The sequence below is a fragment of the Oncorhynchus clarkii genome, unplaced genomic scaffold (assembly GCF_045791955.1).
Source record: "Oncorhynchus clarkii lewisi isolate Uvic-CL-2024 unplaced genomic scaffold, UVic_Ocla_1.0 unplaced_contig_2986_pilon_pilon, whole genome shotgun sequence".
Taxonomy (NCBI): Eukaryota; Metazoa; Chordata; class Actinopteri; order Salmoniformes; family Salmonidae; genus Oncorhynchus; species Oncorhynchus clarkii.
In genome coordinates, this window is record NW_027260829.1 from 6,861 (window position 1) to 69,914 (window position 63,054).

General features: G+C 42.2%; 2 protein-coding genes and 1 pseudogene across 2 annotated transcripts; 1 reads left to right on the top strand and 2 right to left on the bottom strand.

The window, feature by feature from the left end:
- Positions 1-11,080: 11,080 nt before the first annotated feature.
- Positions 11,081-19,353, bottom strand: LOC139401839 (B-cell receptor CD22-like; annotated as a pseudogene).
- Positions 19,354-23,310: 3,957 nt separating this feature from the next.
- Positions 23,311-24,127, top strand: LOC139401842 (neuropeptide B-like). Its single transcript, XM_071145826.1, has 2 exons — positions 23,311-23,574; positions 23,999-24,127. Exons 1-2 carry the CDS (start codon positions 23,311-23,313, stop codon positions 24,125-24,127), a joined length of 393 nt encoding a protein of 130 aa, XP_071001927.1.
- A 602-nt stretch (positions 24,128-24,729) lies between these two features.
- LOC139401843 (guanine nucleotide-binding protein G(o) subunit alpha-like) lies at positions 24,730-55,703 on the bottom strand. The gene is made up of 10 exons (XM_071145827.1): positions 55,665-55,703; positions 55,381-55,525; positions 51,703-51,794; positions 50,779-50,871; positions 48,395-48,555; positions 41,273-41,401; positions 36,164-36,293; positions 35,783-35,854; positions 31,575-31,662; positions 24,730-24,920 (listed from the first exon to the last, which is right to left on the bottom strand). The coding sequence occupies exons 1-10, from the start codon at positions 55,701-55,703 to the stop codon at positions 24,730-24,732; spliced, it is 1,140 nt and encodes a 379-aa protein (XP_071001928.1).
- Positions 55,704-63,054: the final 7,351 nt, after the last annotated feature.

The following is a 63,054-nucleotide window of genomic DNA, read 5'->3' on the forward strand; positions in this document are numbered from 1 at the left end:
CCACAGCTGCCCTCATGGGGTCCTGGATGAAGCAGCTCTTCCCCTCACCCTCCTTCTGCAGCTGAGGAACAACGTTATCCAGCATGAACTGCTTCAGCAGCTTCCTGACCTTGGGGAGGCAGAACAAACAGTGAATGTTAACAGATTTGTTTTGGGGACGGTTGCACACTGCAACTCAACACTCATCCATTTGCTTTTCCTTTCCACATACAAAAGAAACGTACAATAAGACAACCAAATGAAAAATACGTGTGAAAAAACAACATCAATCATTATAGAAATGATCATTCCCACACACAATATTACCTCTATACATTTACAGCATTGTGCAGCGTCCGCACGTTTATTGGGCAGAGTTAAAATCATATGAGTGGTTGTCATCTTTTCTACAAGTCAAGCAAATAGACACAGTGAAATGCTTGCTCTCATTTCACTTCTAACAGCAACAAAATAACTGGGATAAATCAGAAGAGGGGAGGCAGGGCAGGAGACAGCAAAACAAGCAAAAGCCAAACAGCTAGGGGGCGGGGGGTAACATCAGTGCATGCATTAGCATTCAGGTAGGTGGGGGTGGGGGTACATCTAGGCCAGGGTGAAGCAGTGGGTCTTTAGGCAGCACTGGAAGATGGAGAGGGATTCGGAGTTTCGGATAGGTGGAAGGAGAGAGCTCCAGAGCCGGTGTGACATTAACAATTTCACTTACATCTTTTTCATCGTAGTCTAAGGAGTACCATTTCTTATGTGTCTCCTCATAGACAAACGGGTTCCCGTAGATCTGGTAAAACTGATTCAGCTGATTGAGGAAACTCTTGAAGTTAATGTCAGTCCAGCTCCTGAGGAGGTCAAATATACTCTCCAGCATAACTTTCCCTGCAATTTCTCGGCCTTCGATGACACTTTTCCTTTGTTCCGGCCATAAAGCGTCTTTTAGCCGCTTGAGCACGTTCTTGGATGGCTCCACACAGATGATGTCATCATACTGATGCCAGTCCCCTGAAACCAAACAAAATCATTGCTTAATATATTTGCGTACATTTTAAACAATTTCCTCACATGTAAGACAGTGTGAGCATAAATAGACGAGCAATACCAAATAGATGTATGATAAAAACCAACAAGGTTTTGAACTTCCATGAAGAAAATGGAACATTTTAAAATCAGTGACTTACAATAAAGAACTGCTATAGAAGTTGTTATAGCAACTGCACCCACCTTCTTCATTAAGCAGATGGGATTTGACAAAAAGACATCTGTTGGTGGTGGGGTAGTTAGAATCCAGTTTGTATATGTACTCATACTCGTACTTTTGCTTTTTAAGCTTGTAGACGAGGTACTTGTATGGTATGGACACAGTTGCATTAGATTTGCTTGTGATCAAGCTCCCTTCGACTAGGAACCCATGCTCTCCAAGATCCCTGTAGGAGGTAATGCATTGGTTTATCCTCTGTTACACATCATATACATTTAACCCCCCCCACGAGTCGGTTGTTTTCTATGTGAGATAGATGGGAACAACGTTGAACATTATAAGCAGGTTCCTAATGAATAAATATTCAACATATTTGGCTAAACTGTCTTGACGGCTGATACATGTATATAAAAACCTACTTAGACACAGTGAGCTCAACGGAATCGGTTTTCCAGTTCCCAATGTTCCCCCCAGCCCTGATGAAGATGCGATCCTCGTCCGGGTTCAGCTTGAAATCCTTCGAGAGGACAGCGTGGAAATAGATTGTGAGTCTCTCCCTTGCAGAGAGCTGTTTTTTCCCTGGAGGAATCCTGCAATTGGACCAAACAAAATGAATCAGAGTATAATCATGAGTATTGTATTAGCCAAGTGGCAGTGTGATCGGTACTGATAAAAGGGATTTAAAATGTGCTGATCCATGGTGGAATGTGTAACACTCCCGGGCACAAGCACCTCCCCCACCGGAGACTGGGGTTCAATCCCCATCTCCACCCTTCCTCATACAGGGCACTCAGAAAGTATTCACTACCTTTTCCACATTGGGTTGTGTTACAGCCCAAATTTAAAATGGATTCAATTGAGATTATGTCACTGATCCACACACACACACACACCACACACAATGTCAAAGTGGAATTTTGTTTGTAGAAAATAATAAAAAATATAAAGCTGAAATGTCTTGAGTCAGTAAGTATTCAAACCTTTTGTTATGGAAAGCCTAATTAAATTCAGGAGTAAAAAATATGCTTAAATTGCATGTACTCATTCCATGTTCAATAATAGTGGTGATCATGATTTCTGTACCACACAATTGAGTACTGAATTTCAAACACAGATTCAACCACAAAGACTTGGGAGGTTTTTCAATGCACAGTGGTGGAAGCATCATGTTATGGGTATGCTTGTCATCGGCAAGTACTAGGAAGTTTTTTGGGATAAAAATAAACAGTCCAAGGCACTGCATCGCAGTGCTAGCTGTGACACCAGAGACTCTGCGTTCGAGCACAGGCTCTGTCGCAGCCGACCGCGACCGGGAGGTCCATGGGTCCTTGGGTTGTGTTTCGGAGGACATGGCTCTCGACCTTTGCCTCTCCCAAGTCCGTATGGGAGTTGCAGCAATGAGACAAGACTGTAACTACTACCAATTGGATACCATGAAATTGGGGTGAAAAAAGGGGAATAACATTATATTTTTTTTAAAGGAACAGAATACAGCTATAAGTGCAGGCAAAATCCTAGAGGAAAATCTTTCAGAGACAAATTCACCTTTCAGCAAGACAATAACCTAAAACACAAGGCCAAATATACACTGGGAGTTGCTTCCCAAGACGCCATTGAATGTTCCTGAGTGACCTTGTTACAGTTCGCTAAAATCATCTTTAAAATGTATGGCAAGCCTTGAAAATGGCTGTCTAGCAAGTAACGATCAACTCGACAGAGCTTGACGAGTGAAATGCTCTTAGAGACTTACCCAAAAAGATTCACAGCTAAAATCGCCACCAACAGCGATTTCTACAAAGTATTAACTTAGGGGTGTGAATAATTATGTAAATGAAATATTTCTGTATTTACTTTTCAATCAATTTGCAAAAATTCTAAAAACATTATTACGTCATTATGGGTTTGTTTGTAGATTGTTGAGACAAATACATGTATTTAAACCATTTTGAATTCAGGCTGGAAGACAACAACATGTAGAATAACTCAAGGAGTATGAATACTTACTTTGCTTCTGTACCTGCAGTTAGAGTGGATTTCCTCTCTCAGAAACGTGTTTGGAAATAAACACAACATTGTGTACACAGACAACAGTGGATAGTAGCGCTGTTTGTTTTACCTTTATTTAACTAGGCAAGTCAGTTAAGAACAAATTCTTATTTTCAATGACGGCCTAGGAACAGTGGGTTAACTGCCTGTTCAGGGGCAGAACGACAGCTGTCGTTCAGCTGGGGGATTTGAACTTGCAACCTTTTGGTTACTAGTCCAACGCTCTAACCACTAGGCTACCCTGCCGCCCCTGTGCGAGTCTGTGGGTGTTTTTGAAAGTGCTTTTGTGCACCTATAGATGTTGATCAATGCAAGAAAAGTGTGCCTTTTAGGTTCTTTGTGTTATAATTGTGTGATTTCTGTTATGAACAACACAAGACTTGTAAATACCTTTTTGGCGGTGGAACATCCTGACCCTTGGTGTCAGAGTCGTCGCTTTTGTTGACTTTCTGTTTCTCTTTCTTGACGCCTGGGCTCTGTGGTGTAGGGGAGGAGGCATCTCCCCCCCCACGGGAAGGCTGCTGCTGGACCTCCATGTTCTCCACCTTCCCCTGTGGGTCCACACTGGAGCCTCTGCTCTCCACCTGGCATGAGGGGAAACAGATAGTTTGAGGATCAGTCTGCTCTCCACCTGGCCAGAGGTCAACCAAGGTGCTCTTTGAAGAGATGGTCTCTCAGTACCTTGGTTGACCTCCCTGGCACCCTACACCTAGGGCAAAAAACAGAACACCTTACTACTCTACTCATCTTTCTCGTGTGCATACTGGAACTTACATTTTCTTACTAGCACGGATTTCACTGATACCTGCTTTTATGAGGAAGGTTTCACTTGAAATGACTCTGATATGTGCTTGTTATACCAATCTTAATTGAATGTGCTGATTGTAAGTCAAATGTTAAAATGTAAATAGTGTGTTTGAGGGGATGAGTTTCAGCAGGGTGAAGCACAGAATATAATTACTCAAGACTAAAATTAAAGGTGATTTGTAGATCAGTGGTTCTGCGCAGTCTGACGACAATGTAGTTGATCTCAAACACACACCACGTCAGGGAAGGAAACAAGCTCCCCCCACACCCTTAGACAAAACAAACTCCATCAGCCATAATAACCTAGTCTAAGCAGTATTTTTGACAAATCTAGTTAATTAGCACACATGGTGGCAAATGTTGCCATAATACAGGTTTATAATACGGGCTATATTAATTTAGGGTTACCTTATGGAAATAAATACTAGCCCGTATCATAGCAACACAAATATATTTGATTGGAAAAGAAAACCTGCTTCTCCTGAGTGGCACAGCGGTCTAAGACACTGCATCGCAGACCCGGGTTCATATTCCGGGCTGCGCCACAACCAGCCGTGGCCTGGAGTCCCATAGGACGGCGCACAATTGGACCAGTGTACAAAACATTAGGAATACCTTATATTGTGCCCTTAGAACAGCCTCAATTTGTCAGGGCATGGACTCTACAAGGTGTTAAAATGTCCAGCAGCATTGCAGTTCTAGACACAGTCAAAACCGATGCTCCTGGCACCTACTACTATACCCAGTTCAAAGGCACTTCAATATTTTGTCTTGCCCATTCACCCTCTGAACGGCACACATACACACTCCATGTCTCAATTGTCTCAAGGCTTGAAGTGGATTTAACAAGTGAAGTCAATAAGGGATCATAGCTTTCACATGGATTCACCTGGTCAGTCTATGTCATGGAAAGAGCATGTTTTGTACCCTCAGTGTATTTTGTAATGTCAAGCAGCTACATTACCTCTGATTTCTTCTGAGTGCCAAACACCATCTTATTACCAGCGGTGGTTTGCTTCGAATCCTGGTTCTGCTGATCATCTGTCCCTTTCTGTTTGTCTTGTCTGGTCTGGTTCTGCTTAGCATTCTGGTTCACGTTCGCATTCTGGTTCAGGTTTGTCTGCTTTGAGTTGGCCACGTCTTTCTTGTTCTTAGTGCTCTTTGCGTCAGCATCCTTTGGAGCTTTCTGGTCAGTGGTCTTTGAGTCAGCATCCTTTGGAGATTTCTGGTCAGCGGTCTTTACGTCAGCATCCTTTGGAGATTTCTGTTCAGCGGTCTTTGAGTCAGCATCCTTTGGAGATTTCTGGTCAGCGGTCTTTGAGTCAGCATCCTTTGGAGCTTTCTGGTCAGTGGTCTTCGCCGATACCACTGAGGCTGACTGAAGAGGGGGGATGGTGATGGTGGTGGATTTGCCAGCCGAGTCGGTGAGAGAGGCAGGAGTCTCATTCGGAGCCGACTTGGAGGTCTGTTTTGTAGGTGACTGAGATCGGTCATTCTCTTCACTGCGCTGTTGATCTTTCCCTTCGGCAGAATGGCTCTCTGCGCTGGCCTCAGGCTGTGACGAGGTAGTGCTTGGAGGATCTTTATTGTCAGACGTGTTCTCAGATGGACTGATTGTACTGGGTGCTGCTGATGATGCACTGGCTGGTTTCTCCACTAAGGCAGAAGTGTCATGAAGTGAGTTGGGTGTCTCGTCCATGGCGCTAGCATCGCTGTCAGAGGACTCTGCAATGTCCTGTTTCCTGCTATTCCCATGGCTGTCCATAAGGGAGATGTCAGACAGGTCAGAGGTCAGCTGGTCAGAGTCCAATGACGCAGGGCCGCCGTCCTTCTTCTTCTTGGTCCTCTTCCTCTTTTTTCTCTGATTGAGCCAAAGGTTGAAAAAAGAGAACAAACCTTAGTATATCCACTCTTCCGTCAATCAACATTACTTACATTTTGTGTCTTATTAGGATTCCTATTAGCTGTTGCAGGAGCAGCAAGCTAGGTGATCAGTTTCTATACCTGGACAGTATTATTGACACAGTTTAGTTACTGATAAAACAACATCTTCAGATAAAAATATTTTCAAACACAGAATCAATTTTAAAAAATCAGAAATTAGAACGAGGAAGTTCTCAAAAACATGTTGGTTTTAATATCCACCTTTTTCTTAGGGTTGCTGTTGGGCTCTTCATTGGGCCGCTTCGGAGAAGTGTTCGTTTCCCGGTTATTCAGGGTTGACGCATCACTCTCCATTTTCGTCTTCTCATTCACACTCTCCAGTGATGGATCTAACGGTTTAGGTGAACTTCCAGAAGTGTTGTCTGCATTTGAAAAACAAAAAAAAATCATCAGTTGCATTAGTGCTTGTGAATTACATTGTCAACTTGATCAGAATTCCCTCAGTTGTCTGGTGTAGGCCAATGTTCACTCAAAACATTTTCGGCACTGAGCAAATTTCAGGTCTAGTGAGCACAAACTTGAACATTGGTGCGCGTTTACTGTGAACACTGAGGCTTTACTGCTTTAAGTTACAGGTAACAATTGAGAAAAATGCATCCCATAACATTTTAACATGGAAATAGCTGTTCTATCATTCAGACTACAGAAGCAGCAAATGTGTGGTGTTCAATGTAGACCTACATTACATGAGACTGAAAAACAACATGCAGGGCTTGACATTAACCTGTTTATCCACGTTTCCTTCAGACAAGGAGGTGCCTGGGAATGTTGTGGTGTTTGATGCAAGAAACCACTTTACAAAATAAAACTCATTATTATTCCCATGCCATTTATTACAGAGAATCAGACAAAATATGCTACACTCTGCCTACTTGACTTATTCAAGACCATTTCAAAATACAACACTGCCCCTTTAAGACATAAAAAAAAAATATCTTTACACGACTTGATTTTCAAAGATGGCTAGAAATGCACACATTTTGTGCTCTTGTAGGAAGCAACCACTCCCCATTGTTGACTAGAAATTAGCTATAACTGGGCTAATAACTCACTAACTAGAAAAGAATATGAACAAATGTGCACATGCAGCTCTCGCTTTGATTTCAAAACAAGCATATCTACTCAAGATAGCGGATGTTGTCCAGTTCTAGGTGAATTGCACAGATCCATATATGTCAATGGCTATTTGCATTTAGGCCTACTACAGCGCTGATTGGTTATGACACACTGGTCTGTGTAGAGTAAGGGCCTAAGTTCTGCATGTCAATGTAATCAAATCCTTTTGCAATGTGCACTGCCTAAAATAAAATCTCTCGCACTAACTCTTGCACAGTTCATTTTGTTTCGGTATGTTACATTGAAAGTGTGAAGTTCAATCTCATGCTTCTCTGTGCGCACTGGTATTTCATCTGCATGGCAGTAAGAGGGGAGCTGCGCACAGCTTAGAAGGAACATTGGTGTAGGCTATTGGGGCTCCCGAGTGGCGCAGAGGTTTAAGGCACTGCATGTCAGTGCTAGAGGCGTCACTACAGACACCCTGGTTCGAATGCAGGCTGTATCACATCCGGCTGTGATTGGGAGTCCCATAGTGCTAGCTAGCTAGCTAAATTGCCATAAATGTTTAATGCTTTTCAACCTGTCCCCAAATTAATATAGTTGGTTCAGAGTTTGTTTTGATATTTTAACCTGCATGTCGTGATCGCGTTTGGTGTAGGGGGACAAAATCAATTTATACAAGATAACAATGACGGCCTACCCCGGCCAAACCCAAATGATGCTGGGTCAATTGTGCAACACCCTATGGGACTCCCAATCACAGCCGGATGTGATACGGCTTGGAGTCGAACCAGGGACTGTAGTGACACTTGCGCCGAGATGCAGTTCCGTAGACCACTGCGCCACTTGGGAGACCTTAACTGACTAGCCTAGTTAAATAAAAGGTTCAATTTAAAATATATCCCCCTCTTTCTTCATTCACCATTACAGTTGTAAAATAAATCATATTTTGATGGAGGTGTGTATTATTTGTATACTGCATCCTGATTGGCCATATGTTAATGAGGGCCTGTGGGAATGTAGGGGTTCATGAGGAAAGCATCTCTCTCTCATGTGGCTTGCAAGTTAGCAATAAATGTGCCTTCATAAAGATACAGTTAGTAGTTATTTTACTCACGTACAGACAAGTTTGATTACATGACAGGAGGGTCGGAGTCAGATTATTATTTTTTTAAATATTTTATATATATTTTTTTTTAATGAGGACTGTATACAGGCAATTCCACGGTAACTGAGTGACAATGACAGATTTTTCAGTTTAAAATGTATGTCAAACAAAAAACCAAAGTAAAACAACCCACACAACTCTATGCACAAGGATTAGTTTTAACAATTTCCACAGACATTTTTACAAAACCCCATTTACTTTCTTCAAGTAAAACAGTAAGAACATTTATTTATATAACATAACATTACAGGGCAGTACTGACCAGGCTCCTTGGTGACTGGTGGTGCAGCTAGTTGATGGCCACACTGGCTGCAGAATCTAGCAGTTTTCTCAAACGCAACATGGCCACAACCTGTGCACTTCATCTTGAAGTTTCAATGGCGTCTGTATTTCAGAGGGAACACTGTATGACAGAGCTCGGGACAAAATATATCTTTCACTTAAACGTTCTTGAAGTTCAATGAAATATGAGAAACAACTAGCCAGCTAAAGGTATAGCCACTTCCTTAAACTAAAGCCAGTCAAATATATTCTACGATCTGTTTTGTGGCAGACTATAATAACTGCCCCAAAACCATACATACAGTAAGTTATCTTCAGTCCAGGCTATATCTTCTGTTAACGTTATGGCTCTACCCCCAAACACATTTTTTTCATGTAGCTAAGTGAACTAGAAATTGCTTTTCCTTCCTAAATATTTTTTCAAAGTAATTATAATATATAACATTGCAACCGAGCTAGCTCCTGTTTACCTTGGGAAAAGCGGAAAGTTGTCAGTACAGTGTTGGTGTTCCTGAATGCGCAACTCTGCCCACGCCCACCCAGCGATTGATACATTATCCAGTCCGAAACGAATCCTCTGCTACCCAGCCGATAGCCACTTCCTCTTTCGTTTCTAGAGAACTACACAACAGCCTAGTGCCTGGATAATTAACTAGCCAACTGTATTACAATTTGACGAATGCAAAAGCTCCTCGGAAATGACGATGAAATGCACTGACATTATCAATAGCAAGCTTTGTAGCTAGCCTGGCGCGGCTCTGTTCAGCTATTGCTACAATCCACTCGACAAAGAGTGGAATTCTAGCTGAAACGACTGGTACCCAGATAGCGGCTAACTAGCTAAACAAAAGCCCGGCCACAGATCAATTTTAACATATAGCTAGCTATCTCCCATATAACGTTAAACGATTGCAAATTAATGCCAAAACCCCGTCACCGACATGACAACGTACAGCAGTTTGTTCTGTATTGCTATCTGACATTTAGATCATTATTATGACATGACACCAACCCTTCACTGCCTCGATTCAAGCAGTTACCATCCAACTAGTTTGGAAAATAGCCTACACTGTTGTTAGCTACGTAGTACACCGTGACCTAGCTAGCTAGCTATATTGAGTTGCCCGGCAAAGCCGTCCACACCATCTGACCTCAGTGCTAGTCTCTTGGCTCCGGGAATGTGGACAGGTCTCTCGGAGCGAAAAGGCTACCTCAGTGCTAACGGTTGGTAATTGAAAATAGCTTTGCTACTGTATACATTTACCTGTGTTAATCACACGAGGATCTGTTGTTTTACCATTCCACGAAATGGGTGAAGTAGAATTACACTTTCGTTTTGTGAGAAATGGGCGTCAACAAGCTAATCCGTGTCCACTGTCCAACTATTTTATTCAGTGAGTTCCCAATTTATCACATGCATGGCAAGCGAGGGCAGCTACATGGTGGGGGTTTTCCGAATGACATGGCATGTTCTTGCCCTTAAACTGTCCAACTGTAAAGGTCATATAATGTTTTGCCATTCTTCTTTCCCCCAAGTGAATCAATAAAGGTTCATTGATTAATCAAGAACTGATAGCAGTTGCTGTATGTTTGGGTCCCGTGCCCATTAATTAAAGCAAACTTTTCTGGTTATTTGTCATCAACTTGCATGCCAAGTTAAATGTGCAATGCTTTAACCACCTTTGACATTTGCTTTTTTGTGCAATTATTTAATCATAGAATTTGAATGAGATTCAAAGTAATATGATATCTGACTTAATTGCATGAACATTATAATAACAATGTATTTTTTAGGCACAAGTCCTCCTCTACTGTAATGGTGAGGGTGAACACTGAGCAGCATCCACTTATGACAGTGGATCTCACAGATCAGGTTTCTAGCCCAGGGATTTCCCCATACACCCTGCGTGGATGGGGGTACTCTGTGTACAGCTCCCCCAGACGTTTTCTCTACAATCACTGTGACTCAGCTGTCTCTACACCACCCTAGTAGGCTACTACTACTGCTGTACCTCCAGCCAAGTGGCCAGAGCAGGCTCTAAAGTGAGAACTTTATACAATGCTGGCATCATATTACAGTAAGTCTAGAATACAGCTTGGCTGCTTGTCGACTGAGGGTTGGCAATGATGGGAAGTGAAGAGGAGTTTTTGCAACGAATAGACATTGATTTATTAATGTACCTATTACTAGTAAGGAAATCTGAAGGGTGACTGATCATTGCATCTTAATTGTGGGCAATTCCATGATAACAGAGTGACGCTGAGACTCCGATTTTTCCCCTTAAAATGTTTGTCAAGCAGAAACCAATGATTGAAAAGTTAAACAACCCGTACAACTCTATGCACAAGGACTACTTTTAACAATTTCCACTGAATATTTTACAAAAATACATTTACTTTAAGAACAGTGGAGATGCAAAGTTTGCTAACATAATTGCTGTTTGTGCTGTCATTCTTTTACTGTCATTCGAGTACAAGAATGATGAGGGTGGGGGACAAGGGGGAACTAATCTAGCTTTGTGTTCCTCTTATAAACCACATGATGAGTTATCGAAAGAAGAGGTTGACCAGGTTCTTTGCCCTGACATTCAGCTGGACAGCCGGGCCGTGGAGAAGATGGCGTCCAATCTGCTCGTCTTGAATGGAGGTTTGGTGGTCCAGCTAGACGCCATCCTGCAGTGTCACGAGGACACAGGTAAGCATGTGTTATTGACTGGGGTTCGAACTATATCCTAGGCATTCATCTTCAGGGCCGGTATTTATAAAGCATGTCAGAGTGCTAGTGCTGGTCTAGGATCAGTTTTATCTTGGATCATAATGAGTAAGACTATATGGACAGGGAGGGATCTGATTTCTAGATCAGCACTCCTCTGAGGCGCTTTATGAATACAGGTCCTGGTCTTAGGCAAGGTCATCACGAGTTCACCAAACGTAGTTCACCAAACCACCTCCATTACTCATGTATGCAAGGGGAAAACGGGCACAATCAACAGAGCACAACATTCAGAACGTGACAGACGGTAGTGTCTTGTACCCAATTGAAAATATCCTCTCTCCTTGGTTCAGCATGATGTCATGATTCATAATGTTGAGTCAAGTCCATTCCAAACATTTGCATTTTATATATTTTTTCAGAATGTGAGACTGGCAAATTTCTGTGAATTGGAATAGTAGACTACACAAGACTCAATTACAAAATGTGTTTGTGCATCAGCAGTTCTACTCTTATGTCAGTCACAGATAGTCGATTAGCCCATGTCAGCTAACATTCTTTACATTGCTAAGTTAGGGATTGGAAAGTTAGGGATTGGAAAGTTAGGGATTGGAACGTTAGGGATTGGAGCGTTAGGGATTGGAACGTTAGGTATTGGAAAGTGAGAGATTGGAACGTTAGGGATTGGAACGTTAGGGATTGGAAAGTGAGGGATTGGAAAGTGGGGGATTGGAAAGTGGGGGATTGGAAAGTGGGGGATTGGAAAGTGGGGGATTGGAAAGGCTTTTGCAGCAGCGTTCGCCAAGAGGAAGTAGGTGGACTGTAAGAGGCAGGAGGTACATTCGAGGCCCTCAGAAGGAATGGATAGAACAGCAGAGAGTGGGGAATGGTCTCTATGGACGCCAAAAGGAAGAGAGCAAGGTGGTTCAAAAAAAGAGTTGAAAAAGACAAGAGTAGGTCCAGAAAAGAGAGACATAGAGAAAGAAAAGAGGTATCAAAAAGTAAAGAGGGAGGTAGAACAAGAAAAAGGGGATGAGCCAGACACTCAGGAGAACACTACTGCAAGGCTGAGGAAAGGGAACTCAGGACTCTGCCACAATGGGAACATTCAGCCCTACCTCTCTCAGTAGCACCCTGGTAAGATTGGGCTGTAAGTAGACTGTGACCAGGGTCACCTCCTTCTTCTCTGTGTCCAGAGCCAGGGTCTTCCGCAGTTTCGAGAAGGTGCCTTCCTATCCCCTGCACCCGGCCGTCTCGCTCAGGGAGCCGGAGAGCAGGATGACCTTCAGATGATGAGGTCATGGGTCAAGGGGCTATGCCATGGTGATGCTTCAGCTCAGAAAATGGAGAGTAGTCCTGGAAGTGGAATTATTAGAAAGAACATTCCATTCAAGTCGTATGTTCTGTGATGGATCTAGATCTATTTCTATGAGGAAATCTGTCATTTACGAGGGTTTCAGAGGAGAGTTTCTATGTCATCCCCTGTAGGTCACAGAAGGAGTGCACATGGAGAGGTGATGGATTAATGTTTGGATTTGCATAAACAAATACAACCTAAATAAATTAGATTGATACGCTTCATGTATTTATTTACATTTTTACTTAAGACTGTAAAGTATAATGGCTAAGGATAGCTCTAAAGTACATACAATGAAATGAAAGTGCTTTTTTCTGCAGGGGCTAAATCAATGCCACAGTGTTTCTTGGTAATCTTAAACAAATCTACTTTAAAACAGAAGTATATACATCACACACATGGTTATGGGCTTAACAAAAGAAGACACCTGTACCATGTCACATAGAGTTTAAATTTATTCAATTTTGCATCCCAAGTTTACACTTTATATACATCATAGAAGACCGAAATATAACCAAATCGTCTTTAAATAGAACACCGGATATAATGTTTAAAATTAGGAAATTAGGAAAAATATTTACATTCTACCAATGAGGGTGCTTTTGGTCGTTTGACTGCAGGAAAGGGTTTTCAAAATACATGTCAAATGCATTGCCAGATGCATATGACTAGGTGAAATACATTGAAAAAGTAAACCAAAAGAAACAATGTCTCTAAATATTGGAGTCTTTATTCTTATGGAATATTTAAATGATTGGACTGCAGATATCCAAGGTGGCCATCTGCATTGTCTCAGGTATACTGCAGATATCATAATCTCTTCCTCTGTTCACAGCTGTGAGTTCATTCATCATGCAAAGGCTCTGTTCTGACCTCTAGTGGAGTCTAATAGATCCTCAGGGTCCATTGTGTGAGGTTCACCATCTCAACTTGCCTGACGACACAAGGTAACTGAAATCTTCAGCCGTTCTGTTTGCTACGTACTTCAGTCAGACAGACGCAGCTGAAGTCAGAATTAGGTCATCAGCAATTGGATAATCTCTAACCAATCAGAGTATCAAAGCCAATGAAGAATTTTAAAAGCGCCTTTGAGGGCTTCCACCATTTTAATGTAATCAACTGGATGGGACTTCCAACTTTTATTGGCTGATCCCTCCTGGTGGCCATGTTGGAGTCATGTCCAACCGGGTCATCAGGAGGGATCAGCCAACCTGAAGAAGAAAATTAACTACTTCAAAATGAAGATAGCCTAAATGGTGCTGCACATGCTGTCACAGACGCTATGTCACAGATAAAAAGATGAGTCCTCTATCAATGCGCTTTACCCACGTGTGTACTGGCTCTGGCCCAACCCATCAGTTTCTGGGACCAATCCGAGTGGTTAGAATGTGTCTGCATTCTAGAAATTGTCAGGAAGGTACTCCGATCCAGACTCGGAAGACACTAACATCTGTGGGCGTGGCATAGCGGTTGGCCGGAGCAAGGAGTTTGGTTAGCCAGGCAACATCTCAACTACTGCCTGAAACCAAAATAAAGTCTTAAACAAAGCTCAAAGAGAGTATGAATGGGTCAATGTACACTGTAAAACACAGATTAGATTTTTACTTCTGAAAATATCTGCCTTACGTTTATGGTAATAGAACTGCATGATCATAATGTTTTGTTTTATTTTAAAACACCAAGGCAATAAAGACTATGCTTACACAGGCAGCCCAATTCTGATCTTTTCACATCAGATCTTTTTCAGAGCTGATCTGATCTGCTTGGTAAAAAAAATAAAATGAGTGAAGAAATCAGAATTTCAGGCTGCCTGTCTAAACGCAGCCAAAGTGGCACAAAGTCTTAGTTGAGATGTGTTACCTGAACACAGTGCTGTAGATGACTGGGTCATCCTGGGCCTGTTTCCCCCTAGGAGTGGGTCTACAAACAGGAACACAGTCATTATCATGGTTGTGGAATTCTATTGTTGTTACCATTTTCTTTTACATTCTAATTGTTATTATTCAAATCATTGTTGATAAAGACTGGTTTATACTAGGTCTAAAAACATGGCTGTAGACCGTTAGAATATGAAGAAGTGTCGTTGGTAAAACTACATTCCCTTTATACGCAGGCCTGTCATTGCGACGGTCATTGTCCTTGTTGCAGAGAGGATATAACTGGTTGGTACCTGGATACTACACTGTAGAGGTCCTCCTTGGCTTGTTGCTCCCTGAACATGTGGAAACAGAAACATATTGTTATTGGTTATCACAAAAAAATCAAAATAAAATGTTCATATTAAGTGTATTTCTTTAAAGTAGCTGTCTTACCATATAGAGCTGTAGATGGCCGTAGTTTCCTTGTTCTGCTGTTCTCTAACAGAGGACGTGAACACAAACACAGTGCAGTTGGTTAAGGTAACATCACCCATTGATTTGTGTATTGTTTAATCAATTATCACTTTACTTACATGTTTGCCCTTTGCTTGGTGTTGGTGTGCACTGTTGTATAGCTGACATCTTCCTGTTGCGATGGTTCCTCCTCTCTCCACTCTTCTGTCAGACTACAGTCTGATGTGAGGCTGGTTACATGCGCTTCTGTGGTCTAGACACAGTGAGATAGAGACAGAGAAAATACTGGCAGTGAACAGCAGAACTTTCTGCACAATAGTTAAAAAATATCTGGGCAAAACAAAGTTCAGCTACGATATTTCCACTTCCTTATTGTAAATGATCACACTTTCACATCAATTTCCTCTGTGAATCTGCCAGTACACTTGCTCCTACCCACACACAGACATATACAATTACAGTCTATACTGGTTGCAGGATTTTCTGCTTGTGTCTCACCACGAACATTGTGGGTGTTTTTGTGGTGAAGACTGCATAAATAGTGACTGCCTGCATTTTGTTCTGTACATGTGATAGCTGTGGCACACTGTGCTGCAACCGCATTGGGTTCAAACATTGACCCTGCATGACTATCATCACAATTAGTTTGAGGATAAGGATGTAAGAATTATTGTTTGGTTGCAACACAAAAGCACAAATATGACATACGTGCATAGCCCAAAACAAATAGCTGGAACAAATAGCTGGGAACAAATAGCTGGGAACACATGGCTGGGAACACATAGTTGGTAACAAACGGTTTAAAACATATTGTCACCTGTGTGTTCTCTTCTGTGTGTGGTTTTGGTGCTGTAGTCTTTTTCCTGGGGACACACAAATAGGCAGCATGATTTTGACTCATTTAGAATGCATAGTAAATCAGCTAAAAATATTAGTTTGAGGAAATAGTGGGTAAAACGTACCTGTGAGCAACAAGATGCCAAGCAACCATAGGCACAATGATAATCATTGGCACAACAGCAAGAACTGCAATAAGTACCGTGAGTGTCACAGCTACCATCCCCTTTGCATGATCTGCATATGAACACAAAAGCATTATCATTTAAAATACATTTAAATAATTTAGCAGACGCTCTTGTCCAAAGTGACTCCAAAGTGCATTCATCTTAAGATATCTAGGTGAGACAACCACATATCACAGTCATAGTAAACACATTTTTCCTCAATAAAGAAGTTATAAGAAAAGTCAGTGCTATTAGGAAAAGACAAGTGCATTTGTTTTTGCATTTAAGTTGTTCAGATTTCTGATTGTTGGAATTGTTACTCTTTGTAACCCGTTGTGGTTACAACATGTTATTGTACTTACCTTTGACTTTCAGTGATAGAATAGTGGAATTCTGTCTTCCATGCTTATTGCTGACGACACAGAAGTATTTCCCACTATTACCAGTGAGAGTAACATTAAACTGTAGCTCAGCCTGATATACCATTTCCAGACAACTGTCTCCATCTATTTTAAACCAAGTGTAGTTCAATGTTGGGTTAGCATTGCTGCTGCAGGTCAAAGTAACATCACTACCCTCCAAAACTTCAGACGACGGCCAGACTGAGACTGAGGTATTCCTAGGGCCATCTGAAAGAGATCAGACAGGTATTCCTCCATCAGTGACTTTTTAGAAAACAGTGTTACTTGTTGATAAAACCTTCCTTTACTCACATTCAACATTGACCCTGATAACCCCAGAAAGTGGTCTGTTGTAATGCTTTGGCGAACATGAGTAGTTTCCAGAGTCTTGAAAGGATATGTCACGGAGGTAAAGAGTTGGGGTTTTCTGTTCTTGAACCACATAAGTGCAGATGAACAGTTGTACATACAGGTCAGATTCACACAATCCCCTTCTTTTATTGGTTCGCCTACTTTGGGTGTTGTCATCGAAATGAACAACTCTAAAAGTGGAGAAAAAACAACTGGAAATGTCCTAATCTATTGACAATGCAATGGTGACCTAAGAACATTTCACTTTTGAAGCAAAGGATGGAAAACAGACTTACCAGAAACATTCACGTTTGTAGCGTTCTTTCCCGTCCAATTGCCGTTGTTAGTTTCAAATCTGAATGCATGTTCTCCACTGTCTCTCTGCTCTACTTGGTGGATTTGCAAAGAACAATTATGAACTTTGTTACCAACGTACTCAAATTTGGTGCTGGAATGAGTTCTATTATTACTCTCAGTGATGAAAGGGCCATCAAAAAACTGTTTCCTCCCTTGACTCCACATGACTTTTTCCACTGTTAGGTTCTTGTTATCAAGCTTCTCAGGATAGTGAAATGTGCATGAAATGACAACAGAAGAGCCTCTTACTGCACAGATCTCTTTCGGTTGATATGCCACAAGCCAGTCGGTGCACAAAACCCCTGAAACAAAGATCTATGTTTTATTGATTTACACTATGTATTTATGGCATCTTGCCAAATTATTCATACTCCTTGAATTGCTTCACATTTTTTTTGTGCTACAAAGTGGGATGAAAATTGATTTAATTGTCACTTTTTGGTCAACAATATACTCAAAGAAATGGAAGAAAAATTCAATCATTTTTTAAAGATGAATAAAAATGTCATAACTAAAATATAATTGTTGCATTAGTATTCCGCCCCTTTGTTCAAGTTCAGATTGAGTCAAATTTGGCTAAACAAATCACGTAATAAGTTACATGGACTCACTCTGAGTGAAAAAATAGGGGTTGACATGATTTTTGAATGACTAACCCTTCCTCTGTCCCAATGCATACAACATCTGTAAGGTCCCTCAGGCAAGTATTGAATTTCAAGCACAGATTCAGCTACAAAGACCAGGGAGCCTTTGGAAAGCCTCATACAGAATGGCAGTGATTGGTAACAATAAATCAGACATTGAATATATCTTTAAGCATGGTCAAGTTAATCATTATGCTGTGGATGATGTTATAAACCACCCAGACACAACAAAGATAGAGTCGTCCTTCTGAACTGAGCTGCAGGACAGGAAGGAAACTTTTCAGGGATGTTACCATGAGGCCATTTTGTATTTATTTATTATTTTACCTTTATTTAACTAGGCAAGTCAGTTAAGAACAAGTTCTTATTTTCAATGACGGCCTAGCACAGTGGGTTAACTGTGGGTTAACTGCCTGTTCAGGGCAGAACGACAGAACAACAGCTCGGGGATTTGAACTTCTGGTTACTAGTCCAACGCTCTAACCAATAGGCTACCCTGCCGCCCCATTGGTGACAGTTACAGAACTTGCAGAATTAGGAAAATAATAATTGGCTAATATTTCACAATCCAGGTGGCTAAAGCTCTGAGAGACTGACCCAAGAAGACACATAGTTGTAATTACTGTCAAACGTGTTTATAACATGTATTGACTCAAGGAGATTAACACTTATGCAACAGCTATATTTGTTATTTAATTTATATGAATAAAATAAATTCCACTTTGACATTACATGTTATTTTGTTTAGATTGTTGACAAAAAAAGGTTCAATAAAATAAATGTTAATCCCGCTTTGTAATACCAATCCAAGGGGTATGAATACTTTTTCAAGGCACTGTATTTAGACAGTGAAGCTCTATACCAGCATTTGGGTTTGAGATCAAATGTTTTATGTGAGGTGACAATACAGAATGTCGCCTTTCATCTGAAGGTATTTTCCTATATATATTTGACCATTTAGAAATGAATGCACTTCATGTATCTAGTCCCCCCGTTTTAAGGTGTCAAGTATTTGGACAAATTAACTTATAGTGCAATATTGTATAATTTTGTAGTCACTTTTTCTTATCTAGACTTTTATTGAAAATAAGAATAGACTATGTTTCTGAACACTTCTACATAAATGTGGATACTACCATGATTACGGATAATAAATATCATACCCCCAAGACATGCTAACCCTTACAATAACCGGGAAGGTTAGCATTTTTGGAGTGGTATGATATTTATGCGTCTGTAACGGTCTCACTCATCATTATTCACGATTCTTTCAGGACTATCCGTAATCCTGGTAGCATCCACATTAATGTAGACGTGTTTAGAAACATATTCTATTCTTATTTACAATAAAAGTGACTCCAACATGACACAATACATTGTATACCACTAATTATACATGATACATATAATACATGACTTCCTAGTGTTTATTTTTTTATTTCCTTTGTCGTTCTTACCTGGCAAAATGAGTAGAGCCAGAGCTATTTCCATGCAGATGGGTTGTGTCAGCCCAACACTCATCTCTGTAGCCAAACAGCAATCTCTCTAAGGTCCTTCACTTGAGTCGGAGTTCTTAATATAGCAGTCAGAAATGCAGAGTGAACCTCAGTCATCTAGTTTAAAACACAGACGTTTTGTGTCAATTTATTTTGGGGCTTGGAGTTACTCATCAGAAGCTGCCCTGCAAAAGGGCAAACTGTCTTTGCAAGTGTCATCAAAACGTCTGTGTGTATCAGCAAGCTAATGAGCTGAGTGAGAGTCCTGTTGACATCAGAGACACTCTCTGCAACCAAATCAGGTCATTTTACCACAGGCACAACGGAAAGTATTCATACCCCTTGACTTCTTACACATTTTGTTTTGTTACAGCTTGAATTCAAAATGGATTCAATTAGATTGTTTAGTCACCCATCTACACACAATAACCTATAATGACAAAGTGAAAACATTTTATTTAGAAATTGTTGCTCATTTATTGTAAATTAAATACAGAAATGTCTAATTAACATAAGTATTCACACCCCATAGTCAATACATGTTAGAATCACCTACAGCTGTGAGTCTTTCTGGTGAGTCTCTAAGAGTTTGCACACCTGAATTGCACAACATTTGCACATTATTCTTTTAAAAATTATTCAAGCTCTGTCAAATTGGTTGTTGATCATTGCTAGACAGCAGTTTTCAAGTCTTGTCACAGATTTTCAAGCCGAGTTAAGTCAAAACTGTAGCTAGGCCACTCAGGAACATTCAATGTTGTCTTGGTAAGCAATAATGGTGTATCTTTGGCCTTGTGTTTAGGTTGTTGTCCTGCTGAAAGGTGAATTTGTCTCCCAGTGTCTGTTGGAAAGCAGACTGAACCAGGTTTTCCTCTAGGATTTTGCCTATTCTGGTTATTTTTATCCTAACAAAATCCCTAGTCCTTGCCGATGACAAACATATCCATAACATGATGCAGCTACCACCATGCTCGAATATGAAGAGTGTTACTCAGTGATGTGTTGTATTGGATTTGTCCCAAACATAACATTTTGTATGCAGGACATAAAGTTAATTTCTTCGGCACATTTGTTGCAGTTGTACTTTGCTGCCTTGTTGCAAACGGGATGCATGATTTGGAATATTTGTATTATGTACAGACTTCCTTCTTTTCACTCTGTCATTTATGTGAGTATTGTGGAGGAAGTAAAATGTTGTTGATCCATCCTCAGTTTTCACCGATCACAGCCATTGAACTCTGTAACTTTTATTTAGGAAGGATGCCTGTATCTTTGTAGTGACTGGGTGTATTGATACACCATCCAAAGTGTAATTAATAACTTCACCGTGCTCAAAGGGATATTCAATGTCTACTTATTTTTTGTGCCCTTATGTGCCCTTCTCTGGGAGGCATTGGAAAACCTTGCTTTGTGGTTGAATCTGTTTTGAAATTCACTGCTCAACTAAAGGACCTTACAGATAATTGTATGTGTGGGGTACAGTCATAAAATAAATAACGTTAAACATTATTATTGCAGAGTGAGTCCATGCAACAGAAGGCTTGCCATACAAAATGAGTTGAATACTTATTGAAACAAGACATTTGAGCTTTTAATTTGTAATTAATTTGTAATTAACTTTGACATGATGGGGTATTGTGTGTAGGCTAGTGACACAAAACCTCAGTCAATTTAACACAACAAGATGTGGAAAAAGTCAAGCGGTGTGAATAATTTCTGAAGGCACCGTAAGTCATTTCCACTTACTATACTATATGTTAGCCATGAACAGAGACCTGTGGAGGTTGAGGGCGTTGACCCAGATTGTACCCTCACCTCAGTGCAAAAAAGTAGGCCTGCCAATCACAACTTCTGCTGCGGTCCAGACCAAATAAGGAGAATATTGTTACACTGAAGTGATTGTGTGTGGTGTTGTACATTGTCCACATGGTGGCAGACTACTGTGTTTGACTCACATTTCCAGAAGTAAATTATTCCCAAATATATGCGTTATTCCACACAGAAGATGTATAGAATAAACCAACTATATGAACATGCACCATACATTTGTGAAACCTAAAATTAATATTAGTCAAAACAGAGAATAGTTTATACTACAATTGAAAAAACTCAAACTGAGAAATCTATTTTTTTTTTAAGGTTTACTGTAGGCTAGGTAGGCTATATGCTAAACTTCACAGTGGGTTTCCAATAAAATAAAAACATAACATTAATAAAAACACTGCTCAAAAAAATAAAGGGAACACTTAAACAACACAATGTAACTCTAAGTCAATCACCCTTCTGTGAAATCAAACACTGATTGACAATACATTTCACATGCTGTTGTGCAAATGGAATAGACAACAGGTGGAAATTATAGGCATTTAGCAAGACACCCCCAATAAAGGAGTGGTTCTGCAGGTGGGGACCACAGACCACTTCTCAGTTCCTATGCTTCCTGGCTGATGTTTTGGTCACTTTTGAATGCTGGCGGTGCTTTCACTCTAGTGGTAGCATGAGACATAGTCTACAACCCACACAAGTGGCTCAGGTAGTGCAGCTCATCCAGGATGGCACATCAATGTGAGATGTGGCAAGAAGGTTTGCTGTGTCTGTCAGCGTAGTGTCCAGAGCAGGCCAGTACATCAGGAGACGTGGAGGCGGCCGTAGGAGGGTAACAACCCAGCAGCAGGACCGCTACCTCCGCCTTTGTGCGAGGAGGAGCACTGCCAGAGCCCTGCAAAATGAACTCCAGCAGGACACAAATGTGCATGTGTCTGCTCAAACGGTCAGAAACAGACTCCATGGGGGTGGTATGAGGGCCCGACGTCCACAGGTGGGGATTGTGCTTACAGCCCAACACCATGCAGGACATTTGGCATTTGCCAGAGAACACCAAGATTGGCAAATTCGCCACTGGCGCCCTGTGCTCTTCACAGATGAAAGCAGGTTCACACTGAGCACATGTGACAGTCTGGAGACGCTGTGGAGAACGTTCTGCTGCCTGCAACATCCTCCAGCATGACCGGTTTGGCGGTGGGTCAGTCATGGTGTGGGGTGGCATTTCTTTGGGGGGCCGCACAGCCTTCCATGTGCTCGCCAGAGGTAGCCTGACTGCATTAGGTACCGAGATGAGATCCTCAGACCCCTTGTGAGACCATATGCTGGTGCGGTTGGCCCTGGATTCCTCCTAATGCGAGACAATGCTAGACCTCATGTGGCTGGAGTGTGTCAGCAGTTCCTGCAAGAGGAAGGCGTTGTTGAAATGGACTTGCCCGCCCGTTCCCCAGACCTGAATCCAATTGAGCACATCTGGGACATCATGTCTCGCTCCATCCACCAATGCCACGTTGCACCACAGACGGTCCACGAGTTGGCGGATGCTTTAGTCCAGGTCTGGGAGGAGATCCCTCAGGAGACTATACGCCAACTCATCAGGAGCGTGCCCAGGCGTTGTAGGGAGGTCATACAGGCACGTGGAGGCCACACACACTACTGAGCCTCATTTTGACTTGTTTTAAGGACATTACATCAAAGTTGGATCAGCCTGTAGTGTGGTTTTCCACTTTAATTTTGAGTGACTCCAAATCCAGACCTCCATGGGTTGATACATTTGATTTCCATTGATAATTTTTGTGTGATTTTGTTGTCAGCACATTCAACTATGTAAAGAAAAACGTATTTAATAAGAATATTTCATTCATTCAGATCTAGGATGTGTTATTTTAGTGTTCCCTTTATTTTTTGAGCAGTGTATATAGGAAACTTGAGCAGCATTGTGAATTGTAAACCTTGTAAATCGTCAGAAAATTAAAGTGGTTAAAGTGTTTTGATGTGTGCAGAACCTGACGTTACTACTCTTCAGCAGTTTTATAAACAAATATATTCGCTTAATCTAAATTAAACGTCAGATCATGTCTGACACCATACCCCCCTTCAGACTCCACAAGCCTACGTCCCTGGCTCTCCAACGCGTAAAACGGATCAATCCACACAATATTCTATCAAGCGGAATATGAATCACCCACTCTATCGTAGCCTAGTTGACGAAATTTAAATACGATCACGAGGTCACTATATAAGAGAGGACAATGAGAAAAAAACATATACCAAGTTGTCATTGGGGTGAAGTTATAGGGAGAAAGGAGCGCAAGAACGAGAACTTCACACAGTGTTCGACATGGAGAGGTCCGTTAAACTTGCTTTAGTAATTGTAGCTATTTCCATGCTGGTTTCTTGCAACCCAACCGAAGCATGGTACAAGCAAGTTTCCGGCCCAAGCTACTACTCGGTGGGCAGAGCATCGGGTTTGCTGTCCGGGATCCGGAGATCACCATATGTTAGGAGGTCCGAGACCGATTCGGTGGCGGACAGCGGAGAGTCTACGGTGAACAGCATCCTCTCGGAACCGAGCAGTCGACTGAATTCGGTCCTTAAATCTATGGTAAGAGGCTATATTTTACATTACTTATGTCCAATTGAGCAATGCGCACCAATGCGTAAAAGTGCTTAAAGGTGCGTAAAAGTTAAACATTGCTCAGGGCACAAGAATAAAAGTAGTGCAATTATGTTTTTTTTTGTAGACTACTTTTATATTTCAAACTGTTTTGACACCCTGAAACTGGGTCATCATGAAGGAGCTGTCCATTCAGCACCAGCGCACCACCAAGTAGCCTACAGCCTCATTATACAGTCAAGTTTGGACTAGATTAGAAAAGGACATATTATAATCAGTTTAAAGTCAAATTGTTATTTTCAAAATCCACATTTTGGGGAAATGAATCTCAAACAGCCACAGGTCTTGAACATCAACGAACTTTCTCGTTAATGTTGCATTATGTTGATTAAAATGTCTTGTTTTTTCCCAGGCTATTTGTATCAAAGATATCACACCGAATCTGCAGAGCTGCGAACTTGTTCAGGATGGCTCAAGGTTATTTCAATGTAAAGCAGACGTGTTCGTATCGCTCGACTCATTGGACTGTGTGGAAGCATGATCAGCACCGCGAACGTGGATGGACTGATAATGTTCGATGGAAGCGAATGTTTCTTATTTTCACAAATATGGCACAAATGTTGTGAGAATGTCTGTTTTAGCATACTGCCATGCGCAGTCTGACTACTACTTCCCCTAACGGGTAATACCCGTCTGTTAAATCATATTATGTCATGCATAGCAATGTACATATGTATTAATTTCTTTGTTTAATGAATAAATACATCTTATATTGCACTCAAATGATTTTGCCCTATAGGTCTAAATGAATCCTGCTTCACACATTTGTACAATTCTCACCCAGACACCTATTTGTATGTAAATGTTTTAAGACATTTTTAATGCAAACCACTCAAGCTTGGCATACATCTGCCACTATCTTAAAATAATTACCAAAGACAAGTAAGGCCTGTACATTATTTTATTGAATTAAAACACAATGTCAACACCAACATGATTATTGAAAAAAATTCAAAATGAGGAATGTCCATCTATATTAGTAAATATTACCTATATTAAATTATATAAAAATAAATATCCATCAATAAAATCTAGAAAGTGTCTTTAAGGCACTGATGCAGTCAAATGCACCCAGGTCAGGTCTTATAGCAACGAGACCGCCTCCAAGTTCTCCTTGACGATGGTGTCCATGACGACGTGGAAGACCACCCGTACGTTGTGTGTGTCCGTGGCGGTGGTGAAGTGGTGGAAGACAAGCTTGTTGGGGGTTCTGTTGCAGGCCACAAACATGCCAGTGATGTGACGCGAGGCAGCATCCACGTCCCTGTCGGCTCCTGTATAAGGGGACGTAGCAGAGAAGTCCCCTCAGTTGAGTGACATATACCCAATTGAGTTAAGTATACGAGTTGAATTTCAAGTTCAATCTCCCACAACTGCCTGATGGGCTGGCCCATGTTTAAGTGAATTTAGTTTTTTTGTGCTGTGATCATTTGGCTAATGAAGGGGGCCTCAAAAAAATTAAAAGCTGGTGTTACAAATTCTCTGGCAAATATATTTTCTCAGTCCACCCCTGTCCATCTCCATAGGCTTGTAGCTTATTCCATATCATCATCAACTCCATCACACGATTACAAAGACTGACTCTGGTACAAGAGTGCTGTAAGGAAACATGTTTAGTAGCAATCATGCGTCCTAAAAATGAAAAACGGTGAATGTCTGCTGAGCCTTGCTCCTAGATGTATTTTTAGAAAGGACTCACAGTATTAGTTAGGTGTGTACATGTTTCAAAATCATGGACAAATTTAAAGGTTTGAAAAAATCCAGTGTCTGGAGATAAATGTCTCATTTAGGCATGATGAACTGAAACTCAGTGAACAAGTGAAATTATGTTCCGTGACAAGTTCACACAAAACAACTTGGTTCTTATAGAGTGGAAAAAACAGAGAGAGAACAACCCCTGCAGCTCAACTGAATCACCTCCATTTTAATTACCACACCTCCAGTTCTGAGGGATGAGAGTGAAATATATAAGACTGTTACAGAGCCCTTAGGACCAGAGAGGCTGTGTATAAGTGAGGTGTTATCGGTCTGCCATGATAACCCCCCAGGCAAGACATTCTGGCTCCTGAGTGGCTGTGTCTGAAATGGTGTCGTATAGACCTCTGTTCAGAAGTAGTGCACCATGTAGAGAATAGGGTGCACTTTAAACCCCAGCCATTGTCTTGTACCTTGATACTCCCATTGGGAATGCTATGAGTAGGAGTCCCCTCATGCTGCAGGGGAAAGTGCAGTAGTTCCAGTCTAAAGAATGTGGCAGCATAAACCGGAATGTGGATTCTGGATGTATGTTGGAGGGGGATTCCCATAGAAAACACAGTAACACAGGAATGCCTGCAAAGAAGGGATTCTCCATATGGAGAAACCAGTCCCAGCTTTAAAATGACATGCAGCCTATAGCCTTTCTAAACACTATATAAATGTAGAACGTATGTCATGCTCTATAAAGGGTTCATACAAGTGGCATAACTGTGTGACAACCACCAATGTCAAATATACCATAACCCACTGTTAAATATTACAAACCTGTGCTTTATAAAAGGGTGGCATAAGCACAGCTTAATAAATCATTCAATTGAAGCTTCACAAAGCATTTATAACATTGTCATGCATCTTGGTAGAGCATTGCAATGTCAGGATAGTGGGTTTGATTCCCAGGACCAGCCATATGTTCAAATGTATGCACGCATGACTAAGTCCCTTTGGATAAAAACGTCTCAATGGCAAAATTATTATATTTCACTAAAACACTTCTAGGACGGCCCAACCGTTTTCCCTCTTCGGTGCATAGCCGATATTGACCTCGACATTTCGCAAAATGACACAGGCTCTAAAGTCCTGTCATGCACAGAAAATGTTAGTAAAGCTTTTTAAAACCATTTCAAATTTGCCTAATTATGATTTTTTTTTTGTCTTTCCAAATTCCGCAATTTTTTCCTGGTTTTCCCCTTGTTTTCTTCTCACACTTTAATACAAAACACTGAACTGCTTAAAACAATGCTTAAACCGAATCAGGGGGTACATTTTGTGCTCTAAAATATATAATCATTAAACCAGACATGCCTTCGGAAAGTATTCAGACCCCTTGACTTTCCACATTTTGGTAGGTTACATATTTATTCAAAAATGTATTAAAGTGTTTTTCCCCCTGATCAATACACACAAACCAAAACAGGATTTTAGAAATGTTTGCTAACACTCCCACTGTCTGCCGAATTATTTTCTCTTGTTTTATTTAATAGGGTTTTGGCACCTCTCAACACTCCTCATTATCACCTTCTATGCAAGCATCCACTCACACACACACACACATCCCATTGTTACTTAGATATATTACTTTATTTAATAAATATATGTCCGTTATTTCTGTCATGACGTTGGCCTGTTGGGGGAGATTTATGACCTCAATAAATACCTTTCCCTTTTTCCCCTCTCTACCGATGTGACTATTGAAAATCCCTTTGTTAACAGAGTCTGGGAACATCAAATGGTGGGAAACGGAACCCTATTTGGGTAATCTAACCAGTTGAAAATATGCGTTGGTACTTAATGAATATGATGTCAGATCAGTTGGCGTCAGACATTATTACTGATGATAGGACGACAAACTATCAGATTCACATGGAATTGTTGTGCAATTTAAATGTTTAAATATGAAATGTAATTTTAGCTCCTAAGTGAGAGAAATGGTTTTCATGAGTGAACTATGCTCAACTCAGTGGCCCATGTGAACAGACATCGGTTGTAAACTATGAAACACGGCCCTCTCCCCCAACCCTATATAAGCCCCTTTACGAAAATGTAACTTCCTGTTCCAAGGACGTGGACTTGTGGTCCCCGCGTTAAAAAGAAGGTCACCTACAGAACTAAGCCAACATCAGCGTGAGCTCTGGTTGAACGACAAGAACATAACGAAATTAGCATCGAATTTCAACGTGAAGATGACGGTCAACACACCGAAAGGATGAAATTCGACTATACCAGCCAGAATATAGCATGAGCTTAAAAGTATGGCAACTTGGTATGAACTTTGAACTCTTATTCACTAGAGAAGTGATACCCTCTCCGTCCGCTAAACGTGGGCTAGGAGAGGATGGACAGAGTATCCATTCACCACTAGACATTCTTCAGAGGATCAGAGAACCATGCTGGACCACCCAAACCTTCTATCTACGACCAATCTACCGAAGCACAGCTCAGAGTAAATATTGATTGCATTTTCCTTTTTCAAATGGGTGGTTATATAGAATGCATAAGACACTGTATTTACGATAGCATAGCTGCCTACGGCCCGATAGAGACATAGCTTCTCCCTTTGTTCTTTAGTCTTCCCGCTCTTTCACTCAAACCCAACCCCCTTTCTTTGTGTAACCAGCCGTTGTATCCGTTCCTTCCGCTAGGGACGTTTTCCTTGATGACAATTTGCAATCAATGTATGATCAATTCTGTGTAGATGTAATTCTGTGTGATTTAGGTATTTAGTAAATAAATAATTAAACCAAATTTTGTATTGCTGATTCAACTTGTTAGCCAGGGTTTGTGAAGATAACCAATCATTTTCAACTTTCAGATTAGACTAAATAAAGTGACGATTAAATTGACTGCTATTGAGGTAAAAGATTACCAGGTCTTTAAGAGTTTATTCGGAAGATAACAGCGCTAAACATTATTTCTTGGTGCCCCGACATTCTAGTTAATTACATTTACCTGATTAGCTTAATCAGGTAATATTAATTACAGAGAAATTATTTTATAGAATAGCATGTCAATATCACTTAATCCGGCATAGCCAAAGACACAACATTTCTTTATCTCCCCATCGTCTCCCTCTGTTACAGGGTACGAGCCAGTTCGTAACAGGTGTGACGCGACAAGCTTGGCACACCTGTATTTGGGATGTTGCTCCCACTCTTCTCTGCAGATCCTCTTCAGCTCTGTCGGGTTGGATGGGGAGCTTTGCTACACAGCTATTTTCAGATCTCTCCAGAGATGTTCGATGGGATTCAAGTCTGGGCTTTGGCTGTGCAAAACAAGGACATTGAGACTTGTCTCGAAGCCATTACTGCATTGTCTTGGCTGTGTGCTTAGGCTCGTTGGAAGGTGAACCTTGGCCCAAGTCTGAGGTCCTGAGCGCTCTGGAGAAGGATTTCATTAAGGATCTCTGTACTTTGCTCCGTTCATCCATGCCTCGATCCTGACTAGTTTCCCAGTCCCTGCCGCTGATAAACAATCCCACAGTATGACACTGCCACCACCATGCTTCACCGTAGGGATAGTGCCAGGTTTCCTCCAGACGTGACGCTTGGCATTCAGGCCAAAGAGTTCAATATTTGTTTCATCAGACCAGAGAATCTTGTTTCTCATGCCTTTTGGCTAACTCCCAAGTGATTTTTACTGAGGAGTGGCTGCCGTCTGGCCACTACCATAAAGGCCTAATTGGTGGAGTTCTGCAGATGTGGTTGTCCTTCTGGAATCTTCTCCCATCTCCACAGAGTAACTCTGGAGCAACTCTGGAGCTCTGTCAGTGTGACCATCGGGTTCTTGGTCACCTCCCTGGCCAAGGCCCTTCTCCCGATTGCTCAGTTTGGCCGGGCAGTCAGTTTTAGAAAGAGTCTTGGTGGTTCAAAAACTGTTCCATTTAAAAAAAATGGAGACCACTGTGCTCTTGGGGACCTTTAAATGGTGCAGAAATGTTTTGGTTCCCTTCCCCAGATCTGTGCCGCGACGCAATCCTGTCTTAGAGCTCTACGAACAAGTCCTTCAAACTCATGGCTAGGATTTGCTCTGACATGAACTGTCAACTGTGGGACCTTATATAGACAGGTGTGTGCCTTTAACTCATGTCCAATTAATTGAATTTACTGGTCTACAATCAAGTTGTAGAAACATCAAGGATGATCAATGGAAACAGGATGGACCTGAGCTCAATTTCAAGTCTCATAGTAAAGGATCTGAACATTTGTGTAAATAGTTATATTCATTTTTAAAAGAATGTGCAAACATTTCTAAAAACCTGTTTTGCTTTGTCATTATGGGGTATTGTGTGTGGATTGATGAGGAATATATTTATTTTAATCCAGTTTAGAATAAGGCTGTAACATAAATGTGGAATAAGTCTACTTTCAAATGCACTGAATAGCCACCAGGACCAATATTGACCATACAGTTGAAGTCGGAAGTTTACATACACTTAGGTTGAAGTCATTAAAACTCATTTTTCAACCACTCCACCAATTTCTTGTTAATTAACAAACTATAGTTTTGGCAAGTCGGTTAGGACATCTACTTCGTGCATGACAAGTAATTTTTCCAACAATTGTATACAGACAGATTATTTCGCTGTGTCACAATTAAAGTGGGTCACACTAGGTTGACTGTGCCTTTAAACAGCTTATAAAATTCCCCGAAATGATGTCATGGCTTTAGAAGCTTCGGACAGGCTAATTGACATCATTTGAGTCAATTGGAGGTGTACCTGTGGATGTATTTCAAGGCCTACCTTCAAACTCAGTGCCTCTTTGCTTGACATCATGGGAAAATCAAAAGAAATCAGCCAAGACCTCAAAAATACCTGAAGGTACCACGTTCATTTGTACAAACAATAGTATGCAAGTATAATCACCATGGGACCACGCAGCCGTCATAACGCTCAGGAAGGCGACGCGTTCTGTCTCCTAGAGATGAACATTCTTTGGTGCGAAAAGTGCAAATTAATCCCAGAACAGCAAAGGACCTTGTGAAGATGCTGAAGGAAACGGGTACAAAAGCATCTATATCCACAGTAAAATGAGTCCTATATCACCATAACCTAGAAGGCCACTCAGCAAGGAAGAAGCCACTGCTCCAAAACCGCCATAAAAAAGCCAGACTACGGTTTGCAACTGCACACGAGAACAGAGATCATACTTTTTGGAGAAATGTCCTCTGGTCTGATGAAACAAAAATAGAACTGTTTGGCCATAATGACCCTCGTTATGTTTGGAGGAAAAAGGGGGAGGCTTGCAATCCGAAGAACACCATCCCAACCGTGAAGCATGGGGGTGGCAGCATCATGTTGTGGGAGTGCTTTGCTGCAGGAGGGACTCTTGCACTTCACAAAATAGATGGCATCATGACGAAGAAAAAATGTGGATATATTGAAGCAAGACATCAGTCAGGAAGTTAAAGCTTGGTCGCAAATGGGTCTTCCAAATGGACAATGACCCCAAGCATACTTCCAAAGTTGTGGCAAAATGGCTTAAGGACAACAAAGTCAAGGTATTGGAGAGGCCATCACAAAGCCCTGACCTCAATCCCATAGAAAATGTGTGGGCAGAACTGAAAAAGTGTGTGCGAGCAAGGAGGCCTACAAACCTGACTCAGTTACAACAGCTCTGTCAGGAGGAATGGGCCAAAATTCACCCAACTTATTATGGGAAGCTTGTGGAAGGCTACCCGAAACGTTTGACCCAAGTTAAACAATTTAAAGGCAATGCTACCAAATACTAATTGAGTGTATGTAATCTTCTGACCCACTAGGAATGTGATATAAGAAAAAAAGTTGAAATAAATAATTATATTGTTATTCTGACATTTCACATTCTTAAAATAAAGTGGTGATCCTAACTGACCTAAGACAGGGAATTTTTACCAGGATTAAATGTCAGGAATTGTGAAAACTGAGTTTAAATGTATTTGGCTAAGGTGTATGCAAACTTCAACTGTACCCGAAGAATACACACGTGAAGAGAGGTCATTTTATTCTCTTCACAGCTTTATCTAAAAGCAATGGTGTTCGCTAAATCAGCAGAGGAATAAAACAGATTGATTATTTTAGGAATAATGCAAAAGGCATCATTTCTTTGACAAGTACAATTCCACATGTTTTTGGATTGACTGACTTGGACAACAGCAAAAACTAACTAGAATTGATACCAATATTATTATTTTACCTTTGTAACTAGGGAAGTAGAGTCGCAAATGCCTTCCTGAGTTTAAGATCTTCTCCTGGAAGAGGTCACTTTTGTTCATTAACAGAATCTGAAAAAGATTTGATGACAATACAAAAACATATCATTCTGATAGACTAGAGCTTAGTTGCACAAGCATAAATAGCTAAATCAATGTCAACATTTGAACAATTTCTGAGGACAAAGATAGTAAAATCAATAAAGCTGCATTTCTAAAAGTAAACCTTTTAACACTATCCCATACATTCCTTCTACTGTGTCACTCCTGACCTATACCAACTCACACTATCCCATACATTCCTTCTACTGTGTCACTCCTGACCTATACCAACTCACACTATCCCATACATTCCTTCTACTGTGTCACTCCTGACCTATACCAACTCACACTATCCCATACATTCCTTCTACTGTGTCACTCCTGACCTATACCAACTCACACTATCCCATACATTCCTTCTACTGTGTCACTCCTGACCTATACCAACTCACACTATCCCATACATTCCTTCTACTGTGTCACTCCTGACCTATACCAACTCACATGACACACAATATCTTCCTAGAAGAGAACCAAAAACACTGATATAGTATTTCAATTCAGGGTCCACAGCTGGTGTCAAACCTGTGAAAAGCACAGTAACAAATAAAGAGTGCATTCAGAAAGTATTCAGACCTCTTCCCCTTTTCCACTGTTACGTTAAAGCCTTATTCTAAAAGGATTTGAAAAAGGTTTTATCCTCCATCTACACACTACCCCATAATGACAAACTGAACAGGTTTAGAAATGTTTACATATTTATAAAAAGAAAAACAAGATATATTAACGTATTCAGAGCTTTTGCTATGAGACTCGAAATTGAGCTCAGGTGCATCCTGTTTCCATTGATCATCCTTGGGGTGTTTCTACAACTTGATTGGAGTCCACCTGTGGTAAATTCAATGGATTGGACATGATTTGGAAAGGCACACATCTGTCTTTATAAAAAGTCCCACAGTTGACAGTTCAAGTCAGCGCAAAAGCCAAGCCATGAGGTCGAAGACAGAATTGTGTTGAGGTACAGATCTAGGGAAGGGTACCAAAACATTTCTGCAGCATTGAAGGTCCCCAAGAACAGTGGCCTCCATCATTCTTAAATGGAAGAAGTTAGGAACCACCAAGACTGTTCCTAGAGCTGGCCGCCCGGCCAAACTGAGCAATCAGGCGAGGAGGGCCTTGGTCAGGGAGGTGACCGAGAACCCGTTGGTCATTCTGACAGAGCTCCAGAGTTCCTTTGTGGAGATGGGAGAACCTTCCAGAAGAGCAATCATCTCTGCACCACTCCGCAATGAGGCCTTTATGGTAGAGTGGCCAGCCAGGAGGCCACTCCTCAGTGACAGATCCTCTGGTCTGATGAACCAAGATTGAACTATTTGGCCTGAATACCAAGCATCATGTCTGGAGAAAACCTAGCACCATCCCTACGTGAAGCATGGTTGTGGCAGAATCATGCTGTGAGGATGTTTTTCAGTGGCAGGGACTGGGAGACTAGTCAGGATCGAGGGAAAGATGAACAGATCAAAGTACAGAGATCCTTGATCAAATCCTGAGCGCTCTGGAGCAGGTTCTCAGACTGGGGCCAAGGTTCACCTTTCAACAGGACAACGAGCCTAAGCACACAGCCAAGACAACGCATGAGTGGCTTCGGGACAAGTCTGAATGTTCTTGAGTGGCCCAGCCAGAGCCTGGACTTGAACCCGATTGAACATCTCTGGAAAGACCTGAAAATAGCTGTGCAGCGACGCTCCCCATCCAACCTGACAAAGCTTGAGAGGATCTGCAGAGAATAAATGGGAGAAACTCCCCAAATGCAGGTGTGCAAAGCTTGCAGAGTCATACACAAGAAGATTGGAGGCTGTGATCACTGCCAAAGGTGCTTAAACAAAGTCCTGAGTAAAGGGTCTGAATACTTATGTAAATGTGATTTCAGTTTATTTTTAATACATTTGAAAAAATTTATAAAAACAGTTTTTGCTTTCTCATTATGGGGTAGTGTGTGTTGATTGATGTGGGGGGAAAAACAACAATTGAATCAATTTTAGAGTAAGGCTGTAATGTATCAAAATGTGGAAAAAGGGGACTGAATACTTTCCAAATGCACATCATTAGCTTGTAAGAGAGAAAGAGATACCAGTAACATAACCTAAAAAGGTGAAAGACAAGAGAAATTAGTTGGGAGGTTGTCTGTTGTAGGGCATGGCCAGACACCAAAAATAAGACTTTACTGAGTTACAGTTCATAAGGAAATCAGTCAATTGAAAAGCCTTCATTAGGCCCAAATCTATGGATTTCACATGTGCATCTGTTGGTCACAGATACCATAAAAAAATGTGGGCGTGGATCAGAAAACCAGTCAGTATCTGGTGTGAGCACCATTTGCCTCAAGCAGAGTTACAAATCTCCTATACATAGAGTGGATCAGGCTGTTGATTGCAGCTTGTGGAATGTTATCCCACTCCTCTTCAATGGCTGTGTAAAGTTGCTGGATATTGGCGGGAACTGGAACACGCTGTTGTACACATCAATCCACAGCATCCCAAACATGCTTAATGGGTGACATGTTTGAGTATGCAGGCCATGGAAGAACTGGGACATTTTCAGCTTCCAGGAATTTTGTACAGATCCTTGTAACATGGGGCCGCGCATCATCATTGAAACATGAGGTGATGGGGGCAGATGAATGGCACGACAATGGGCCTCAGGATCTCGTTATGGTATCTGTGCATTCAAATTGCCATCGATAAAATGCAATTTTCTTTGTTGTCTATAGCTTTTGCCTGCTCATACCATAAACCCACCACCACCATAGGGCACTGTTCACAACATTGACATCAGCAAAACGCTCGCCCACACAATGCCATACACGTGGTTTGCAGTTGTGAGGCTGGTTGGACGCACTGCCAAATTCTCTATAACGTTGGCTTGTGGTAGAAAAATGAACATTCAATACTCTGGCAACAGCTCTGGTGGACATTCCTGCCGTCAGCATGCCAATTGCACACTTGATCAAAACTTGAGACATCTGTGGCATCACGTTGTGTGACAAAACTGCACTTTTTAGAGTGGCCTTTTATTGTCCACAGCACAAGATGCACCTGTATAAAGATCATGCTGTTTAATCAGCTTCTTGGATATGCCACACCCGTAGATGGATTATCTCAGTAAAGGAGAAATACTCACTGTAAATACATTTGTACACAACTTGAGAGAAAAGCTTTTTGTGGAACGTTTCTGGGATTTTTTATTTCAGTTCATGAAACTTGGGACCAACACTTTACATGTTGCGTTTATATTTTTGTTGAGTGTAATTAACGACAGAAAACTGATTATGACTCACACATCCACAGTCCAAACGTCTTTTAAAACCTTTTACAGTCTAAACGAGACAAATTAAAACAAGCTCGTTACACGCTTTTTATAAACAGTCCTCCCGGCCTCAGAGCTGAACTGAGATCACCTCAATTATGACCCTTGTGTGGTAATTGCCTGTGTCTGAGGCAATTAGAGGCAGTTGTGCCGCCTGCGGCTGGCTGGGCAGAGGTGGTTAGCAGGAGGCACTCTGGGGACTCCATGGGCTTTAATTACATCCACTGGGTTGCCCTCAGCAGGTCACAGCGTTGTGCTTTTATTTAACCTTTATTTATACAGCTCAGTCAATTAAACACCATGATGCGATGGCGACATGTTTGAACTGCTGTGGAAAGTTCAGAAGGAGCCGTGTCATGTGGAACAGAAAGGCCTCTCGGACGTGTAGAATAAGGAATCATGTCAGCTCCATATGTGATATGCCTGAACGTGGCCCTGGGCTCTGCCACACCGCATAGACAGCCCCAACATCAAGCACGTGACATTGGGAGTACAGGAAGATGTTTCCTCTAAAACCACATCATTTCTCCCCATAATTGAAATAAGGTAAGAATTGGGTGGTAGGCTAATCTGATGCTAGATCTGTCAACAAGGGCAACTTCTACCTGCAGCTGAATGTGGGTAACTGGAAGTGGCCAGAGGAGAAACCCTCACCTTGATTGAGTGTGTAATGGTTTTACTTAAGAGTGACAATGTTTGGGAAAGGCAATCTGTTCAGAGGACTGTGTTATGGCAGACATTTGTTAAGTAGGTGTTGTCAGACAATCTCCATGTGAAAACTTACCAATGAGGTACTTCTGAAAACTATGTTGGTGCAGATGGAGGTAAAGAGTTCAAGGCTCTCTTGTAGCCGGTTCTAAGAGGGAGAAAGAGAGAACAGAGAGAGATTTGAACAGAGCGAGCGAGACAGATAAAAGGGGGGGTTGAAGAAAATCAATGATACTGGACATAAAAGATCTAAACAAAGTTTCACTCAATCTGTCAGCTTCAAATATTAGATGGTACCATACACAGCTTTAGGCCATTCTACTGGTTTGATACATTGTTCTGACGTAGAGAAGGTACTGTAGGGTACACAACATCCCCCTCTACTTTTTAATCAAAGCTGAGACTGAACAGCTCCAACTCCCTTACCTTCTGCTAAATGGTATCTACTATCTATTACCATAGAGCGGTCCTCCGTCAGGGTCATGTCGTAGTCACTGAGCGCCACAACAAACAGCACGGCCCGGACACAGTCAAAGTAGCTGAGCCACTTCCTCCTCTTGGTCCGCTGGCCGCCCACATCATACATCCTGTAGGTAGGCAGACAGACAACTTTACTCACAACTTAGAGACATGAGGTGACAACACAAATTAACAGGCTACAGCTTCTGGTGTCAATCATTTCATTTCCAAAGACTTGTAAAATATGTACATCACCCTCCACGGGGGATATTGTAAGTTTGAGGTTGAAAAGGTTGAAAGCACTGAAGCAAAACACCATAAATAGTGTATGAACAATGGACAGACTTCATGTAACTGATGTAAAGCTGAAGAAAGATTTGACAGATTGGTACAGTCACTTGGGGAGAGAGTTATTGGCAGCAGTGGCCAGATGCAACATGTGGTAAGAAAAACAATATTTATTTAATGTCGTTGTTAACAGAACTTCAATGTCACTAATTATATCCTGTGTCATCTTGAAATGTGATCAACATCAATGAAGCAAAATAACTTACAGATCCATTCAAATGCATGAAAATAGTTCAGAATGTTGAACATAATTGACTGGAAAAATAAACAATAACTTCACACCCGCCCATCACAAATGTTTCCAACTTCCACATTTCATTGATTTGTCCTTCTGTCCACACAAGGTGTCAGGCACAAGGGAAATGAGTTCCAAAATCAATGGGATTCTGGAAGACGCTGTCGTACACATCAATCCAAAGCATCCCAAACATGCTCAATGGATGACATGTCTGGTGAGTACGCAGGCCATGGAAGAACTGGGACATTTCTCATCTTCCAGGAATTGTGTACAGATACTTGTGACATGGGGCTGTGCATTATCATGGCGAAATATGAGGTGGAGTTATGGCAAGACAATATCAGGATCTCGTCACAGTATCTCTGTACATTCAAATTGCCATCGATAAAATGCAATTGTGTTCGTTATCCGTAGCTTACGTCTGTCCATACCATGAACCCACCACCACAGGGCACTATTCACAACGATGACATCAGCAAACCGCTCGCCCACATGACGCCATACATTTGGTCTGCGGTTGTGAGGCTGGCTGGACGTACTGCCAAATTCTCTGAACATTGAATTCTCTGGCAACAGCTTTGGGTGGACATTCCTGCAGTGAGCATGCCAATTGCACCCTTCCTCAAATGTTGAGACATCAGTGCCATTGAATTGTGACAAAACTGTACATTTTAAAGTGGCCTTTTATTGTCCCCAGCACAAGGTGGACCTGTGTAATGATCATTCTGTTTAATCAGCTTCTTGATATACCACACCTGTCAGGTGGATGGATTCTTTTGGCAAAGGAGAAACACTCACTAACAGGGATGTAAACAAATATGTGCACACAATGAGAAATAAGCTTTTTGTGCATATGGAACATTTCTGTGATCTATTTTTGTTCAGACTATATTACACCCAGCACCACCAGCAAACACTGAAGCACAGGAATAGGCCTACTGTACTCCAGTCTCTAGGGATTAACAACAAGATAGTAGCAGTCTGGTCCCTTATTGTACGTGCTGTAACCAACAACTGAGTATTGTCTAAAGCACATGGAGTAGGAGTAGAGCATTCTGGGTAAAACATTTAAACTCTCGAACTGGAAAAGTAGTATTCCATGTTGAATCCCTATGAAACTCAGGGTCTTGGTGACAAAGGTCATTGTGATAGTGACCAACCTGCATCTGATGGTCGCCAGGAGTGTGATTACACTACCCTTGTCAGATACTTTGTGTCTTTGGGGTCACATTTTGTTTTAAAACCGGGCAGTGCAAAGATAGCCTGGTCCCATACGGCATACAACTCTTCCATTGGTGTCATGTCATACAATGAACAAACACACAACACAGAGAGGAGTTAGCTAATTACTGGACTACCAGGCTACAGCAGCAATCCCTGAGATAAGTCATTGAGGTAGAGTATTTTTGGAACCATTACAAGACTGCTACATGACTGGGTCTCTGTCGTGATGAGAAAAAATAAAAGTTGACATTTAATGTTGCTGAAGTTCTGTTTCACAACCGACTGTATCCACGTCTAATACCTGGTAGTGTCATTGATCATGGTTCTACGTGGAATACACAAGAGTGGAGCTGAAGCATGATGCCATGACGTGTTCAGCAGGCTGGAGCACAATACAAGGAGAATCAGCACAAGGAGAATCAGCACAAGGAGAATCAGCACAAGGAGAATCAGCACAAGGAGAATCAGCACAAGGAGAATCAGCACAAGGAGAATCAGCACAAGGAGAATCAGCAAGGAGAGAAGGGGTGTGGAGGGGATTTCGTGGCCATTAGGAGGAAACCTCTTGCTATTCCTTCTCTCTCAGAAGCACAGAGAGAGCGAGCGCATGAGTGAGGGACATCAATATCTCATAGGTCTGATTCATTCCTCAGTATGCCGCCTCCCTTGCAGCTGTGAGGGGGTGTCTGCTAGCACTCCTCAGGCACCCCTTGCTAAGTCGTGAGAAGGGCCAGATGGGGCCACCATGGGACATTGGAACCCAGAGAGTAGGGAAATCAGCAGGGCTGGTTTATAACCCAACCCCTTCCCACCCTGGAGATCAGCACGCTCCTTTTGTGTACCAAGACACTTTGGGAAACGTGCAGTCCAACAAATGATTTTGATAATCAGAAGGCATACTCAACTGTTTACTACACTGAAACACTACATTTGTTTTTCAGTCAAACAGAAGCCCTGCTCTTGGTTTGCTATAAAGCTGAAGGATAGAGCTGGTGAAATGTAACCACTCAAGTTCATAGATGGAACTTGAGCTGCACAAATCCATCCCCACTTTTTTCAAATTGTTTTTAAATGGGCACACTCATTTTGCAAGCGGGGAATAATATTTCACCCCCGGCTCTACAGTACTCATTACAATGGCAAACTCCACCTTCACTGCCCACGTGGTTTGGCATCCCCTGGCTATTGTGAAACATTTGGCCACATTCATCATTCAATAAGACCAATTGAATAAGACAGAAAAACATTTGACTGTGAAGTTAAAGGCATTGATATTGCATGGAGATTTAAAAGAAAAGTAATGCAGATGTAAGGGGATTTGATTAAAACACATACATTTCATTATTGAAGAAATTAAACCGAGGGGGGTTTGGAAATTAGGGGTTTGATTTAAACACATACATTTCATTATTGAAGAAATTAAACCGAGGGGGGTTTGGAAATTAGGGGTTTGATTTAAACACATACATTTCATTATTGAAGAAATTAAACCGAGGGGGGTTTGGAAATTAGGGGTTTGATTTAAACACATACATTTCATTATTGAAGAAATTAAACCGAGGGGGGTTTGGAAATTAGGGGTTTGATTTAAACACATACATTTCATTATTGAAGAAATTAAACCGAGGGGGGTTTGGAAATTAGGGGTTTGATTTAAACACATACATTTCATTATTGAAGAAATTAAACCGAGGGGGGTTTGGAAATTAGGGGTTTGATTTAAACACATACATTTCATTATTGAAGAAATTAAACCGAGGGGGGTTTGGAAATTAGGGGTTTGATTTAAACACATACATTTCATTATTGAAGAAATTAAACCGAGGGGGGTTTGGAAATTAGGGGTTTGGAAATTAGGGGGTTGGAAATTAGGGGGTTGGAAATTAGGGGGTTGGAAATTAGGGGGTTGGAAATTAGGGGGTTGGAAAAGTAAAAAGAAATACATGGTTCCATAGAAACCCAAAACTAAAACTCTATTAGCATCATATAAACTAGAATATTACCAATAGAGTACAACAATTCCTTAATTTTCTTAGCTGCCTTCATCCATTTATGCAATGTTGTGACCTTTGTCCATGGCATCACATTGTGGGAACAAAGTTCTATGGCTGCGGTATCCTTCACTAAGTTTCACCCACCCCTCCATGTCACAGCAAGCCGAGCCGAGCCGAGCCAAGCCGAGCCGAGCCCAGCCCAGCCCAGCCGAGCCGAGCCCAGCCGAGCCGAGCCCAGCCCAGCCGAGCCGAGCCGAGCCCAGCCGAGCCGAGCCGAGCCGAGCCAAAAAAGAACAAAGATTAATTCATGGCTCTGAGGAAGGTGTCTGACAAGCCAAATATCTTCATTTCTGTTTGCCCCTGTAGTACATATTAAAATCACGGTAGACATCCGAGTGATCCTTTTATTTTTCTAGGAATAGTCCCGTCGTGCCCAACGGTCATTTTTGTAGTCACACTGGGGTGGAGCACGTCTGGGTACGCTTGCAGTTATGAATTCAAGCCTCTGGAAAACAGTACTGCATGTTGGGAAAGTGGTTCCCATCGGTTAGAACTAGAATATATGACAATCTCTTATGACGTGATAGTGATTCACCGACAATCTTCCTGCACAGTTCTCCTCTCTGCGCATCAGGAGACCAAGAAGCCAGAAAAACTGTGACAACTTGTCTGAAGCCATTTTTACAATCACACACAGCTGAAACACCAGACTTACACAGAGGCTTCTTATACACATATGTGAGGCGAAGAGGGGACATCGTCTTGATACTACAACAGTTTACTAGAATGAGCCAATACAGAATGTTCTATTGGTTTGAGATGAAGCACTATGGACATTCATAATGCTCATTTGAAAATGGTCATACTCAAGGAACCATAAGATGACGATCACCAGAGGAAGTTGGCAAGCAGAATTATTTTTGAAATATCACCCCGTCGCCTGTAATCATGTAGTGTTGTCAGTATGACACCGACCCGCTCTAAACAGCCATACCACAAACCCCTTCACAACACCACCCACAGATATAACACTATGACACTGAACTGAGAATGTATGATCACACAGAATATTTTCTCAAGGTATCAATGGGTGTCATTGTCTTATGACATATGGCGCCATTATAACAGAGTTGTTAGTTATACTCTGAAGTAAGACAAAGGTGTACATTTGTTATAAAGAACATATGCAAAATAACATTTAGAAAGCACGATGAATGTATTGAACAAGATTCATGGGTAGATGAATTATGGACTGGTTTAGACAAGGCAATTCTCACATGAGCCAGTGAAAACCATTCCTTACCTGAAAACCATGTGATTGACTGGAAACTGGGTCTCGATGATTCCGGAGGTTCGCACTCTCACCCGCAGGACGTCCGCCTCAGTGGGAATGTATCTGGGAGAGATGATCCGACTTATGTTCTCAAAGAAACTGGGAAAGGCAGATGGAGGAAACGACAGTCAAAAGAAACAAAAACAGCTTTAAGACTGTAAATGGTTTAACTGAAGAACATAAATCAGACAATGTTGATTTAAAAAAAAAAATACCAACATGGTGAATTATGTTCAAAATTATATTTTATTGATGCATTAATCAGTGCATAACGGAGTAAAAATAAAATGACTACATTGAGATTACACTCCACATGTTTGCAGTCACTTAGAAATGTCCTTGTTTATGATAGAAAAGCTCAACTGGCAGCTTCATTAAATAGTACCCGCAAAACACCGGTCTCAACATCAACAGTGAAGAGGTGACTCCAGGATGCTGGCCTTCTAGGCAAAGTTCCTTCTCAAACAAGACACTAATGTACTTGTCCTCTTGCTCATTTGTGCACCGGTGCCTCCCACTCCTCTTTTGCTGTTCTGTGAAGGGAGTAGTACACAGCGTTGTACAATATCTTCAGTTTCTCGCATGGAATAGCCTTCATTTCTCAGAACAAGAATAGACTGACGAGTTCCCAAGTAAGTAAGTCTTTGTTTCTGGCCATTTTGAGCCTGTAATCATACCCACAAATGCTGATGCTCCAGATACTCTAGTGTAAAGGCGGCCAGTTTAATTGCTTCTTTAAAATCAGAACAGTTTTCACCTGTGCTAACATAATTGCAAAAGGGTTTTCTAATGATCAATTAGCCTTTTAAAATTAGAAACTCTGATTAATTAACACAACGTGCCATTGGAACACAGTGATGGTTGCTGATAATGGGCCTCTGTATGCCTATGTAGATATTCCATTAAAAAATCTGCCGCTTCCAGCTACAATAGTCATTTACAACATTAAAAATGTCTAAACTGTATTTCTGATCAATTTGATGTTTTAAATGGACAAAAAAAAAAAAGTACCTTTCTTTCAAAAACAAGGACATTCCTAAGTGCCCCCAAGCCTTTGAACGGTAGTGTATGTAAAAGTGATGAGTTGTATGAGTATATGGTCTCCGAGGCAGTTTAATGAGTAACTTGTACTGAGCGACAGAGAGACAGAGAGACAGAGATGGGAGAGATATAACTAAATTAAGCAGTCATTTGAGAGTGTGGGAGATCAGAGGACAGTCCAAGTGGCTAGCTAGGTGGGATCCACCACCAGAGGACAGTCCACCAAGTGGCTAGCTAGGTGGGATCACCAAGTGGCTAGCTAGGTGGGATCCACCACCAGAGGACAGTCCACCAAGTGGCTAGCTAGGAGGATCCACCACCAGAGGACAGTCCAAGTGGCTAGCTAGGTGGGATCCACCACCACTGGACAGTCCACCAAGTGGCTAGCTAGGTGGGATCACCAAGTGGCTAGCTAGGTGGGATCCACCACCACTGGACAGTCCACCAAGTGGCTAGCTAGGTGGGATCACCAAGTGGCTAGCTAGGTGGGATCCACCACCAGAGGACAGTCCAAATGGCTAGCTAGGTGGGATCCACCACCAGAGGACAGTCCACCAAGTGGCTAGCTAGGTGGGATCACCAAGTGGCTAGCTAGGTGGGATCCACCACCAGAGGACAGTCCACCAAGTGGCTAGCTAGGTGGGATCCACCACCAGAGGACCAGCATTCTAATCTAGGTGATCAGACAAACGTCCACACAAAAAATAATTCCGTGAGAGATGCTTTGTGTTGAACGTGTTCATAGAAAACTTACGTCATCCGTAGGATCCACAGGGACTTGAGTCAGAAGATGTCCATAGTGATAAGGGACAGTCAAAAACATCCAAAAACTGTGGATGGTGTTAAAACACACCAAGCCTTAGGGAAATGACCCGTCTTTACAATTTGCAATTATAAAGCATGTTCCGTGTCAACACACCTTCACTCATTGTATGCAAAATCAGGTTCATGAGACATCATATCAACGCTAGCTTCTTACTGGAATACTTTGAAGGTATAACGTCATAGCTGTGTTACCATAGTCTTACTGTTTCAGCAGAGCTCTATAAGCAAAGTCCTTTCCATAAGAGAGAAAAGTCATCATTAGAACACGTCAAAACAACAAGTCACTTCTCATGCCACAATAAAACAGGTACAGACAACCATTAGAAGAGAAAGGCCAAATGAGTAGTGTTGATCTAAGGGGGAGGAATAACATGACATATTGGAGCTGACCTTTTGATCACACAGCAATTAGCACTTTTCACAAAGCAACACACACAAGCTGGCGCAGTAGAGAATGTCACGAAGCGCTGTAAAGTGATACCTCCAGGGTGAGACGGAGAGGTTCCCGCCAACCACCTTCCTACCCACCCACGCTGCACTACACCGCCACGAGCCAGGCATTCAAGACATTCCGGTCCAGTCTCATTGTGTCATCCACCAAGGATGCACACCCACCCCCTCCCTCCCTCCATTCCTCCTTCTTTTTGCTTTTTGGCACTATTGGTTAGAGTCTGTAAGTAAGCATTTCACTGTAAGGTCTACACCTGTTGTATTCGGCGCACATGACAAATAAACTTTGATTTGATTTGATTAACATGTCACAATTTTTTTTTTTTTTTTAAATGTCCCCTGCAACTGTTCCCCCTACAGTAAGTGTTATTATTGTGATGTGAAAGTGCAGGCATTTATGTTTCTAGAACTGTGCCGCAACTGAGAATCAATTCACGTTTAGATGGAATATTTGGCTGTTTTGGCTTCTAGAGCCAATTCACCCTTTAAACAGAACATGTAAGGTCCTTGGACTGAAGAGTAATGTTAGGCTCCTTTAATCCATTATTGGGCTAGGAGAACAGATGTTGGAGGGCCAGTAGGAGGCACTCTTACCTCTGGTCTAAAAAAGATCAATGCCCCAAGGCAGTGACTGAGACATTGCACTGAGTAGGGATCCGTCTTTTGAATGGAATATTAATCCTGACTCTGTCTTCACTAAATATTCCCATGGCATTTATTGTTAAGAGTAGGGGGAGGTTAACCCCGGTGTCCAGGCTAAATGTACAATCTGGCCCTCATTCTAGCATGGTCACCTAATCATCCCAAGCTTCCAATTGGCTCATTCATTTCCCCCCTTCTCTCCCATGTAACTATTCCCCAGATCATTGCTGTAAATGAGAATGTTCAGTCAACTTACCTGGTAAAATAAGGGCACATTATATTAAATAGTTTTTTTTATCAAATAAAACTCACAACATCAGTATGAAACATAACTAAAGAGAGCAGAATGCTACTGCCGTTAACCCAAACCCACATCATCATAATCCACACTTCACTTGAACAACACCCCATTCAGCAAAGGTAATGTCCCTGAAAACAAGGCATAAAGAGGCACTAAATTGAGATTTGATGACACTTGAAACAAAATGACGTAAAAACCCGCCGCGCTTCACATGAAGCGTCTAATAGTGTCCTCCCCAAGGACGTGGTGCTATGTCCCATCACATCACTTAGAAACACTGCTGATCAACCCCCACAAGAGAGGATGTGGTGCTCTGTCCCATCACATCACTTAGAAACACCGCTGATCAACCCCCACAAGAGAGGACGTGGTGCTATGTCCCATCATATCACATGCTTAGAAACACCGCTGATCAACCCCCACAAGAGAGGATGTGTGTATGTCCCATCATATCACTTAGAAACACCGCTGATCAACCCCCACAAGAGAGGATGTGTGTATGTCCCATCACATCACTTAGAAACACCGCTGATCAACCCCCACAAGAGAGGATGTGTGTCTATGTCCCATCATATCACATGCTTAGAAACACCGCTGATCAACCCCCACAAGAGAGGATGTGTGTCTATGTCCCATCACATCACTTAGAAACACCGCTGATCAACCCCCACAAGAGAGGATGTGTGTCTATGTCCCATCACATCACATGCTTAGAAACACCACTGATCAGCCCCCACAAGAGAGGATGTGTGTCTATGTCCCATCATATCACATGCTTAGAAACACCGCTGATCAACCCCCACAAGAGAGGATGTGTGTCTATGTCCCATCACATCACTTAGAAACACCGCTGATCAACCCCCACAAGAGAGGATGTGTGTCTATGTCCCATCACATCACATGCTTAGAAACACTGCTGATCAACCCCCACAAGAGAGGATGTGTGTCTATGTCCCATCACATCACATGCTTAGAAACACCGCTGATCAACCCCCACAAGAGAGGATGTGTGTCTATGTCCCATCACATCACTTAGAAACACTGCTGATCAACCCCCACAAGAGAGGATGTGTGTCTATGTCCCATCACATCACTTAGAAACACCGCTGATCAACCCCCACAAGAGAGGATGTGTGTCTATGTCCCATCATATCACATGCTTAGAAACACCGCTGATCAACCCCCACAAGAGAGGATGTGTGTCTATGTCCCATCACATCACATGCTTAGAAACACCGCTGATCAACCCCCACAAGAGAGGACGTGGTGCTATGTCCCATCATATCACATGCTTAGAAACACCACTGATCAACCCCCACAAGAGAGGACGTGGTGCTATGTCCCATCATATCACATGCTTAGAAACACCGCTGATCAACCCCCACAAGAGAGGATGTGTGTCTATGACACCAGAACAACAATAAAAAAAAATATTCTGAGCATGACCTCAGTTCAGGGCAGGGGCCTGTTTTAGGAACATGTAAAACGCACACATACCTCCAACTACAGAGAATGACGCCATGGTGTTTAAGTAGCCATCTACATAAGCAGTCTAATATACAGGAGTATATTCAAAAAGAGGACAAATCAAGAATAAACGGGTGCAGATTAAATTGGAGCTGGGTAACGCCGCAATATGTGGATCCACTGCCAACCCCTCTGGCTGGCAAACCCACACATAGCAGCCGCCCCCCCCCCCGACGCCACCTTACCCACACAGAGCCCCCCCCCCCCGACGCCACCTTACCCACACAGAGCCCCCCCCCCCGACGCCACCTTACCCACACAGAGCCCCCCCCCCGACGCCACCTTACCCACACAGAGCCCCCCCCCCCCCGACGCCACCTTACCCACACAGAGCCCCCCCCCCTGACGCCACCTTACCCACACAGAGCCCCCCCCCCCCCGACGCCACCTTACCCACACATAGCCCCCCCCCAACGCCACCTTACCCACACATAGCCCCCCGACGCCACCTTACCCACACATAGCCCCCCGACGCCACCTTACCCACACATAGCCCCCCGACGCCACCTTACCCACACATAGCCCCCCGACGCCACCTTACCCATACATAGCCCCCCGACGCCACCTTACCCACACATAGCCCCCCGACGCCACCTTACCCACACAGAGCCCCCCCCGACGCCACCTTACCCACACAGAGCCCCCCCCACGACGCCACCTTACCCACACAGAGCCCCCCCCCGACGCCACCTTACCCACACAGAGCCCCCCCCCAACGCCACCTTACCCACACATAGCCCCCCGACGCCACCTTACCCACACATAGCCCCCCGACGCCACCTTACCCACACATAGCCCCCCGACGCCACCTTACCCACACATAGCCCCCCGACGCCACCTTACCCACACATAGCCCCCCGACGCCACCTTACCCATACATAGCCCCCCAACGCCACCTTACCGACAACTGCCCCGATGCCACCTTACCCATACATAGCCCCCTGATGCCACCTTACCCATACATAGCCCCCTGATGCCACCTTACCCATACATAGCCCCCTGATGCCACCTTACCCATACATAGCCCCCTGATGCCACCTTACCCATACATAGCCCCCTGATGCCACCTTACCCATACATAGCCCCCTGATGCCACCTTACCCATACATAGCCCCCTGATGCCACCTTACCCATACATAGCCCCCTGATGCCACCTTACCCATACATAGCCCCCTGATGCCACCTTACCCATACATAGCCCCCTGATGCCACCTTACCCATACATAGCCCCCTGATGCCACCTTACCCATACATAGCCCCCTGATGCCACCTTACCCATACATAGCCCCCCGACGCCACCTTACCCATACATAGCCCCCCGACGCCACCTTACCCATACATAGCCCCCTGATGCCACCTTACCGACAACTGCCCCCTGATGCCACCTTACCCATACATAGCCCCCTGATGCCACCTTACCGACAACTGCCCCCTGATGCCACCTTACCCATACATAGCCCTCTAATGCCACCTTACCGACAACTGCCCCCCAGGTGGTGGGTAAAGTAAAGCTGAATAGCTGTGAAGCAGAACACTTGGCCGCTGCTTAGTTCATAACGCAGACAGTCAGGAGTCTTTTAACCAATTATCCCAATCACAACACGCCACTGTAAATAGTAGTATGTACATAATCCCCTGTTGTCATCCCCTCACTTGCTCACTAGACACACAAGCATTTCAAACTTAATTCTCATGTCTTTTTCCCCCATGTCCTTTTTTAACCAACCACCTTTACAAAGACATGACAGGCATGACATTATAATGAAGGACCAATTAAAAATGTCAATTCAGCAAAATGTCAGGAGAATCATTTCCTGTGACGGATGTATTTTTTTTGCTACAATCCCATTATGTGTATATCGACGAGGAAGTAAGCAAAGGCTTCCCTTGTAAGACCTGGGAGGATCCACACGGTCCAGTCAGTCTGAATGAGGTGGGACGGCGCAGATAGAACATGCGTCACGACACCAGTAGCACGATTCTTGATTTTCCATGGCAAAGAAGAAAAGCAGCCACGAGACTTAAACTCTTTGAGCCTTTAAGAACCTGCTTTATGTCATATGCTTTCTGCTATACCTTCAATTATAGGATGCGAGTGACGACAGTGAAAAAGACAACACTGCCCCTACCTCGCTCTCCAGAGGTTGATTAAAATATAAATTGATACCAAAACGCAGCATTTCTATCAACTTCAACTGTTACATCATGAAATTCAGTGCGCTCCGTATGTTGTTTCCTTGCCATGATCATACTTCAGAGGACTGTGATACTGAGTACAGTGACAACACTACATGTAAGGTACTCACTAGAGCGCTGAGTCGTTGAGTTGGAACTCATAGCCCCTGGCAGCTGCAGCTTTCACACCCTGGTCGGCCCAGAGAGCACAGAAAGACAGGGCCACAAACGGCAGCAGCTCCCCGTCCTCCCCGAAACACTGGCCACAGGACAGCACAGAGCGGGCATGGGCCTGCATGGGGACAACAGGAAGAGGGCTTCATGATCACCGATACTCCAGGGCAGTGGTTCCCAAACTTTTTATAGTCCCGTACCCCTTCAAAACATTCATCTCCAGCTGCGTACACCCTCTAGCACCAGGGACAGCGCACCCTCAAATGTTTTTTTGCCATCATTGTAAGCCTGCCCCCCATACACACAAAATGATACATTAAAACATAAGAATGAGTGGGAGTTGTCACAACCCGGCTCATGGAAAGTGACAAACAGCTCTTATAGGACCAGGGCACAAATAATAATCAATAATTTGGCTCTTTATTTAATCATCTTACATATAAAACCTTATTTGTTCATCAAAAATTGTGAATAACTCACAGGTTAATTAGAAGGGTGTGCTTGAAAGGATGCACATAACTCTGCAATGTTGGGTTGTATTGGAGAGAATCATTTTCCACACACAGTTTGTGCCTATATATAGTTTTCATGCTAGTGAGGGCCGAGAATCCACTCTCACATAGGTACATGGTTGCAAAGGGCATCAGTGTCTTAACAGCGAGATTTGCCAAGGCAGGATACTCTGAGCGTAGCCCTATCCAAAAATCTGGCAGTGGCATGTGTTGTCCATCAATTTTCACAGAACTGCTTGTTGTAATTTCAATGAGGCTCTCTTGTTCAGTTTATCAGTAAGTGGACTGGAGGCAGGGCATGAAAGTTGTTTGTATCATCCGTATCGTGAAAGTACCTGCGTAATTATTCACCCAACTCACTCAGATCATTCAGGCGAGAAAAAACATCACCCAGATAGGCCAGTCGTATGAGAAACTCATCATGCAAGCGGTCAGACAAGTGAAAATTATGGTCAGTAAAGAAAACTTTAAGCTCGTCTCACAATTTAAAAAACAAGTGTCAATACTTTGCCTCTTGATAACCAGCGCACTTCTGTATATTGTAAAAGCATTACATGGTCGTCGCCCATAGTGCAGAAAATACGGGAGTTCAGGGGCCTTGCTTTAACAAAATTAACCATTTTCACCTTTCAAGCTGTCAGGCATTCCCTTGGCAGCAAGAGCCTCTCGGTTGATGCTGCGGTGTACCCAAGTGGCGTCGGGAGCAACTGCTTGCACGAGTGTTACCACTCCACTATTTCTCCCTGTCATGGCTTTTGTGCCATCAGTACAGATGCCAACATGAGCAGCAGCTATGTTTGGCTACATACGACCGTTTATGGAATTCCCGCGAGAGTGTAACGGTTAATGTGATTGGATGTTAATTATTTGACTAGGCTACCTGTTTTTGACATTGTGTTGTTATTTCGCTGAACACTAGATGGTTTAATTTTATTTTTGGCAGTGAAACGAGGCTAATCAGGCGAGAGAAGAAAAAAAACTCACCCAAATGTATAGACCCCGTTGGAAAATATAAATGGACTGTTTGAAAAGATGAAAAAAAAGTTTTAAAAAATAAATAAATGTAAATCATATTTTTATTTGGCATACCCCCGACGGCATTGCTCCAGTTTGGGAATATGATAAACATTTGCTGTCTCGGGTCTTGTTCATTAGGGAATGAAAGACATATGCTTTTTTTTGTGTGTGTTTTGCTATGTAAAATGAGTGTTTCTTATTGGACTAGTCCAGGTAGTCCCTCTCGGTTTCAGTCTTTTCTTCCATTTGGTCCTAATGAAAAACCCAACTAAATCATAATGACAGATGTAGAAGATAAATGCCAGTCCCTGTGTCCACTTGTCGTTATTAGTGAGGTCAAGAAAGATGTGTGAGGCAAAGAGGCTTTTAAACTTCAAGATATGGCTTGTGATCGTGTTAGGGACGTAGCTAGGAGAATACCAGAGCAAGGCTGACATCTAACGTGACATCTGAGCTCTACAGTTTCAAAAGGAGGAAGCTATGACCATGGGAAGAGATGTAGGTCTAAAACTGGGCTGACTAGTTACACTGTATGATCCTGTTAGGTCAACATGTGTTAAATGGGGGTACAGAATGTGTTGCATCATTACCAGAGGGTGTGAATAGAGACCATATTTCATCATGTGTGCTGTATCTGTTTGATAGAAGACCACAAATGGTCTTCTGGCTAGTACCCTCTGCTAGTTGTGGTTTATGTATCGGTTGCCTGGAGTAACTACGTATTTTAAATTGTCAAATCAAAAGGTCCTAACAAGGTGGTCAGTCAGTATGACATGATGCTCCAAGACTAGCTACTAGCTCTTCTCCCTCACCTTGTTCTTCTTGTTGGCCAGATTAATCCTCAGCAGTCCCATGCCGCGCAGCACAAACTTCATGGAGGTCAGGAGGTTATCCAGCACTGCAGCCTGTGAAGGGAGGGAGTTTGAGTTTTATTTCGGTATACATGGCAGCTAAAATATGAAGTGTGAATACATCAAGACAGACAAGTAAATCAATAAATGTTCGCTAATCGAGAAAGTTCAGTAGTCTGATGGAATCACTCATGGAGGGCTCAGTTTAAATACTTAGGATGGTGAGCCAGAGAGGGAGGGAGAGAGAGGGGTGACTATTGAACACTGGGACTGGGCTATTCTTCACAACACTGCAGATAGGGAATCATTATTTTTGTTCTATTCTACCAGACAGATATTCATGCCTGTTCTATGTGAATGTAAAATGTTCAATAATGTAACACCCACCTTTACAGACCCCTAGCCAAGGACTGTACACAGTAAAAAAAACATGGTTTGAACAGTATACAGCTACCATTAACCACACCTAAGCTCTTCTACCTCCATGGTCTGATTGGGAGGAGGTAGAATCACCTTTCCCAAACCCCAGCTCCCATACCATACATCCAGACGCAACAACTCCCTCCCTAATCTCCCAAGTGGAGTCACTATCAGCTACATCAGTGCCCTGTCCAGCCAAAACACTATTCGATTAAGCATCAGTAAGAGCATTTTTTTACAGAATGGAAGCACACAGTATTAATGGAGGGCAGTATGCATTGATCATGGTATCGTGACTGTTGAATACAGCCTTTTTAAGCCAACAACATAACAGGCTATGGACCTGTCTGGGTTCTTTAGAATAGTGAGAATGTAGTGTAACAAAGCCAAGAATCCCCTTTAAAGAAAAAAACATGTCACAACACATTCGAGAATCTCTGCCAAGGAGGGTAAAGTGTACAGCACCTTGAAGCTAATAAGCTCTGGCTTGGAGAAGCCATGACTGTGGATGACCTTCATCTGCTTGACCATGGTACTCTTACCACTCTCTGTAGCACCTGGAACAAAGTCGTCATCACATCAGTGCAGTCTAATGGGAACTTAAATCACAAAACACATGGAATATATTCTGCAGTGACATGGTTGGCCATATTTGGGATTTGCAACCAACCTGGTCTCAGAGCATTTCGTATTTTTCTGTACATACATCCGAGACACCGCATTTAGTAGGATATGTTGCGTTTCGTATGGTATGTATTCATTTGTGGATGCCTATCACCCATTTCGTATGATATGTTAAGAATGACAATTTCTATTGCATGTTATGAATTCATAAAAAGCATGCAATATGTTAGGAATCTGCAAAACATTTGATATGTTATGAATTCCAGGTAGGTGGCTAAGGTTAGCTAGCTCGCTAACATTAGAGTTAAGTTTAGGAATTAGGTTAAAGGGTTAAGGGAAGTGTTAGGGGAAGGGTTAGCTAACATGCTAGTAGTTGCAAAGTATCAAGTAGTTCAAAAGTTGACAATTAGCTAAAATGCTAAAGTTGTACATGCTGAGATTCTAAATGATCTATCAACCGTTTGCATTATAAGGTTAGGGTTAAGTTTAGGAGTTCGGTTAAAGGCTTAAGGTTAGGCAAATGGGTAGCTAAAATGGTTAAGGTCAGGGTCAGTGGTGGAAAAATGCCCAACATTCATACTTGAGTAAAAGTAAAGATACCTTAATAGAAAATGACTCAATAGAAAATGACTCAAGAGTATTTGGTTTTAAATAGGCTTAATTATCAAAAAATACATGTAATTGCTGTAACTATTTGGGTGACCTGGCCAAATTCACACTGTAGAAATATGAGTTATAGTTCTATTACTCTACTTGAACGCAAGTCTAAGAAGCTGTAGATCTGTTCTATGTGCGCAATTTCTTTTGCGTCTTCAAAAGATTATGGAAAATATATTTCACAAGGGTTTAGATGGTTGAATGATTCTCTACACTAGAGCAGCTTATTTTTGTTACAAACTGAAATTAGGCAAACTACACAAATACAAAAAAACACAAAGTGTTGGTGCCATGTTTCATAAGCTGAAGTAAAAGACCCCAGAAATGTTCCATATACACAAAAAGCTTATTTCTATCGAATTTAGTACATCCCTGTTAATGAGCATGTCTCCTTTGCCAAGATAATCCATCCACCTGACAGATGTGGCATATCAAGAAGCGGATTAAACAGCATCATTACACAGGTTCCCCTTGTGCTGGGGACAATACAATGCCACTAAAATTTTTTTGCAGTTTTGACACACAATGCCACAGATGTCGCAAGTTGAGGGGAAAGGGGGGATATTTAGTCAGTTGTCCAACAATGTATTCAACTGAAATATGTCTTCCACATTTAACCCAACCACTCTGAATCAGAGAGGTGTGGGGGGCTTCCATAATCGTCAACGTCTTTGGCACCCAGGGAACAGTGGGTTAACTGCCTTGCTCAGGGGCAGAACGACATATTTTTACCATGACAGCTCGTGGACTCGATCCAGCAACCTTCCGGTTACGGGCCCAACGCTCTAACCACAAGCCATCCAATTGGAAATTGGCATGCTGACTGCAGGAATGTCCACCAGAGCTGTTGCCAGAGAATGTAATGGTAATTTCTCTACCATAAGCCGCCTCCTACATTGTTTTAAGAGAATTTGGCAGTATGTCCACCTGGCCTCAACTGCAGACCACGTGTAACCACGCCAGGCCCTCCACATCCAGCATCTTCACCTGCGGGATCGTCTGAGACCAGACACCCGGACAACTGATTAATTTGTAGGTTTGCACAATCTATGAATTTCTGCACAAACTGCCAGAAACTGTCTCAGGGAAGCTCATCAGCATGCTCATCGCCCTCACCGGGGTCTTGACCTGACTGCAGTTCAGCACCGTAACCTACTTCAGTGGGAAAATGCTCACCTTCGATGGCCACTGGCACGATGGAATTATGTGCTTTTCACAGATGAGTCCCAGTTTCAACTGTACCGGGCAGATGGTAGACAGTGTGTATGGCGTTGTGTGGGTGAGCGGTTTGCAGTTGTCAACGTTGGGAACAGTGCCCCGGTGGTGGGGTTATGGTATGGGCAATAATAAGCTATGGACAACAAACACGAGTGCAATATATCGATGGCAATTTGAATATGAAGAGATCCCGAGGCCCATTGTCATACCATTCATCCGCCGCCATCACCTCATGTTTCAACATGATACTGCACTCCAGTACTCCATGTAGTAAGGATCTTTACACAATTTATGGAAGCTGAAAATGCCCCAGTTCTTCCATGGCCTGAATACTCACCAGACTTTACTCACCAGAAATGTCAGCTTGTTCGTGATGCTTTGGATCAACATGTTCATGTTCCCACCAATATTCAGCAACTTCGCACAGCCATTGAAGGGGAGTGGGACAACATTCCACAATCAACAGCCTGATCAACTCTAAGCACTGCATGATTATGTCGCACCGCACTGTGTCGCACTGCATGAGGCAAATGATGATCACACCAGATACACCTTTTTTAAGGTATCCGTGACCAATGGCAGCATATCTGTATTCCCAGTCATGTGAAATCCATAGATTAGGGCCTAATGAATTTATTTAAATTGACTGATTTCCTTATATGAACTGTAACTCAGTAAAATCTTTGAAATGGTTGCATATCGCATTCATATTTTCGTTCAGTGTATTAGAGTTTTAGCAACCAATGGCAGGGCGATTTCTGCAGTGTAACTAAGTATCAAAAGTATAAATACTTTTTAATTCCTCATATTAAGCAAACACAGCACCAACACGTATACATTTACAAATAAAGCATGTGTGTTTAGTGAGTCCACCAGATCTGAGGCAGGAGATGACCAGGGATGTTCTCTTCATAATTGTGTTTAGTGAGTCCACCAGATCTGAGGCAGGAGATGACCAGGGATGTTCTCTTGATAATTGTGTTTAGTGAGTCCACCAGATCTGAGGCAGGAGATGACCAGGGATGTTCTCTTGATAATTGTGTTTAGTGAGTCCACCAGATCTGAGGCAGGAGATGACCAGGGATGTTCTCTTGATAATTGTGTTTAGTGAGTCCACCAGATCTGAGGCAGGAGATGACCAGGGATGTTCTCTTGATAAGTGTGTGAATTGGACACTTCTCTTGTCCTGCTAAGCATTCGAAACGTAACGAGTACTTGTGGGTGTCAGGGACATGTACGGGGTAAAAAGTACATTATTTCCTTTAGGAATGTAGTGGAGTAAAAGTAGTCAAAAATATAAATAGGAAGTACAGATACCACAAACTACAGCAGTAGGGCCTACTTGAAAGTATATTTTCTTAAGTACTTTACATAATTGGGAATGGGTTAGCTAACACGCTAAGTAATTGCAAAGTAGATAAAAGTAGCCTAAATTATAATTATCCACTGTGTTTCTATAAATGTGTGTTATATCCACCCAGCCAAACTCCTTTCAATTTGGCATTAAGTAACCATCGGTCTCAAGTAACCATACCAAAGATAACATATCATACTTAGGGGTCTCGGATTTCCATACATAATAATACGAAATTATGTGAGACACGGTTGTTGCAACACATACACCTCGCACGCACACAAACTTACCAAGTAGCAATATTTTGATCACGTTCACCTCAAGCTTGGCTTGTTCAAACAAATCTCGTTCTATATTAGAGCTTTGAATTTTCGCCCTTTTCTCATCCTCAGTAACGTCGGGTACGGGGTGAATGCAAATTGATCTCACGCACATCTAGGTTTGAAAAGTAAACTTTAGTCGAAGATACAGTAGGTTCTATTAGAATGTCGCATAACGACTGTCCGGAGATGTTTGCTTGAAAAACAAATGAGGGGTACACGTTAACACAAACAAAAACAACATTTTGATATACCTGCAGAGGGGCTGGCAGAATATTGAAAAAGCGGAACATCTTTGCGGTAACGTTTGCTACAAACTGGGGCTGAAAATTCAACAAGCGATAAAGATAAATTAGGTAAACCTCAAGAACATTGAATATGTCCAATTATTTTCTATAGATTATACTACTCACTGGTCAAATCTTGCCGCTAACTGACCTAACAGATAACACCTGTGGATTATTAGTGGAGAAGACCCGTGCTCATATCATGAAGATACCAATCACGAGCGCGAGACTGAAGCAGAATTTAGTTAAAGCCTACAAATACCTATTACAGTGTTCTATAACTAAATTGATCTAAATTGATAATACATTACGTGCTCTTGTAAACAAACACTATATAGCCTCAACATGGTTAAAACTAGAATGTTTACATCATAGATGGTCAGTCCTTGCATCCATAGCTGTCTATGAATTTGAGTGGTAACATTTCTCCAGTCAACTTTTTACGAAAACAGGGGCGGGGATGTGTTTTGTTATGGTTTTAACTGCTGATTGCCACTGTAACGCCTCGACCACACGGATATAATTTGTGTTTTGGGACACCATAAGTACATTCATTTACAATGGAACTGTGTGTTTACCTTGCAGCATTGCGTTGCAGTGTGTTCTGTGTGGTGCATACATTGGATTTGTCGAACATGTGCATCAAATTGTATGCGTAGACGGTTTGAAATGGTAGCAGGTGAATATTAAACTTTTGTTGCACACATCCAGATGATGCTGCATCCCATTTTGCGCATTAACGATGTAGGTGTGATCGAGGTGTTTAAAAACGATTTACAGTAGGTGTGATTGAGGCGTAAAGGCAAACACTCTACGCATTGTGCCAATAGAAACGGTGTGAATTGTAACCTGACTCATATAGCGAGGATCGCTACTCCAACCCCTCACATGTCCAGGCTCGTGAGCTCCGATGACCTCACAGCCGCCATCCCACTTCTGACACCAGTGTAGCAAACATTGGTCTCAGACTGGCGTGAAACCCTATGCATTGCGTCAATAGGGTTAACTGAATTGGTGGGAATTGTAAAGTGGCTCATATAGCAGGATCGCTACAGTATAACAAGGCCTAATGTGTCTAAAAACTATATTGTCTGTGTTTCCAAACAAGTATGGCTATAATAATACATTATAGCCTTATAACTCATTATAGTTCATTATCAATAAAACATCATACAGAGTTTATCACCACTTCTGAGTTATTCCCTGTCCCTTCCCTATTATAGATGCTTACACTGAGTGTACAAAACATTAGGAACACCTGCTCTTTCCATGACACACACTAACCAGGTGAATCCAGGTAAAAGCTATGATCCCTTATTGATGTCACTTGTTAAATCCACTTCAGTCAGTGTAGATGAAGGTGAGGAGACGTGTTAAAGAATGATTTGTACGCCTTGAGACAATGGAGACATGGATGGTGTATATGTGTCATTCAGAGGGTGAATGGGCAAGACAAAATATTTAAGTGACTTGGAACGGGGTATGGTAGTAGGTGCCAGGCACACCGGTTTGAGTGGGTCAAGAACTGCAATGCTGCTGGGTTTTTCACACTCAAGTTTTCCGTGTGCATCAAGAATGGTCCACCACCCAAAGGACATCCAGCCAACTTGACACAACTGTGGGAAGCGTTGGAGTCAACATGGGCCAGTATCCCTGTGGAACGCTTTCAACACCTAGAGTCCATGCCCCAACGAATTGAGGCTTTTCTGAGGGCAAAAGGGGTTGCAACAAGATATTAGGGTAGGTAATATTAGAGGGTAATGTTTTGTACACTCAGTGTATAGTCAGTGTCATAACACATTATAAAGGATATTATAATATAAAGCATTGTACAAATGTTGACCTACTTCATAGAAAGTGTTAATTCTCCACTGTATATTCAATATATCACTTTTCTGTATGAGGATATACTGCACACTAATTAGGCTCTGGCTAATAAAAAATGGTCACAGTAATGAACTGACATTTCCTGACTTTGTAGTGTGAAGTGATTGACAGATGCAATTTGACCCTAATTTAGGCGGATCAAAGGTTCACTTATCTGTCCAACACATGACCTCATACTCTTTAATGATGATGATTACCTTTATAATTCCTTTGCCTATAAAGATAGCTTTACTCAAACTATCTTCAAGTATTTTGCTCATTAGTCCACTTTAGATATGGTGCAAGACCCTAAGTTGTCAAGATAGAGCACCTTTAGTAAAATGCTAAAAGTGTGATGATGTAAATCACACCATCATCACACTTTTATTTTTATCTAAAGTTCTCTATCTTGAAAACGTATGTCTCTATTCAATCTGTATTGCAGAAGCGTTACAGATTGCCTGATCGAAATTCACAGGTAATTTCCGATTGAGCCAACATATGCAGCTTTTACCGTGAATGCAGTCTCTGCTAACGCGTGAACTTTGCCTTTAAATTTCAACCACGCTGTAACACTGAATTTTAGTGATACTAACTGAATAGAGACCTTAACTGCTAACATGCATGGTCTAATTAACAAAATACAAAATATATATTTTTTTTTGTGGTAAATTGATCCTTTAAGAACAACTAGGCAGCGAAAATTATTGCCCTAACACACCTTCTATTAGTAAAATCGTTTTTAAAATAAGGAGACAAGGTCAAGATGACCAACACAGTTTTTTAGATGGAGTTGTTATTATTGACAATGATAATATACTGTACCAAATTCCACAGCGTTTGTCATTTAGGAGATCAGAGTTGTCAATAACATACATAGGAGATCACTGTAGCCTATACAGTACATTGAATACATTCCAACTTTATAGACAAACAATATTTTATATGCTTTTGAAACATATGAAACCAACCAGAGTTTATGTCGAGGTGGTCTGACTGAAAAATATACATTTATGAAAAATATAGTATTTAATCAGATTAACGTTTTGAAATGGTGATTTCTTCTCCAGAGGTTTGATTAAGACTTTTGATCATATGACAGTAAAAGGTCATTAGTTTATCTAAGTTAACAGCACCGTACATATTTCATAATCTCCTATCGTTTAAAATAACTTGCCATTAAAAGCATCTGGTTAAAACTCAGTTCAGTGCTCTACCAGAATGTACAAGGATAAGTTGTGTCTTTTACAGAGGAAGAGTGACCTGCTGTGGTTAAAACTCAGTTCAGTGCTCTACCAGAATGTACAAGGATAAGTTGTGTCTTTTACAGAGGAAGAGTGACCTGCTGTGGTTAAAACTCAGTTCAGTGCTCTACCAGAATGTACAAGGATAAGTTGTGTCTTTTACAGAGGAAGAGTGACCTGCTGTGGTTAAAACTCAGTTCAGTGCTCTACCAGAATGTACAAGGATAAGTTGTGTCTTTTACAGAGGAAGAGTGACCTGCTGTGGTTAAAACTAGAACTGCGCTCAAAGGTTGGACAATGGGTCCTGGAATAATAGTTTGCATTTGTTGTAGTGGAGAACCGTTCTATCTATATTATAGATTCATTCTATAACATAGAACAGTTCCAGTCAGTATGTTCTGGTAGTATTATCTACATGAGGTCCCATAGGTTGGCCCATCTACACAAAAGGTGCTATATAGAACCGAAAAGGGTTCTTCAGCTGTCCCCATAGGATAACCCTTTGAAGTACCCTTTTTGGTTCCAGGTAGAAACTTTTTGGGTTGCCAAAACGGTTCTACCTGGATTCAAAATGGAACCAAAAAGGGTTCTACCTGGAACCCAAAAGGGTTCTCCTATGGGCACAGCCAAATAAGCCTTTTGGAACCCTTTTTTCTAAGAGTGTAATATTCAATTACGTTTCTCTTCTAGAAACTGATTAAAACTGTCCGAAAGTTGAGGGTAGTCTCCGATAGAAAGCTTGAATCATTAATGACCTCAGCTTTTCCCAAGGTAAAATCGACCAATAGGCTCTCACAGAGATGGTACATTTTCAAACCCACCCCTGAACACCTCTAGTGGTTTCAACATCTTCCAGAGAGTTCTCCTGGTTAATATTAATTTATAATACATACATACAGTACATATATACAGAGATAGATAAGATAGGACTGTAAGTTGTGAGGGGATCAGCCTATTGCCACGATGACAGCAGCAACAGTCCCTTGGAGAATGACAACGGCTGCATCTGAAATGAAGCCCTATTCCCTATTTAATGCATTACTGTTGACCATCAGGTCCGTGTTAAACATAGTGCACTCTATAGGAAAAACGGTGCCATTTTGGATGCATCCAATGTGTTGGTTGTTCAATAATCGCTCTGCTAGGAGCAGCAGAGGTGGTTTGATGGGTCTCCAAAGCAACAAGCCCAAGCCTCGCCTGACAGACTTCAACCTAACCAAACTATTTCTCCCAGAAATGAATCATTCATAATTCTCCTGTTTAAATAAAGCTCAATCAACCCCAAGAAAAATAACTTGCGTTATGATAATTATTTAGAAAACAAATAGTAGTCTGGCGTTAACTTGCACAGACAGATTTATTTAGAGACACACCTGTCTGGTTCCACAAGACAAGGCTGGGACTTCTGGTTCCCTGTCTGGCTGGCTATAACCCAGTGACTTCTGGTTCCTTGTCTGGTTATAACTCAGTAACTATGTTGGGCCTTCTGGTTCCCTGTCTGGTTATAACTCAGTAACTATGTTGGCCCTTCTGGTTCCCTGTCTGGTTATAACTCAGTAACCATGTTGGGCCTTCTGGTTCTTGTCTGGTTATAACTCAGTAACTATGTTGGGCCTTCTGGTTCCCTGTCTGGTTATAACTCTGTGACTATGTTGGGCCTTCTGGTTCCCTGTCTGGTTATAACTCAGTGACTATGTTGGGCCTTCTGGTTCACTGACTGGTTATAACTCAGTAACTATGTTGGGCCTTCTGGTTCCCTGTCTGGTTATAACTCAGTGACTATGTTGGGCCTTCTGGTTCCTTGTCTGGTTATAACTCAGTGACTATGTTGGGCCTTCTGGTTCCCTGTCTGGTTATAACTCAGTGACTATGTTGGGCCTTCTGGTGCCCTGTCTGGTTATAACTCAGTGACTATGTTGGGCCTTCTGGTTCCCTGTCTGGTTATAACTCAGTGACTATGTTGGGCCTTCTGGTTCCCTGTCTGGTTATAACTCAGTGACTATGTTGGGCCTTCTGGTTCCCTGTCTTGTTATAACTCAGTGACTATGTTGGGCCTTCTGGTTCCTTGTCTGGTTATAACTCAGTGACTATGTTGGCCCTTCTGGTTCCCTGTCTGGTTATAACTCAGTAACCATGTTGGGCCTTCTGGTTCCCTGACTGGTTATAACTCAGTAACTATGTTGGGCCTTCTGGTTCCTTGTCTGGTTATAACTCAGTAACCATGTTGGGCCTTCTGGTTCTTTGTCTGGTTATAACTCAGTAACTATGTTGGTCCTTCTGGTTCCCTGTCTGGTTATAACTCAGTGACTATGTTGGGCCTTCTGGTTCCTTGTCTGGTTATAACTCAGTGACTATGTTGGGCCTTCTGGTTCCCTGTCTGGTTATAACTCAGTGACTATGTTGGGCCTTCTGGTGCCCTGTCTGGTTATAACTCAGTGACTATGTTGGGCCTTCTGGTTCCCTGTCTGGTTATAACTCAGTGACTATGTTGGGCCTTCTGGTTCCCTGTCTGGTTATAACTCAGTGACTATGTTGGGCCTTCTGGTTCCCTGTCTTGTTATAACTCAGTGACTATGTTGGGCCTTCTGGTTCCTTGTCTGGTTATAACTCAGTGACTATGTTGGCCCTTCTGGTTCCCTGTCTGGTTATAACTCAGTAACCATGTTGGGCCTTCTGGTTCCCTGACTGGTTATAACTCAGTGACTATGTTGGGCCTTCTGGTTCGCTGTCTGGTTATAACTCAGTGACTATGTTGGGCCTTCTGGTTCCTTGTCTGGTTATAACTCAGTGACTATGTTGGGCCTTCTGGTTCCCTGTCTGGTTATAACTCAGTGACTATGTTGGGCCTTCTGGTGCCCTGTCTGGTTATAACTCAGTGACTATGTTGGGCCTTCTGGTTCCCTGTCTGGTTATAACTCAGTGACTATGTTGGGCCTTCTGGTTCCCTGTCTGGTTATAACTCAGTGACTATGTTGGGCCTTCTGGTTCCTTGTCTGGTTATAACTCAGTGACTATGTTGGGCCTTCTGGTTCCCTGTCTGGTTATAACTCAGTGACTATGTTGGGCCTTCTGGTGCCCTGTCTGGTTATAACTCAGTGACTATGTTGGGCCTTCTGGTTCCTTGTCTGGTTATAACTCAGTGACTATGTTGGCCCTTCTGGTTCCCTGTCTGGTTATAACTCAGTAACCATGTTGGGCCTTCTGGTTCCCTGACTGGTTATAACTCAGTAACTATGTTGGGCCTTCTGGTTCCTTGTCTGGTTATAACTCAGTAACCATGTTGGGCCTTCTGGTTCCTTGTCTGGTTATAACTCAGTAACCATGTTGGGCCTTCTGGTTCCTTGTCTGGTTATAACTCAGTAACCATGTTGGGCCTTCTGGTTCCTTGTCTGGTTATAACTCAGTAACCATGTTGGGCCTTCTGGTTCCTTGTCTGGTTATAACTCAGTGACTATGTTGGCCCTTCTGGTTCCTTGTCTGGTTATAACTCAGTAACCATATTGGGCCTTCTGGTTCCTTGTCTGGTTATAACTCAGTGACTATGTTGGGCCTTCTGGTTCCCTGTCTGGTTATAACTCAGTGACCATGTTGGGCCTTCTGGTTCCTTGTCTGGTTATAACTCAGTGACTATGTTGGGCCTTCTGGTTCCCTGTCTGGTTATAACTCAGTGACTATGTTGGGCCTTCTGGTTCCTTGTCTGGTTATAACTCAGTGACCATGTTGGGCCTTCTGGTTCCTTGTCTGGTTATAACTCAGTAACCATGTTGGGCCTTCTGGTTCCTTGTCTGGTTATAACTCAGTGACTATGTTGGGCCTTCTGGTTCCTTGTCTGGTTATAACTCAGTGACTATGTTGGGCCTTCTGGTTCCCTGTCTGGTTATAACTCAGTGAGGGAAGGGGAGACAGTGAAAGGTCTATACTGTTAAGGTGGTTAATCAAACCATAAGAAATTAAATACATGTAAATGCATACAGCCTGTGTAAAAATAAAAAGTTAAAGATTTTTAAAATGTTATGCTTTTTAGATTAAACTATACTAAATATATTCACATCAACAAATAATTGATTAAGACACTATTTCATTGAAGGTCTACAGTAGCCTCAACAGCACACTCTGGGGTAGCACCATGGTTTAGCCGGAGGACAGCTAGTTTCCGTCCTTTGGGTACATTGACTTCAATACAAAATGTAGGAGGCTCATGGTTCTCACCTCCTTCCATAGACTTATACAGTCAGAGATATGGATCC

What these genes read in the sequence shown, in the direction of transcription:
- LOC139401842 (XM_071145826.1), top strand. Translation starts at nt 23,311, where the DNA reads ATGGAGAGGTCCGTTAAACTTGCTTTAGTAATTGTAGCTATTTCCATG. An exon ending in ATTCGGTCCTTAAATCTATG is followed by an intron (nt 23,575 to 23,998) that starts GTAAGAGGCTAT and finishes GTTTTTTCCCAG; the next exon opens with GCTATTTGTATCAAAGATAT.
- LOC139401843 (XM_071145827.1), bottom strand. Translation starts at nt 55,703, where the DNA reads ATGTTCCGCTTTTTCAATATTCTGCCAGCCCCTCTGCAG. An exon ending in CAGAGCTTATTAGCTTCAAG is followed by an intron (nt 50,872 to 51,702) that starts GTGCTGTACACT and finishes CTCCCTTCACAG; the next exon opens with GCTGCAGTGCTGGATAACCT. An exon ending in CTCAACGACTCAGCGCTCTA is followed by an intron (nt 41,402 to 48,394) that starts GTGAGTACCTTA and finishes TGCCTTTCCCAG; the next exon opens with TTTCTTTGAGAACATAAGTC.